Source organism: Miscanthus floridulus, chromosome 15 (genome assembly GCF_019320115.1).
Source record: "Miscanthus floridulus cultivar M001 chromosome 15, ASM1932011v1, whole genome shotgun sequence".
Taxonomy (NCBI): domain Eukaryota; kingdom Viridiplantae; phylum Streptophyta; class Magnoliopsida; order Poales; family Poaceae; genus Miscanthus; species Miscanthus floridulus.
The window spans coordinates 27,513,133-27,584,694 of NC_089594.1; the positions used below are offsets into that span (position 1 = coordinate 27,513,133).

General features: G+C 45.9%; 3 protein-coding genes across 3 annotated transcripts; all 3 read right to left on the reverse strand.

Annotated features, from left to right (window-relative positions):
• Positions 1 to 4,885: 4,885 nt before the first annotated feature.
• LOC136508029 (fructose-bisphosphate aldolase, chloroplastic-like) lies at positions 4,886 to 6,762 on the reverse strand. The gene is made up of 3 exons (XM_066502633.1): positions 6,432 to 6,762; positions 5,852 to 6,322; positions 4,886 to 5,771 (listed from the first exon to the last, which is right to left on the reverse strand). The coding sequence occupies exons 1-3, from the start codon at positions 6,579 to 6,581 to the stop codon at positions 5,223 to 5,225; spliced, it is 1,170 nt and encodes a 389-aa protein (XP_066358730.1). The 5' UTR covers positions 6,582 to 6,762; the 3' UTR covers positions 4,886 to 5,222.
• Positions 6,763 to 8,653: 1,891 nt separating this feature from the next.
• LOC136508127 (calcium-dependent protein kinase 28) lies at positions 8,654 to 12,795 on the reverse strand. The gene is made up of 7 exons (XM_066502751.1): positions 11,745 to 12,795; positions 11,126 to 11,269; positions 10,858 to 11,010; positions 10,644 to 10,759; positions 9,601 to 9,768; positions 9,290 to 9,514; positions 8,654 to 9,187 (listed from the first exon to the last, which is right to left on the reverse strand). Exons 1-7 carry the CDS (start codon positions 12,352 to 12,354, stop codon positions 9,056 to 9,058), a joined length of 1,548 nt encoding a protein of 515 aa, XP_066358848.1. The 5' UTR covers positions 12,355 to 12,795; the 3' UTR covers positions 8,654 to 9,055.
• An 18,808-nt stretch (positions 12,796 to 31,603) lies between these two features.
• Positions 31,604 to 37,006, reverse strand: LOC136507264 (uncharacterized). Its single transcript, XM_066502045.1, has 5 exons — positions 36,739 to 37,006; positions 35,890 to 35,951; positions 34,116 to 34,514; positions 32,280 to 32,592; positions 31,604 to 32,031 (listed from the first exon to the last, which is right to left on the reverse strand). Exons 1-5 carry the CDS (start codon positions 37,004 to 37,006, stop codon positions 31,604 to 31,606), a joined length of 1,470 nt encoding a protein of 489 aa, XP_066358142.1.
• Positions 37,007 to 71,562: the final 34,556 nt, after the last annotated feature.

The window sequence follows — 71,562 nt, forward strand, 5'->3', positions numbered from 1 at the left end:
AGGAAAATGGACGAAGAGGCCACAGCTGCTGGGAATATCGATGTGACGAATTTGAAGGTACGCTCAAGGAATTGGATATATACGAGTACAGAATCATCCGGCGGTAATCTTAAGTTTGATAAACCGGAGACCTAAGAGAGTATCAAGGATACTGAAATATGTTGAAGGAGAAGGGCTCATTCAATCCTTCCAGAGAGAGGGACGAGCTTAGCCTTGGCTTGGGAAACAAGGAGCACACAGGCCGCACCAGGGGGCTAGGGAAAAGGATGACCTGGAAACAAGGATTCAAAGAGGACAGGCACATGTACAAGAAACATGGCTGAGACCGGGAGACTAGTCTTGAGCTCCAAGTGAAGGCTCTAGTTGCGAAGGCGCTGGAGGAGCAAGAACTGTCTATGGAGCCACGTATATTAGTGATGCCGTTGGGAGAACTGTCATTAGTTGGCAGCCCTCCGAAAGTTCCTAGCAGCCAAGGTTCCACTACAGCCACAACCCCCGTCGATTGCATACGGGAACCAACTAGTTGCACCTTGGTGTTTCTCAACGGCCGGTAGAACACTGTGATGGAGGTGGCAACAGGTGTGGCATATCCTCCCGTTGGCTTACACCACAATAATAAGATACCACCGGACTACACTAGGGTCGAGGTGCATATAGTAAAGCCCGAGTTCATGCAATGGAGGATAGACTACGCAACTCCTGAGGGGCTGGTGTTACTCGGAGACGTTATGGGGCAGTTCATCCTCTGGCACAAATGGGACATTATATTGACTGCTTCTTCGCCGCCTCCCCCTCTCCCAAATTTAGAGCGAGTTGTTGAGGTCGAGGAGATATTTTCACCGTCTCCTGACCACCACATTCCTGAGATGCCACATTCTTCCATGCCTCCTAGTGAGCATGTGCCTGATGAGATGCCACAACCTTCTCCAGCTCGTACCGAGCAAGTGCATGATGAGATGCCACAGTCTTCTCAACAAGCACAGCCGATACATGAACAATTAGTGTCTCCTGAAGAAGGTGATGCACAAGAAGATGAGGACGTGCCTGAATGGGAACTTCAAAAGAAGATTCCAATCAACATAAGGCCAGTTTATGTTCCGATGAAAGACGTCTCGTCGGTGTCTAAGTGGTATTCCCTTGACCAGTTCAAGCCTGAGAACCAAGTTAAAAAAAGTCCCATCACGGGGTTCTGAGGAGGCCGTCACTAGCAAACTCCACCAAATTGCAAAGCAGTATCCAAATGTTGATGCCATCAAATGGTCAAAGGATTGCCCGAAAACATATGAAAGAGGCAAGCCCTTCCTACCAAACCGAGACATCCAGCGCCTACCACTTGGAATGAGAAGGTTCCATGATTGGTACTTGCATGTTCTCCCAACGAGCATAGATCTCATACAAGCATGCTTCCCCACCGGCACATTTGGAAGCCCAGCCGAGAAAATTGTCTTTGACTTCAATGACATGCACACATGCTTTCACCTAGGAGAAATGGAGATGAATCCAATTCGCACGTGGTGCCTGTAAGTCCTTGTCCTCCCGATATGATATGAATGTAATCTTTGAATTTTGTTGTAACTAACCCACATCGTGATTTATAGAATGTAAGTGCACATTATCAAACAAATGCTAATTGTGAAAGCCGGGTATCTAGACCCTCAAGCTATAGCCCAAACAAATTTTAATTACCCTAAACGGTGGACACTGGATGCCAAAGAGCTAGCTGCTGCAAAGACTCTTCGGGAGAAAGAGCACATCCGTACGGCGAAACTAACGGAAGAGTCCCTTAAGGTTGCAGCATACATTGCCCTAGCTTTCAAAACTCTCCAACAACACTCTACTATATGGCTACCATACAACTTTGAGTAAGTTCAACTCTATACTTAAAGCTTTGTTCAATATATTTTATTCGATGCAAAAGAGCTTATCTAGTTCTATGATTAAATCCATGCAGCAACCACTGGATTTGTATAGCCGTCGATGTCTGGAGGAGCATGGCATGGGTCTTTGATTCAATAGATAGGGACCCGGTGACATACAAAGACTTCATATCGATTCTCAAGACGTATACATATCGACAATCCTCATTAGCTTTTATGTTTGTATACGTACTTGTAACGTTCACTTTTGGATACTAACAAGTTGTATTTGCTAAAATAATTCAAACAGGGCATTTAAGTTCTATGTCACTAATCGTCACGGAAGGCATGATCCAGCAAGGAAGGAGAAGCTGGCTATAAAAACACTATGTGCGGTAAGTGTAACTTACTTCTTTAGTACTCCGTTACATGGCTGTCAAAAGCATTACTTAATATTTTCATATGCAAAACACACAGTGCCCCAAGCTGAAGCCTGGGAGTGTACATTGTGGATACTATTTATGTTCTATGATGAGTAACACCGGTGCCTACAGGAGACACCCCTTAAGGGTAAGTTTGAACCTCTTCACCCGTAGTTTAAAAACTTCATACATGGTATGAAATACAAAACCGAAACTTGTTCTCTTGAAGTGGAGAGAAGAGAAAGGAATGAAAAGAGACCCATACAAGGATGATCAACTCTTAGAGCTCGTCGGCGACCTTTGCAACTTCATATTGGACTAGATTGTACACGTCAAAGGCGTCTACCATGACCGAGAGTCTAAGTTAGGTACAAATTCTCAGTACCAACACCTTCGTGAGACTGAAAGGCTAGCTCTAGGACGTTGATAACAATGTGTATGGAATTTGTATATTTAATGATGGATTATATATATTCTTGTGAATTGGACTTGTAATTGTAGTTTATATAATACTCTTATGCTTGTAGTCGCAGTCGTGGGGCGTTCGGCAACGCGAACGCGGTTCGGAACGTTGGTCACGGGGCGTTCGGCAACGCGAACACGGTTCGGAACGTTGGTCGCGGGGCGTTCGGCAACGCGATTTTGAATTATAAATTTGAATTTTTTTTTTGCGAGAAAACGTACTGTACGGACGATTCTAGATTGAACCGCCCCTATAAACAGGTATTTGTAGGAGCGGCCTGAGAACCGCTCCTACAAATATATGATTTGTAGAGACGGTTTAGTAGGGACGGCTGGCTAAACCGCTTCTATAAAGATTTACCGGTCATCCCTACAAATGCTTTTTGTAGCAGTGACAGGAGCGGGGGTGGGTGGCCTGATCTGGTTCCTGCTACCTTTGCCATATCCCCATCCGTGCTTGCTATTGCTTGCTGTGTCAGTCAGCAAAGCGACAGGCAGGAGAGGATGGGACAAAATCACAAAATTCTTCACGGCCAAGCGACGACACGACAAGGGGAGCAAGACTGCAGGAGGGGCACGAGGACATCCACTCGCAGTATCGGACGATCACGAGCCACTGGCCACTGCCAGTCTGCCACCCTTGAACCCCGAGCATTGGCAGGGCCGAGCCTTCCTCGGCTGTCTACGCCAGGTCCTAAAGTCCCTAGCGGGATTTTTAAAATAAAAAAAAACTCTCTTCAACTTTGCTCAAAAGCTCGATTTTTCATGAGAAAAAACATATTTTTTTATATATTCAACTTCAGTCATAAGAGAAGTAGGTTGGACTACATGGATACGTTTTTTTCTCTCAAAATAAAATCCAAATACTTTTTTTCAGAAAACAAAAGAAGACCATATATAATATTCAAGTAATTCCAGGCTAGGTGCCATAATATAAACTACTATAAATCTTATATTAAATATTTCAACCAATATCAGTTTCAAATCTTGTATAGGCGGCTAGTGCTCCTAAAAATAGACAACATTTCTAGGGCCTCTAGAAGCACCGACCGCCTCTACAAATTTTAGAGATGAACCGTCTCTTGGTCCACTTTTAGGGTCATTCTTTTATCTAATAATAACCACGACTAGGAAAAATAAGACAGCTCTGAAATTGTTCCTGTTGTAGTGATAGAAAATGTCTAATCATTTTCGGATGATACAACAGGTCTCCTATTCCCTTCACAGTATCGTTTGGTCATACATTGCATCGTGACTTTCTTCATTGTCACTCTGTAATTGTCATTTTATAGTCCAGTGGTCTTCTCTTCTCTTCGGCGAATGATCCCTTGACATTGCTCACCCAAATTTATAACTTGTGCAAGTCACGTATGATCAAGTGGACCTATCCTCACTTCACCATAGATCAGTCGGTGTTCACTGTGAACTTGATTTGGTGCTTGTTGTGGTTTCATTTTTTTTCTCAGGTCGTGTTTGTTCTTTTTGCATCTTGTTTCTTAGCATCCATATGATTTATATAAATCTGCTAACATATCTCAGCACACATGTAAGCTATATTGATTGAGTAACCAAAACGACAATAGAATAGGACACTAGTGCACTGTGCCCCCATATACTCCTTGCAACTAGTTTGCATTGGCAAGTTACGACGCAATGGGAAAATATGATTCTATTAATAATTTCTTATATACGCCCTCTATCGTGAAATATAAGTTACAATCTAGAGTTTAAAATTTGTACAAAAATACAAGTTATTCTGAGCCCTCTCTCTCTCTCTCTCTCTCTCTCTCTCTCGTCTTTATGGCAAGAAATAGTGAGATTCCTTTAAACCTGGCGCCATCCAAAACACTAACAAAACTAACACCTGATCGAACTAGTCCCCCTGTCCAAGTTAGTGAGGTGTGAGATGGTTTTTTTGCCAGGTTCCTTATTTTCTCTGAAAATCGCTTGAATACCTTGTATTTTAGGGCGAATAGAGTATATTGATAACATATATGCAATCATATGGCAGTTAGGAGGGAAACTAAAAACTGAGTAGGAATTAGGAGTATTATAGTAACCTGTTTCCGATGCATATAGGTTTCATAAAACTTTATCCATCCGCTGGAGCGTTCGTTGTACAGGCTACAGAGAGGCAAACAAGTATAGCCGCCAGCGAGGCAAAAATAGCACACGGTATTTAATTAATTATTAATATAAGGAGCCATCTCAAAACATATATATTATTTTCCCTCAGATCTCGCCGCCACGCATACATTATCCCAGACTTTTCAGTGGCTAGCTCTCGATCTTTTCAGTAAGCTAGCAGTACTACTAGTATATGTAAACAGGACACGGCGTCGATCAGCATGCATCATGCATCATGCATGGTCCATTGGTCTCATCATTTTCATGGCTTCATGGGGATGGATCGGAGTACTGATCAGTACGCGTATCTCGGAGGGTCGTCGGTATCCCGGTGATGGCCGGCCGGCCGATTAGCTTAGTAGCTGTAGTTCTTGACGAACATGCCCTCCTTGGCCTCGGCGGCCTCGCCGTCGGAGGTGTACTTGCCGAGCTGGGCCAGGGAGTTGGCCTTGGCGCGGAGCAGCAGGGCGTCCTGCGCGGCCTTGACCTTCTCGGGCTGCCCGCCCCAGGTCTTGAGGCAGGTGTTCTGCAGCGCGCGCGCGTAGGAGAAGGACACGTGCCACGGGTTGGCGCCCTGGTTCATGGCGTTGAGGTTCTGCGTCGCCTCCACCTCCGACTGCCCGCCGGAGAGGAACATGATCCCAGGCACGGCGGGCGGGATCCGGCGGTGGAGGAGCTTCAGCGTGTACTCGGCCACCTGCGCCGGCGTGGCCCGGTCCTTGGCCTCCGCCCCCGGCGTCACCATGGATGGCTTCAGCAGGATGCCCTCGAACATCACGTTGTTCTCCGCCATCGCGTAGAAGGTCTCCGCCCACACCTTCTGCGCCACCTCGAACGTCCGCTCGATGCCGTGCTCGCCGTCGAGAAGGATCTCCGGCTCCACGATCGGCACCAGCCCGTTGTCCTGCGCGCATGAAGGTCATGCCATGCATGCAGCCGATAATGGCAGCAAATAAAGAACCAACCAGCAACCAACCAACCTACCTGTGAGATGGCGGCGTAGCGGGCGAGGCCCCAGGCGGCCTCCTTGACGGCGAGCTCGGAGGGGCCGTTGGGGATGCTGACGACGGTGCGCCACTTGGCGAACCGGGCGCCCTGCTGGTAGTAGGCGGCCTCGCGGGAGGCGAGGCCGTCGAGGCCCTGGCACCAGGACTCGTTGTTGGAGCCGGCGAGCGGGACGAGGCCCTTGTCCACCTTGATCCCGGGGACGATGCCCTGCTCCACCAGGATGTCGACGATCTTGCGGCCGTCGACGGCGGACTGGTACAGCGTCTCCTCGAAGAGGATGGCGCCGGAGATGTACTGGCCCAGCCCCGGCGCCGTCACCAGCAGCGTGCGGTACGCCTGCCGGTTCGCCTCCGTGTTCTCGAGCCCGATGGATGCCAGCCGCTTCCCGCACGTCGCGTTCGACTCGTCCATCGCCAGGATGCCACGCCCAGGCGACGCGATCGTTTTCTGAGGATATATCCATGCACAGTCGTACAGAGGCACGTATGTACTCAGCATGCACTTCAGCAGCAGCAGCAGGAGGAAGAAGAGATTAACGATGGAGACGTATACGTACCGCGGTCTTGACGAGCTCATCGGCGTAGGCGGAGGCGCGGACGACCACGGAGACGGTGGCCGGCCTGGGCGCGGCGGCGGCCTGCCTGGTGGCGCCCCATTCGGACTTCTTGGGAAGGAAGGAGGACTTGAGCAGGCTAGCAGCGACCATCTCTTGTTGCTGTCTCTCTTAACTTGTGAAGAGGACTACTGGTATGGCGGTATCCTAGCTGCCTAGGATCGGAACTCAGCTACTAGCTCACTCAGGCTGCCACTGCCACTGACCTCAGACAAGGTTCAGATTCACACTTCACAGCCGTCTTCTTCTGCTTCCTTAGTGATGAGAGCTGCAATCATCTCCCATATTTAAACAAGAAGAAGCCAGCAGCACACCGGGCTAACCAGGGTGCACAAGAGCACAAGGGGATATGAGTTGTGAGGCCGAGGTTGCGTTCTGGATTTCGGTGGCTGACGCGTCATGGTTGGCTGCCTCTCACTGCCTTGGCTCCAATCCAATCCTGTAGCCATCACCAATCACCAGCTTTTTCTTTGTCCTGATTCCTGATGCTCTGGGGCTGCTGCTGGCACACCATCTTTTCTTTTCTGTATGTAATTTCCATCCCATTATCCATTTTCATCTGTGCCTTGTATGGTTAAAACGAAAAGGTTAAATAAAGCTGCAACGACGGACCCTGCTGCATGCAGCTCAGCCATGGGAGTTGCTCACCTAAAAAAAGGATCGCCGGGACGGACAGAGACCTGCAGCAAGTTCTGTGGACGCACCTCGCCAGCCACCGTCGCCCGTAGGTTTGCCGCCTGCGGTGATCTCCCCCATCCGTGGATCGCTTCGCACGCACGCTTGGCAATGGCCGCCGCCGTAGTTTTCGTCGAATAATGCGGGTCTCTTGGGGGCTTGTGGCGATGGCAACGCCTCCTGCTGCGAGTTGTTTGTTGCCATGCCCAGTGCTTCATGTGACTCACTCACTCAGGGACAAAGATGGCAACGGCCTCCGATACCCGATACCCGACGGGTATTTGATCCATTAGGGGACGGGGATGGAATCATATCTTTACCCGTGGGCATCTAAATGGGCAAGAATCCATACCCGATTGGTATAGAGGGTACGGGAACGTTCCATGTTTACCCGTCTCCGTTACCCATTGGAGAACCCGACTATTTGAGCTGTCATGCGAGTATTAAGCCCAAAGAAGCTCAACATAGGTATTTTGGCCCAAATCTGAACAATCATATATATAGTTTGTGTGTTCTAGAAACCCTAGTTCAATTTTTTCTCACCATCTCCGCCAGCAGCACAAGCACACCTACCTCACGAGCGCTCGTGCCCCTCGCTTTCTTAGTTCGGTCTCTCTGCCACCTTTGCTCGTCCTCCTCGCAACCTCGCTCCTTCTCCTCGGCATCTCCGAGACTCCGACACTTATACCCGGGTGAAAAAGAAACGTCTCCGATTGCAAAGCTGCAACCCCAAGTGTCCTTGTTTATCGGGTATGCAGTACCCGTCGGGTATCTGTTACCCGACCAATGCCCGACGGGTACGGGGATAGGCAATAATCTATACCCGAGACAGTTAACGGGGATGGGAACGGGATGAATTTTTCGTAGCGGGGAAGAGAACGTTCCGGCGATACCCGACAGGTATAACCCCGTTGCAATCCTTACTCAGGGACGGACGGCCTCTCTCTCACACCAGGCTGCGGCTTCTTGTGGTGCTCAACTGGAGAACAAGAATGGACATTCAGGACAGTCCAATTGCGGTCCTGCCTGCAGATCATCGGTCACGACACATACGGGAAGAGGCCGAAGCCGAACTGTTCCTATCTTTCATTGATTACATTACACTCAAGAGATCACTGGATGGCAACACATACAACTTGCTCCTGGCAACAAGACAAGAGTAAATATCTCTGCAGGAACACCTGGAGCACAACACTGGTTTAACCATGTCTGAACAAACGCTCTGCACATGGTAGATTCTGAATCCGCTATCCCGTTCCTTCACCACATGAAAGTAATGCGAAACATACACAGCAAAACATAATTTACGAGTTCAGACATAATTTGTCACAGTATCATCCACAGCATATATATATATGAAACGCCTTTCCTCATCAGTGAGGAGTTCAGAAAGATGGAAAAGCAAGTATCACGTGAACAACAGCAGGAAAGGATGGAGGAAGACAAATGATGTAACCATTCCTAATAATACTGTGATGCCGAAAAAACAATGAGTTTTGACAAATCATCAATAATAAATAGGTTCATGAGAACAAGTTTACAAATCCGTTGATACTTCAAATGGGGACCTAGGTACCTACCTTATGGGACAACAGCACATTTTACACTGACAACAAAGATCAGTAATGGTACACAAACCTGAAATTATCAACAACAATCATGACAAGACAACAGGACTCAGGAGTAGCATAACATGCCATCTTCAGCACCTAAAATTTGTCACTGGTACCACAAAATGCTCTTTCCACTAACTACTAGTACCACTGAGAAAATTTTAACCGCTTTTTCTGTGGCACTGGTACTAGATCAAAGTCTAATCAATCCGTGAAAGCTGATGAGGCACGGTAGACTTCAGATGGGAGCATCTGCAAAGTAGAATCCTCTGATAAAAACTAGGTCTCAGCGGGCTTCAAGAGTTCACCAAGATTCACATGCAAGCTGTTCCTCATGGTTCGCCTTCCTGCTCCACCAGCATTGCCCTTTCTCATCATCGCAGCAAACTCACTATAATCAATTTGCCCATCCTGCAAAATGATGTATAATTTGGCAGCACCCAATTAAATGAAGATGAGGTAACAGACAAGTACGGAGATGGAGACGAAAAAACAAGGATGAAGAAGACTAACATTGTTCTGGTCCACATCTTTGATCATATCCTCAAGATGAACATCAGAAAGACCGAACTGTTCGCATGCTTGTGAGAGCTCATCAATTGTTATGAAGCCACTCCCATCCTTATCAAAGAATGCAAATGCCGACACCAAGCTTTCCTCCCTCTCCAGTTTATTCATGTGCAAGGTAGCCGCTAAGAACTCTCCATAATCAATGGTTCCACTGTTGTCAATATCAGCCTGATACAGAGGACAAGCCCAGATTACAATCTCAATGGCTCCAGTAGAACTATTTTATTTGGAAAATATACAATAGTAGCACTTACTGCATCCATCAAAGCCTGGATTTCAGGTTCCATCAGATCCGAGCCCACCCTTTTCAGACCATCCTTCAGTTCATCATAAGTTATCGTCCCACTGTTGTCAGTATCGATCATTTTGAACAACTCCTTTAAACCCCCAATCTCCTCCTCAGATAGACTTTCAGCAATCACCTGCACGAACCAAAGAAATGACTCTGAAAAAATCAATTTCCATGGTCATTGCATGTTGCACATGCCATCGTCTCTTTATCATTTATCAAGCATTTTTGCAACCTCATGACATGCTCTTTATGTGATAAACTAATTCACCTCGAGTTCAAGCAAACAACATTTTGCACAACCCATAGTGTAAACCTGAGCGTTACTTGTTCCAGTACTGTGTCAGCCAACTAGTAAAAGCAAAAACTCTCTTCTCTTCAAAGAAAAAAGAAAGGACAACACGTTCTTCTGAACCTCTATTTTGAAAGCATTCTTCTGAACCTCTGTTTTGAAAGTTACAGTTGCTGCCATTCGTGGCATCCTGCTGCTAGTGTTAGGTGGTCTTCAATCATGGGTTCAATAGCTTTTGCTGATCAGTAGACCTGTGGCCGTAGTGCAGCTGAAGGGATTGGAGACAGCAGGGTATGGGAGGACTGTTCTTTTGGAAAGAAAAAGGTTTCTTGAATTATGAAAAAGAGGTGTAGGTGACATGCAGGCCAGCTTTTTGTTTATAGTAGGACATAAAAAACTACAATAGGAGGTTAAATAGCCTGGCTTACAAAGTTCTGATTTTTAAGCAGATGTGTATAAATTGGCCTTTCTGAATAATAAAGGGGAGTAATATGAACATAGATTTAAAGGTAAGTTCACAAAAAATCTAGTTGACATGGAAAACAAGGGGAAAGAGAAAGGAAAAGATACATACAAAGTTAACACAAAACTAGTAATAGGTTGTATGGGAATGTCATAATAGAAATGAAGCATGAACCGAACATCGCCACTAAACAAAGTTCTGAATTTCGTTTGCAACATAATTACATATCAACAATGGGATAAAAAGATCTTACCCTCAATGCCATCTTCTTGAGCTTGTTCATTGCAGAAAAGTTTTTCAGCCTTGACAAAACAGCAGAATCAATAGGCTTATCAGGTGCAACAGCATCATCAACAATCCATGGATGACCTGCAATAGTCAATGTCATAAAAATGACACAGGAGCACAAGCATGCATATGAAATCTAAGACAGAGAGGGAGGGAAGCCATTCAGGCAGAAAACTTACATAGAACCTCATGAGCAGTCAATCTCTTCGTAGGATCCCGGGTAAGCATCTTACGGACTAGATCTTTAGCACTATCAGAGATACTTGGCCATGGTTCAGATTCCAAATCAAGTTTGCCTCGCAAAATCTGCCTGAAGATCCCTGCTTCACTCTCTGATGGGAGGGGGAAAATAAGAAAAAAAAAATACACATGTAAACATGCCAATATCGGTAAACAGAAATGGATCTCAACCTAGCAATTCAATGGTTGGAATAACAAACAGTTTACCTGCCCAGAATGGGGGTACACCACATAGCAAAATGTACAAAATTACTCCAGCACTCCATACATCAGCTTCTGGGCCATAACATTTTTGAAGCACCTCAGGGGCAACATAATAGGGGCTCCCAACAACATCACCAAATTTATCACCTGGAGAATGGAAAGGTATAGCTTTCAGTGTGTGTTCTATTAATAACTTAAGCAAGCAGAAGAGAACACTAAATCAACTGAGGGGCTTCATTAATCACTATGCACTATGTTACTAACAGCTGACGTTTAACACAAATTGTATTAGATGTGTACAAGAAAAGGCAGTTCTTGCCACCAACCTTGAAAGCCTTATTACTATTAACAAGGATTGAGTATTAGATGTTATTATAGTTTTGATGTCTGTGATAGATTTTTTTTTATGCTAGAAAAATGAGATGTTATACAAATCACACTAATAACTAATAGGGTTGCTGATGTACCAAAAAGGCAAAAACAACTAATAAGAGCACTAGTCCCTACCAAACGCAATGCTAGCCGTTTACCCACATATCACTAGAGGATGAGGGACCAACTAGCAACATTATACAGCACAAAATTTCAAACCAAACAGCATAAACATTGCATAGATACGCACCAGGCTTGTAGAACACGGAGAGCCCAAAATCAGTGGCCTTGAGCGGAGCATCCTCGGCGGTGCTCGCGAAGAGGAAATTCTCGGGCTTGAGGTCCCGGTGCATGACGCCGAGCGAGTGGCACCCCTGCACCACCCCGACAATCGTCCTGATGAGCTGCGCGGCGGCACGCTCTGTGTAGTGGCCCTTGGCGACGATGCGGTCGAAGAGCTCGCCGCCGGCGCAGAGCTCCATGACGAGGTGCACGAAGAGCGCGTCCTCGTACGCGCCGCGGATGCGGACGACGTTGGGGTGCTCGGAGAGGTGGTGCATGATCTGGATCTCGCGCCACACGTCCTCGTAGTCCTCGCGGCACAGCAGCTTGCGCTTGGGGATGGACTTGCACGCGTACTCGGCGCCGTCCGCCTTGCCCACGCACTGGTACGTGGTGCCGAACTGCCCCTGCCCCAGCTTCTTCCCGATGCGGTAGTGGTCGCGCACGTTGTCCGTCTTGTGCGGCAGCACCGAAGCCGGCCGCCCACCCGACCCCGCCGTCACCGGCGGCGGCAGTCGCACGTGCGCATTGGCGCCGCCCGCCTTCCCCCTGCCCGGGCCTTGCGGGTCTGGCTGCATTGCCTTCGGCGGCGGCGGTCCCTCCCCAGATCAAGAACCGTAACCGAAAGGACGCCCTGCCTTTCCTCGGCAAAACGTGGCGAGGCTCGACGACCGGTCAGAAATGGAAACCTTTTCCAACTCCGGGGGGCGATTCCTGGTTACTTTCCGGAGGAATTTACACCGATTGAAACCGAACAACTGAAAAGATTGGATCTCGGCGCGGGGAACCCTCGCCTATGGGGAATCTGGGGGGAATGGCTGACGAATTGGGCGAAACAAAGGAGCTTTAGCGGAGGTTTATGTGCCTACGCACGCCGAGGAACGGAACGGAGAAGAGAAGACAACGGCAAGGCGAAGACGCTAAGCAACGGGATTGCTCTGTTTCCTTGTTCCCTTTTGGATTGATTGATCGATTCTTGCGGGGATTTAAAGAGAGGTCACATGCGAAGGTTGGATTTTTCCTCCATGTGAGGGTGGAAATCTAATCGGCCAGGTCTGGTGATTGCTCGGGGCTTGGATTGGGTATGCAAATGGGAACGGATCGCTAGGGCATGTGGGGGAGCACGTCGGTGGTTATCGTCTTCGCCTCCTTGGCGAGAGGCGGAGGAGAGGGGGGAAGACAGGACACAGGAGGAAGACAACGTGGTCGGAAACTTCCCTTTCCATTTGTTTTATTATTTATTATTATTATTTAATTTATTTTCCTCCCTTTATTATCCAAGTAGTATCTCTTGCCACTCACTTACTGGATCTGTTAAATAAATATATATACTCCTCCTATATACAACTTTTAACTGCATATCCTTTATGATGAAATGGCTTTGTAGTTTTTTATTGTCGTTTCAATCTAAACGTCTTTATAAAGACTAACTTTGAAACTCATGGTCTATTTACCTCACTGTTTAATTAGGATATTAGTGTTCTTACCCCTGCTTTAAGGCTAACTGTGATTTTTCTCTTGTTTTTGTGATTTTACCTTGAATTTTTAATTTGTAGCCACCATTTGCCCTAGTTTCACACTCAGTTAGCTAAAAGCAAATAAATGACTAAAAAATTAAAAGACTATATTAACCCCTGATTTTATTCTAACTCTCCCGGCTTTCGTCAATGCTTAATTACACATGTGTAAATTGTTAAAGTTCGCTTAGATTTGGAATATTTGTAAATCGATTACATGTTGAGTCAACTCTTGTCCAACGTCAATCCCTAGGCGTTGAAGGAGCTCTTTTGTAAAAATAAAATAAAAAATGTTTCAAAAATATTGTCCAGATTTTGATATTAAAATAGAGGTTAAAATCATAGAGAACTCAAAACACATGGGGGCAAATTCACATGGAAAAGGTAGTTTTTTAAGCCAGAATGACAATAAACAGATCAAGGGTAAGCTCTCATATGACAGGAGCAAAATCACAACTAGACTTTAAAGCAAGAGTAAGAACGTACACAAGAGCCACATTTTAATCTGATTGCAATGCCTTGACAAGCTAATATTAGCACGTCATGGGAAAAGTTCAAATCTATGTATTCTCAAATAATTTGTTTATAAAGCTAAGGTGATAAATTGGCACCCTAATCTAGTTCTAGCGTGAACTGGTACGAACAGTTAATAAATGATGGTAGGCATGATCAACTAGCTTATCCAAATACAATATTCCGACGATCAATTATTGGTTTTTCCGCGTCCAAACTAGCGCAATACTATGGACGTTTCTTTTAATTAGACTAACCCCTTCAATTACATGTTATTCACTGACTGAGCTCTAGGTTCACCTGCCGCATGAATTTGCGACATTATTATCCTACTCTAGTAAAGCTATTTCTCTTGCCCTCGAAAATGAATTCAAAGCTGTTGAAGCCATTTATCTTCTTTTTGCACTAGTCCACTACAATGCAAAAGCTAGAGCTGCTAGAAGCCTTATGAAATGAAACTTTTCGATGAACAACTATTGATTTTTAGATACGTAAGAGCATCTTCCAGAGTTCACCTATCCAATTTTTTTAGGTCAAATTAAGGTTCATCAACAAAATTCACCCTCCAACTGTCCCATATCCAACCTCCTACATTAGTGCTATCCTAAATTATACTCTCTCTCAAATTTGAGAGGACATGTTGTCTTTCGTATATGTTATTTGAGATAAGGGAATTGTTGTGAGGAGAAATAGCTAGGGAAAAAAATTTAAGTTAGTATGCAATGTATATAGGAGAATTAAGTTTAGGATGATTCTTGGAGATGCTCTATGGAGACCATACATGTATTTTCTTTCTTTTTTTTTGGGTGGTGGGTGGGGGGGAGAGGGGTGGCGAAGAGAAGTAGTTGCGTAATAAATAGCAATAATCTTGTTGGCCAGCTAAGTAAATAAAGTTTTTCAACAATGTCTTTCAATTCTTATTTTTTATTATTGCTACTTTTGAAAATGGAAGCTACTTGTGTGAGTCGTGTTAAAAAGAAAACCTATCTATCAGCAAGTCTTGAGTTACGTCAAAATCTTATTTCGATCGGTAGCATACTGTATATAGTGGCACATTGCATCATCACAATTTTCTTATGACTTACATAAAATGATTTGATGTCCCCATTTACACGTTTGATGAGTTCGTTTATGGAATTTTTCTTTTTATTTTTACAACACAGGGTGAGCCTACCAGCTTTCTTGACATATATGCTAAAAATAATAAAAATGTTTTGCAAAGATGCACGAGGAAGATGTGTCAATATGTGCAATAGAATGAACAATAAGACTCTAAGGGACGGTGACATCTAAGACAGGAGAGAATTAGGCAACTTAAAAGTCTAACTCTAAAATATGGCATCTTCTTCTAATCTTAGCAAAACCTATGCAAAACTTAAAAGTCTAACTCTAAAATATGGCATCTTCTTCTAATCTTAGCAAAACCTATGCAAAAAATAAACTATCTAAATATGCAACTACAGTTTTGCTAGTGTGTTGCTATCTCTACCGAAAAAAGAGTTATGCAAACAATGTAAATGCGGAAGCTAAAAAGTAATGTAGAGATATGCAAACTCCCGTCGATGACTCCGGTATTTTTACCGAGGTATCAAGAAGTGTGCAAGCTTCCCCCTAGTCCTCGTTGGAACCCCTCGCAAGGGTCAAGCTCCCGGGCCTTCCCCACGCGCAAGGGGGTACCGCTCCCCGCCGTCTTCACTATCAAGCTTTCGGCCGAAACGCCGCGGGCCTTGTTCCCTTCGGTACACGGTGGCAGCCACACCACAAACGCGGTTGATGTGATCTCGCAAGACTACAAGCCCCTCCAATGTACAACAATGGTGCGCGCAAGCACCGAGTGATAAGAGGTGTGCAAACATCACTAAATACTATGTCTAAACCTATAGCAAGCGCATAAGCGGTGGTCTAATCAACTTAAGCACTTCGCAAAGCACCTACGCTAATCACCTAATGAATCACTGAACACTATGCAAGTGGAGATCACTAAAATGGTCTATTAACACCATTGGTATGTTTTCTCAGCTCCACTTTACTCGAATGGCCAGTTGGGGGTCAATTTATAAGTCCCACTGAGAAAGTTGTTGTTGGAGACGAAACCCACCTTTCTGCTACTGACCAGACGTTGTTGTCGTCCTGACCGGACGTGGCCGGTCGTCCCGACCGTTGAAGCTAGCGCGTTGATCGGACTCGGCGCTGAGTCCGGTCACTGTCGATCGGACGCGTCCGGTCGCGCTGGCGCCGCTCTAGAACCTCTCTGGACTCGATCGGACGCTGCAGTTTCTGCGTCCGGTCGATCACCCTCCAGCGTCCGTTCAGTGCTGAGCTATTGTCGCAACAGTGAACGGTGTCATCGTTGCGTCCGGTCACTTGAATCCTCAGCGTCCAGTCGCTGCTGCTGACGTCTGCCGTTGACGAGCATCTTGATCGGACGCATCCGGTCGCTATAAGGACCGCGTCCGATCAAGAAGCTCGTTTGTTCGCGATCTTGCGTCCCGTTTGGTTCCTATCTTCGTACTTGGACTTTGCTTGATATTTTAGGTCTTCTCTTGTGCTTCTAGGATCTTGCTTATGGTTTTGATCGTGGGATCATCATGTCGCCTTCGTACAAGTTACGTCTTGCACCCTATTGAACTACAAAATAATTACTTATAAATTCATTAGTTCAATTTTGTTGTATTGGTTATCAAACGCTAAAATCCAAAGTAAATGGGCCTAGGTCCATTTTCCTTACAAAGACTAAACAAGGACACAGTAAATAAAATATGAAAAGACAGTGAAAGCCGTTAATTTTTCAATGAGAACGTGCGTCCCCACTAATGACGTCTCCATGTCATCTTTGACTTCTTTGCACCAAACTCATGGGCAAGTCTTCCGACGAACCCAAAATCATTAGATTCTCCAGTCCTCAACATCAGCAAAAACGTTAGAAAACAGAAAAAAAAAAAGTGTTTCATGGCTCTCTGAAACTGCCGTTGTTGCCTTCTTGCTCTTCCACTAAACTTAAGGGGTCAGAACTGTGTTTCTGAACTTCCTATTGTTTTTTTTTTCAGAATCTGAAATTCCTGTCGTTGCCTTCTTATTCATTTGTAATATGCCTGTTTCTGTTTTAATCCTGGAAATTAAACTCTAATCCCAAATGGCGAGAATAAGCATATATATAAAGAAAAGGGTAGAGCTGAGCACATCATTTCTGTTTTATTCATATCCACCGTGTTTTGGTTTTCCATGTTAGTCATGATTTCATTTATTTCCATCATTATTACATAGTCACCTCCTCTTGACACCCGAGCAGGCCCATTAGGGTTCCCCGCCCTGGTGCCCTCCGAGGCGCCGGCGCCGGCGGCCCCCTCCTCCTTCCGTCCCCCACCATGTTCCGCCTCTGAGCCTCACCTTCTGTGCGCCGCGGCTGGCCATGGTGAACCCGCCGCGTGGCTGCCGGCCATGGGGGCCTCCCCAACGCCGCCGGTGCTGAGCTCCCCGTTTCCTCCTCGCCTCCCCCGTGCTCCTCCCTTCCTCAGTTGGAGGGCTCGCCGCCGCGTCCTCAGACGCTGGGGCCGGACGCCGTGGGCGCTGTAGTGACCCCGACGCCCCCCAACCCCTCACGCCGCCGGGGGGTAGCACCTCCGTCGCCTCGGGGTCCCTGCCTCCTCGCGTGGGGGCCAGATCCTGCGGGCCAACGCCCTCTCTAACGCCGGGGCTAGGCGCCGGCGACGACGCGGTGCTCTCCACAGGATCCGACATGGTGTGACCCTCCATGCCGCCACCGCCGCCTCCGGCGAAGACAGGGCCCACCTTCGTGGCTGCCATGGTCACCGCCATAGCCGGCGTTGAAGCTTCTCCATCACCACCGACAACGACACCAGGCCCCCACACCGCGGCCAACTATAGCAGCAGCAGCAGCAGTGTTGAGTCCGCCCCTGCAGGATACGGCGCTGGAGTGCCTCCGCGGATTCCCTCCCCGTCCCAGCCTCTGTCGACGCCGGGCTCCACACTCTCTCCAGTCATGGCTCCTGAAAGGATCAAGATGCCCAAGAGGGGGGTGAATTGGGTTAATTCTAAATTTCTTTGCAATAATTAAATCCTATGGTTAGCCCAATTAACCCCTTGTGCCTAGAAAGTGTTCCTAATTGTTCTACCACACAAAAGACTTGCAGCCTAAGTTCCAATCCTACTCTAGCATGGCAATTCTAAGAATGTAAAGACATGAATTGAATTGCTCAAAGTAAATGCTCAAAGTAATTGCTCAAAGTAAATAGAGAGGAAGGAACACAGCCATGTTTTGCCGAGGTATCGGAGAGTCGCCACTCCCCACTACTCCTCGTTGGAGCACCCACGCAAGGGTGTAGCTCCCCCTTGATCCGCACAAGGATCAAGTGCTCTCTACGGGTTGATTCTTCGACACTCCGTCATGGTGAATCACCCACAACCGCTCACAACTTGAGTTGGGTCACCCACAAGCTCCGCCGGGTGATCACCGAACTTCCAATCACCACCAAGCCATCTAGGTGATGGCGATCACTAAGAGTAACAAGCACGAACTCTAACTTGACCACGACAAGCCTAATGAGAAGGTGGATGCACACTTTGCTACTCTTGATCTTCACTAATGAGGGCTCTCTTTGGGATTCTCAAATCTCAATCACCTCACTAGGACCTTGCTCTTCTTGGCACTCTCTAAGGTGTTTCTCAGCTGTTGGAATGAGCAAAAGTACCCCCACACACGAGTGGAGGTTGTATTTATAACACCGGCTGAAAAATGAACCGTTATGTGCCTCTGTGGGGTGACCGGACGCTCCGATCAGTATACCCCGAACTCCAGTGTTTACAGTGTGACCGGACGCTAGCCAGCGTCTGGTCAGCACTGACCGGACACGTCCGGTCATGATTTTCCCTTTTTGGAACCTTACTGGAGTCGACCAGACGCTGGCCCTCAGCATCCGGTACCATGACCTCGCAGCGTCCGGTCACTTCCAGACGCTTTCACCTTGGTCAAATGAACTGACCGGACTCTGAGCCAGCGTTCGGTCACACTGGAGCCAGCGTCCGGTCAGTATTTGACCCTCCATTGACTTCCAACTCTCAAACATATGTGAATGAAGTTTGCTCCATTGGATCAAAGGGTTGTTGTGGAGCTACCTAGTGCTAGTTTCAACAAGTGTACACCACACCTAACTCACTAGACTCACCTAGGTCAAGCTACCTGTTCATACCCCCCTTAATAGTACGGCCAAAGGAAAAACAAAGTCCTAAACTACTCTAAGTGTCTCTTCAACTTCAATCGACACTTAGAACTAGTCCATCCTTTGAAAACCAAAATGATTTCCATCGTAGGGGCATGACAACCATGATTGCCCAATCGATCTTCATTACCGTGACCTAACTCAATTGTTTCTGCAAAACACATGTTAGTCACAGTAATCATGTATTGTCATTAATCACCGAAACCCAACTAGGGGCCTAGATGCTTTCAATCTTCCCCTTTTTGGTGATTGATGACAATACTACCTCGAGTATGTGAAAGAGATGAGGTTTTTAACATGCTTGGTTCATATAAGCTTTTGGCAATAAGAACAAAGATGTTAGACAAGCTTATATGACCCAAGCCATCATGATGTATTCAAAAGATATGAAATAAGCATGAGTACAAGTAATAAAGCTCATTTGCATCGGAGTAAAACGCAGAAGCAAAGGCAAATGAACAAAGCACAAGTGATATGACATATAAAGAATTCAAAGTAGAGAGCACACACGTCATATATCACGATCACGTAGATATCACTGTCACATAAATATAGTAAACATGAATGCATAATGTATCTCACACATAAAAACTCCAAATGTAAATAGATAAGCTAATATAATAACTAAGCTCCCCCTAGATAAGTAGCTCCCCCTAAGCCTAACATACTCGAACCCTCTCCCCCTTTGGCATCAAACACCAAAACCTACGGGCCGGTCGGTGGGGCTGCAGCGGACGAGCCAGGCGCTGAGGTACGAGGAGCAAGGTGGAACTGGGTGCCATCATTATCTGATCCTGAGCTCTGGGCTACCTGACCCTCTGAAGCTAGAAGTGATGCTGAAGCAATCTGGGTCAGATCTGGAACTAGTGCTGCTATAGGCTAAGCTGGTATAACTGAAGCAGCTGGCTCTGATGATGCCACGAAGGAGGGGAGCATCTCTGTCATCGCTGTGATAGGTGCAGCCATAGAAGGACCTAGAACATGTAGGTATGGAGGAGTGGGCTGCCATGTCAACTCACTGAAGGAGGCTCTAAGACTCCTGGAGACCGAAGTGTTTGGCTCAAGTAGCGACGATGTATGTGCCAGTGTGAAGCCTGTCTAGAGTGGTGTGAACTGCAGGGCTACCACTAGCAAAGTGAACCACTGGGTCACCTGCTCTGTAGGAGAAGCATACTATGCTGGTGGCTGTCCCTGACTCTGAAGCCCACTCGGCTATAACGCTGGAGTCATCGAAGTGGTAGCAGGCTGACCAAGCTAGGGCGTAGGCTATGGCGGTGGGGCCCCAATCGCCTGCACTACATGCTGCATGAACCCGAGAAGCTGCTGCTGCATGAGTATCTGCTACTGATGCATAGCCTGTTGCTGCTGTAGTGCCTGGGTCTGCTGCTGAATAACAAGCTGCTGGCGCTAGAACTTGTCCTAACAAGTCTAGAACTGTGCAAGTGTAGCAATTATCTCCTAAGCCTATCTGGCCTAGTCCTACCTTATCCGCTCAAGTATAGCCAGAAGAGCGGGTCAGTCTATGGGGCAGGTGGCGCTGAACTGGAGCTACCAGCCTCAGCATCATGTCAGCGTGGAGGCATCTGTGGAATGGGCTGGTAATCATCATCAGAATGGTCACTAGGCTCGCTAGTGACCAACCCCTCCTGCTAAGCAAGCTCCTCCTCCTCTGTAGCTGCAATACCCCTGATGATATCATCCTACTGGGCTATAGTCTCTGGCACCTCTGGACGATGGTGTGGCTGACTTGGTACCTAAGGTGTACTGTGTCGGATCATCTGAGACAGGTTATAAGCAGGGAACTCTATCGTGGCACAACTGTACTCAGCAATCATCTCAGGCGACTTAACAGAAACAGCTCTGTGGATAAGAAAAGTGACCCAGTGAGCATAGGGTAGCTGCCTATGACCTCTAAAGCCCTCAGCTATAGTGTCCTCCATCTCTAACAAAAGAAGATCCTAGATGTCAAAAACTGTCTGCTGCATCAGAGAGTTGAGAAGCCATATCTGAATCCAAGTCAATCCCTCTCTGTATCCCATCCTCGGGAGTAAAGTCCTCCTCATAACAGCCTCAAGCACGCGACCAGTGGTCATGAGATCACTGGGGTTCCTCCTCGAACCCTCGCCAAAAGGCTCTGTAAAGTAGTGACGTACCAAGTCTATAGGGGGTACCATGCCACCATGAGGACGTCTGGGGGTGCAGTGTCCATAGCACACCTCATAGAGCCTGACTGGCTACTCCTGAAGCCTAAGAATCTCCCTAACCCTGGTGCTCATCAACCGATAGTCTCTTCCACCAAATGCAAAGTGAATGAACCTGTGGTGGGGGTCAATCTAGAGAGATGCGTAGAACTGACGAACCCAAGATGGAACATATAATCCGGTCCGTCCATTCAGATCTATCAGCCCCGACAGATATGTAAGGAAGGGGCAAATGTGCTCTCCAGCTGCTACAACAATAGACTCTATGTTGCATACTCTCTATGGTCTAAAGACTGCTCCACTGTTCTGATAGGCATTATAGAAATCCTCCTGAAGGGGTGTATAGAATCCCTCTTATGCTCTCTCATCCCTTCTGGGTGGAAACCATTCCTCAAAGTCAACAAACCTCAACTGCTGCACCTGCTTGGCCGTGGCGGCCCTCAGGTCAAGATGGGTCACTGAAGGCGGACCCTGTGGTCGAGGCGGTGAATGAGAACCCCTCCGCTGAGTGACTGGCCTCAGTGAAACTGGGACACGAGTACGACCAGAGCGGTGTAACTGTGGCTATGGTATCGCCTCTGTCTCCTCAGCTTGCTAGACCTGCTCACCCTCCTAAGATTGTTGTGTCTGCTGTGACTCCTGAGTCTGCTGAGCTGGCTGAGGCTCCTAGGTCTACTGTGCTGGTTGAGGCTGCTGCTGTGGCTCCCCTTGAGGCTAAACCTCATCAATGGCAACACGCCATCCTCCAATCATGAGGGTCCTAGCTGGACCACCATGAAGGCGCTCAACACGCTGAAGTGAAGCCATCGCCTCTAGTGAAAGCGGATCGGCAATCTAGACTCCACTACGAGCGCCTCCTCTCTCGGCATGCTCTGCGGCCTCTGCAACTGTGGTAGCTCTCGCTGTATCTGCATCTGGATACTTGCACTTCCTGACTGCTAGCTTCTTGGTTGTCTTGCCTTTAGGATCTATAGGCTGGCGAGGCGGGGGCCTCGGATCCTCATCATCGGGACCACCACCGACATTCTGTGTACGAGCCATCTAAAAGATCTAAGATGAATCAACTGCCCTGACAAAGAAACAACTGCCTCTAACACTTTTGAGGCTTGGCCTCATTCTGTACACGCGAGCTTAGACCCGAGTTAACTGACAACTGCCACACAATCTCAACGGCACCGACTAGCTGCACAATGGAATAGATAGGATATACAAATAAATACAATATACCTAATAGATGCGAAACCCTAGGAAGCAAGCAATTTAGATACGAAATTGAAATGACTGGCTTGCTACCTGACGAACCGGCGATCCGATGAAAAGATAAGCGACACATGGGGAACCACCAAATCTAGGGTTAGGGTTTATGGTGAGCAGTGAATCGATGGCCCTGAATGTAATTGAAATTAGTGTTGTGATGAATAGCAAGGTCATGGCGAAGTTGCGATATGGATGCTAGGGCACGACGGTAGGGTCTTACCGGCGCTGTGCAGAAGCTAGGGTTGAATCAAGGTAGAGCTAGGGCACGGCGTAGACGTCGGCACTGGAGTGGGGCTCGACGGCATGCTAGGTGGCTCTGGTGCAGCGCAGACGAGGCGCGGTGGCTCGGGCTATGGAGACACGGGGCGAGCAGCGGTGATGCTCGGGAGCAGTACTGGCGCAGGCGGAGCTTGTGCGGGGTGGTGTAGTGCGGGCGCGGCGAGCTCTGGAGCGCGGCTTGGTAGGGAGGCACGCGGGAGAGGCGGCGGTGGAGCTGGGCAGCACGATGCGGGACTGTGGTGGTGGAGGCAAAATCAGAGGCGCTCAGGTTAGGGCACGGGCATATGGTGATGTTGGCGGTGGATTAGGTCAAAACGCCGGCACTTAGATTAAATAAGGTGGCCCCCATGAGTCAGAAAAGGAAACTAGAAAAGAGATCTAATGTCGCACGTTTTCTACTAATGGGACGCTCCGGTGGCAGCGACCGGATGCTGCCACCCAGTGTCCGGTCGATTCTAGAGAGATCCAATTCATCTGGAATCGTGACCGAACGTGTCCGATGGACACCGACCGGACGCAGCCAGAGTCCGATCACCTAGCCTTGATGTCTTCATGATCGACCGGACGCTGGGAAAACACTGTTTTAGCATCCGATCACTCCTGCTCGGCAGCTATTCACCTCCTGTGAACTGACCGGACACTGGACATCAGAGTCCGGTGCAGCATCCGGTCACTCCTTCTTTAGCGAATCTTCAAATTCCTCCACGCTGCCTGTTTCCAATCAAGTCCCAACTCGAATAAGATCCAAATAAACACCAATTGGGACTGATGTGAGTGACCTCTCTCAAACCCTCATATTTTTCAAAAATATTTTTCCTTAGGCTATAAACCTTTTTAAGAAAATAGGCAATAAGAGGGCGATTTAAGATAAACGACAAAACAACATTCATGCATATGCAATAGTTGAATGTAAATCTAGTTGCTTGTGGGGTGTACGACCCTGGATACCCATGGCAGACCACATGGGCTACGCCCCTAGGGGTGGCCTAGCCCACAAGAAGAAGCCTTGCGAGGCACGACTCTGCTCGGCGCCTTCCGCAAGACATTGGGAAGATATCCTGAAGATATTATGAGATCTGTTAGGATATGTATGATCCCAAGATTCCTGTAATCAGTTATTACTTTCTAGTTATCTCTTAGATCTAATCGACTTGTAACCCTGCCTCCCGGACTATATAAGGTGGGCAGAGACCCCCTCTAAAATCACAACATATCATACGATAGCTAATACAAACCAACAGACCACAGGAGTAGGGTATTACGTCATACTGACGGCCTGAACCTGTCTAACTCGTGTGTTTCTGTTGCCTTCTTGTTCTTGATCTCGTGCTCCTCTGCCGATCAATCTACCTTCATGGGATACCCCTCGGAGGACTGCCGATGATATTCTGTCGACAGTTGGCGTGCCAGGTAGGGGTGTGCGTGCTGTTTCCTTATCGAACAAGATGGCTTTTTCCGTAGGCTCTTCGTCCCTTCCGTAGCTCAGCCAGATCTTCATGGTTGGATCCATCTCCTGGGTCATCAACACTGACAGAGTCGGAGAGCTCCTTGAGCCAGGGCAGATCGGTTCTGCGCCGGTCACCACCACTCCTACAACTGTAGATCTGATCTCGAAGCCTATTCCGAGGTCTCCCTCGGTGATGACTTACCGTCCACTTCCTCGCTACCAGAGGAGGCCGATCAACAATGATGATCTAATCGAATCTATCGATCGGGTCGGACTGAAGCTCACCGATTGTCTCTCCATCGCCGAATCGGCACTGCACACTCTGGTTCAGCACCAACCACCCTCCGATCCCGATCTATCGGAGGGTGCTCAGGAAACTATAGGGGCTACGGCCCTACCCTTCGGATTCTCTAATGCCACCACCGCTTACCAGCACGCCCTATGGGGCAAACTCGCTGACCAGGTTGTCGTCCAGCTCTCGCCGGCCGTCAACACGCTACACTTAGGCCAGAGCCCCGGGGCGCACCTCCAAACCATCCTAGAAGAAACTCTAGGCTTCGAGTCTCAGGGCTCTATGGAGACCCTCACCGAAACCTTCTCCAATCAATTTCTCCTTCCACCCTTCCGGGGTGGTGCGATCTTCAACGTCAGCATCGACAGCCCTCCTCGAAACGGTGAAACCGAGGAGCGCATTGCTCAGGAGAACTGAAACATCAACCACGCGCAGTGGTGAGAAAACGAGGCAGCCATCGCAAGGGACGAGGCTGCTCAGAATAATCGGTTTGACTCAAGGAAGACCGCTCCCGCTCTACCGTGGCCTTGACGAAGAATTCCTCCGCGTCGACGGCCACGACATCTTCAAGATTCCAAGTGCCAATTTGGCAGTAGCCGCCAATGAGCTTGCTCGTTTCCCTCAAACGCCCGAGCTCGCCAAGATCACCGCCATGCTTAAAGCGGCTCACTGTCAGGTCAATGAGATCCGCGAGGATCAGAGACCTTCATGCTCTATGAGCATGATTCACTAATCAGCTGTGCCGAGGTCCAATCGCCGCCCAAGTCAAAGCCATTTTGCCGACCAATCGCTACCTCTCTAGGGGGGACCTAGGGGGCATCATGACGAACACCATCGCCAACATGACTAGGAGGTCAAGCAGGATGCTAGAGTACATCTTAGCAACCTCTGAGATGCACGGCGATGTATCGAGCAACGTCGCTTTGGTCGCCATGAAGACAAAGTGCGTCGCCACTAGGATTACAAAAAGGAGTACGGCAACCCAGACTCAGCCCTCGAGCCTATCCCCGACCACAACGCCATAGACTACGGTGTCGACAACCCCAAGGGGCCTCTGGCTTTCACAAGGGCACTACGAACGCTTCGATGGCCCTATGGTTTTAAGATCACCGGGGTTGAGCCCTATGAAGGAAGAATGAACCCAACTCAGTGGTTGTAGGCTTACGCCACTGTCGTCCATGCCATGGGAGGAGACACTAGCGTCATGGCAAATTATCTCCCTGTCATGCTTATGCCACCCGCCATGAGCTGGTTCACTAGCCTTGCGTCGGACTCTATCGGCTCATGGGAAGAGTTGAAGAAAGTTTTCACCAACAACTATATGGCCACGTGTACTCGACCCGGCATAAAGCATGATCTCAGCCGCATCAACCAGAAGCCATTCGAGCTCCTTCGTAGCTACATCAGGCGTTTCTCTGAGATGAGGAACTCTATCCCCAACATCATGAAAGCTGAAGTCATCACCGCCTTTATCCAAGGACTCCACCATCGTGAGCTTCGCTCCAAATTCAACCGTAAGCCGCTGACCAGTATCGATGAAATGATAACTACCACCAACCAGTACGCCGATGCAAAGGAAGCCAAGGTGCGCTTCAATGAGGATGCAGGCACTCAGCGACTACCTCACCGATACGATGATCACCCCGACAACCAACGTCATAGTGACCATTGTCCCAACGACCACAGCTATCATCGTGATAGCGGCCGTGATCGAACAGGAGGACACAGGCCTGGCCAAAATCGCCACCGCCGGCCAGAACACATCTTCGCCACCGTTAGTCAACCTCGCGCTAAGCGTAACTACGACGAGCAGTACCAAAAGATCCTCGATGGCCCGTGCCCTCTTCATAAGAATGCCAAACACAAGATGAAGGACTACATTGGTCTAGCCAGGGAGTTCTAGGACAAGAGGCTCGATGACGACGCCAATGATGGAGCCATAGGTCTCCGACCGCCTGGGAACAACAACAACGCCTTTTAGGACCACGATAAGGTGGTCGCCACCATCTTCAAGGGCCTTGCCTCCACTCAGAGTCGAAGGGAACAGAAGCTTGCCGCTCGATGAGTGCTCGCCGTCGCTTTAGAAGAAACTACCGTCAACCCCAGCTATCGCCCATGGTCCGAGGTCCCCATCACCTTCAATAGGGCTGACCAGTGGGTAGACATACCATATACAGGGCATTTCCCCCTCATCCTCGATGCAACCGTCTAGAAGGTGCACTTCAGAAAAGTCCTTGTTGATGGTGGCAGTGCTTTGAACCTACTCTTCGTCGGAGCCCTAAGGGAGTTAGGCCTCGCGATATCAGAAATCACACCCTCAGACTCCTTCTGGGGTGTGGTACCTGGAAGGGCATCCAGACCACTCAGAGAGATCACCCTACCAGTATAGTTCGGCATGGCAAGCAACTACCACGTCGAGCATATCAACTTCTACGTCACCGACTTCGACACTACCTACCACGCCATACTTGGCCAGCCAGCTCTGGCAAAATTCATGGCCGTACCACACTACACGTATCTAGTGATGAAGATGCCTTCGCCTACAGGAGTCTTGGCTCTGTAGGCCAACCTTTCCGTTGCCTACGCCTATGAGATAGAGAGACTCGCTCTCGCCGAAGCCACCGACCTCTCCATCCAGATGGCTAGCGTGGTCGCCGAAGCCAAGATAGTACTCGCTGATGACATGGAGATTCCAGAGCTAGAGCTTCCCCACGCCTCCGCCAAATCCAAGGAAATCAAGGAGGTTGGCCTCGGCCTCAACGACGCCTCCAAGACCATGAATATTGGGGCTCACCTTGACCCCAAATAGGAAGGCACGCTCGTCTCCTTCCTATGTGCCAACACCGATGTGTTTGATTGGAAACCTGCAGACATGCCGGGGGTACCACGGGAGAAGATCGAGCACTCCTTGAATGTCTCGCCGACTGCCAAACCGATCAAGCAGAAACTTCACCGATTCACGCCAGACAAGAAGGAGGCTATTAGGGTAGAAATAAAATGGCTCTTAGCTGCCGGGTTTATTAAAGAAGTGTATCATCCAGATTGGTTAGCAAATCCTATTCTCGTTTGAAAAAAGAATAAAGAATAGAGAATGTGTGTTGATTATACTGATCTTAACAAACACTGCCCTAAAGACCCCTTCGGCTTGCCTTGGATAGACGAGGTTGTAGACTCTACCGCCAACTGTGAACTACTCTCTTTCCTTGATTATTACTTCGGCTATCATTAGATCTCCCTCAAGGAAGAAGACTAGATAAAAATGTCATTCATTACACCTTTCGGTGCATACTGCTACAAAACTATGTCCTTTGAACTCAAGAACGCCGGGGCTACCTATCAAAGGTCCATTCAGATGTGCCTCGACCAGCAGATCGGCCACAACGTCGAAGCCTACATCGATGACGTGGTTGTCAAAACCAAGACAATCGACAACCTTATCGCCGACCTCGAAGAAATCTTCGCCAATTTGAACAAGTACCGATGGAAGCTGAACCCTTCAAAGTGCATCTTTGGAGTTCCATCCGATATACTGTTGGGCTACATTATTAGTGCTCAAGGCATTGAGCCTAATCCGGACAAGGTCTCCGCCATCACCAATATGAAACGGCCAACATGTGTCAAGGATATACAAAAGCTTACAGGTTGTATGGCTGCTTTAAGCCGCTTCATATCACGCCTCGGTGAAAAAGGGCTACCTTTCTTCAAGCTCCTCAAGGCCTCCGAGCACTTTTCTTGGTCAGAGGAGGCAGACTCAGCTTTCGAGCAGCTCAAGTTGTTCTTGACAAAGCCATCGATCATGACAGCGCCAAGGCTAGATGAGACTCTGCTCATATACATCGCCGCCACTTCTCGCGTCGTGAGCACAGCTATTGTCGTCGAACGCAAGGAAGTCGGGCATGCTTACAAGGTGCAACGTCCAGTCTACTTTATCAGTGAAGTACTTAATGAGCCAAAAACTCATTATCCTCAGGTACAAAAGCTGTTATATGCAATTCTGACTACGTCGCACAAGCTCCGGCATTACTTCGAATACTACAAGATCACCGTGGTCACTGAGTTCCCCTTGGGGGACATTCTTCACAACAAAGAAGCCAATGGCCACATCATTAAATGGGCTATTGAGCTTGGCACCTATTCCATTGAATTCAGAAGCAGACCTACCATTAAGTCATAGGCGCTCGCTGACTTCATCGCTGAATGGACCGAGATCCAAGAACCCATCGCCGCTGCTTGCCCCGAACACTAGGTGATGTACTTCGATGGTGCCCTTAACATCAATGGTGACGGTGCAGGCATTCTGTTCATTATGCTGACCAAGGATAAGCTATGTTATGTTGTTCGGATACACTTCCCGATCTCCAACAACGCCACGAAATACAAAGCATGTCTCCATGGTCTTCGTATAGCCGTCGTGCTCGGCGTTAAACGCCTCATGGCATACGGGGACTCCGCACTGGTTATCAACCAGCTCAACAAAGACTGGTCCTATTCCAATGAGAAGATGGATGGTTACTACACTGAAATCAGAAAGCTTGAAGGAAAATTATATGGCATCGAGTATCACCATGTGGTACGTGACCAAAATCAACTCACCAACCAACTATCCAAGCTCAGTTCTTCCCGTGCCGTGATCCCATCGGGGGTTTTTGTTCAAGATCTCCTGGTGCCATCCATCAAAGAAGATAAGGAAGTTGAAGAAGTTCCCCCTGCCGAGTAGTTGGTACTTGCGGTACCTTCACCGGTCGCCGATTGGAGGGAGCAATTCATCAAGTACCACACCAGCATCGAGGTACCCGTGGACAAGACTAAAACTGAATGCCTAGTTCATCGGAGCAAGCTTTATGTGTTGGTGGACGGTAGCTTGATGAGGAAAAGTGCCAAGGAAGGGATACTGCAGAAATGCATCACCTAAGAGGAGGGAGTGAAGCTGCTTCTTGAAATTCACTCTGGCTCCTACGGCAACCATGCGGCCTCAAGAACATTGGTTGGCAAGGTTTTCTGAGCTGGTTTTTATTGGCCCATAGCCATCACTGATGCAGAAGATCCGTTCAACGTTGTGATGGATGTCAATTCTTCGCTAAGCAAATACACGTGCCGGCACAAGAGCTGCAAACCATCCCAGCTTCCTGGCCCTTTGCATGCTGGGGACTGGACATGATCGGTCCTTTTAAGCCAGCACCAGGTGGTTTCTAGTACGTATATGTCGCCATTAACAAGTTCTCCAAGTGGATTGAATATAAACTACTCGCCTCGGCTACTGCAAAGAAGGCAGTTGAGCTCTTTGAAGATATCATCCATAGATTTGGTCTACCAAACAGCATCATCACCGATCTCGGAACTACGTTTACTAGACATCATTTCTAGGATTTATGCAAAGACCGTTGCATCTCCATCAAATATGTTTCCGTTGCCCATCCAAGAGCCAATGGTCAGGTCGAACGGGCGAATGGCATGATCCTTGATGCCCTAAAAAAGCGATTGTATCAGAAAGAAGAAAAGCACCCGGGCAGATGGCTCAAGGAGCTTCCAGCTGTAGTCTGGGGACTGCGCACTCAAGCTAGTCACAGCACTGGCGTAACTCCATACTTTCTGGTCTATGGCTCAGAAGCCATACTACCAGCGGACGTTACTTTCTGAGCACCTAGAGTGAAAAACTATGATGAAGAGCAGGCCAAGGCTGTTCGGTCGAAGGACATCGACAGAGTCGAAGAAGAGCGCCTAATCACCTGTGTCCGTACAGCTAAATATCTAGAAGGCTTGTGAAGGTACTACAACCGAAACGTCAAGAGTCGTTCATTTTCTGTCGGCGACCTCGTTCTCCATAGGAAACAAAGGACTAAAGGTTTGCACAAGCTCTATTCCCCTTGGGAAGGGCCTTATGTCGTCAAGGAGGTTACTCGACCAGGTTCTTATCGCCTAAGTGACTTAGAAGGAGTCGATGTTCCCAACTCATGGCACATCGAACACCTTATATGTTTCTATCCTTGAAACACTACAGATATATACTCTACAAATTTATATTCAGTAATGTTTTTTGGTCTCCATAACTTGTCTTCATTTTGTCTCTATTGTGGATTAGCAACCACTTGTGGTCACCGAGCTATATGCTACTTCATAACAAACTCTAGTACGTAATCGCCGTAACTGCGCCGAACACGTTTTCTCCAAATCGCCGAACATGTTTTCTCCAAATCGTTGAACACGTTTTCTCCACATCGCCGAACACGTTTTCTCCAAATTGCCGAACATGTTTTCTCCACATCGCCGAACACATTTTCTCCAAATCGCCGAACACGTTTTCTCCAAATCACCGAACACGTTTTCTCCAAATCGCCGAACACGATTTCTCCAAATCGCCGAACATGATTTCTCCAAATCGCCAAGCACGATTTCCCTAAATCGCCAAACATTTTTTGATCGAAGAACAACTTGCTTTCTTTTTTCTGATCTCTTTGGAGATGACCCAGTCTCTGATTTTTCCCTACGTGTGCTACGGGCTCCGCGCTCTGCGTTATGGGTGGTCAGCTACGGTCCCTTGGTCACACCTGTTTTTCCTACATGTCTATGGGCTCCGCGCTCGACGTTAAGGACTATGGGTCAGCCAAGGCTGAGAGTTCAACATAGGACTACTTGCTTGTACTCCACCTATATGACCTATATCTCCAAGTTGTTTCGATAACTGCCGAGCAGTACATGTTCCGCTTTTTTTCTTTCTATGGAGAAGACCAGTCTCTGATCTCTCCCTACACGTGCTATGGGCTCTGCGCTCTGCGTTATGGGTGGTCGGCTGTGGTTCCTTGGTCACGCCTGTTCTTCCTACACGTGCACAGGCTCCGCGCTCGACGTCATGGACTATGGGCTTTCTAAGGCCATGGGGGTCAATAGCGGACTAACTACTCGGACTCTACTTACACTCCATATAAATACCTTATGGTCATAATTACGAAGATTTTTTTCGCCGAAATACAATCTGACTGCATACACATGCACTTTATAACAGTTATCATCTGTATAAGTATTTTCCATGCTTTCGTGCATTCTAACTATACTGTCCAGAAATTACAGATGATATCAACCAAGGAGATCATTGTGCTTCGCCACTGCCGTCAGTCTCTCCGAACAGGTCTATATCGCCGGCCAACTTTTTCGCCACATCTTTCACCTCATCATCCAGCCGCTGGGTCTCCACTTTGCTCAGCCCCTCCGCGTACCCACCCCCTATCACCTCAAGGTCAGTGGCTGGATAGTGGGACCGAACAACAGCAAGGGCGTGGGTAGCGGCGGTAATAACGGTGTCATGGTTGAAGCTTTTGATGCTTTCCCACGCCGTCTTGCATCTTTCGATGATGATGTCCGAATGCGGCGGCCTACCGTCAAGCTGAGGAGTAGTTTCTGGGTCAACACAGTTGAGCACTAGGTTGATTCTGGCAACTACGGCGTCAAATTTGTTCCTCTGGGACCGGGCTTCTTGCTCCAGCACATCGAACTGTGCCTTGACCCTCTGACGATAGTCTGCATGCATTTTGAAGTTCCATCAGGCAAGACAATCGCTGCAGCAGAAAACCCGACCAGGGGGTACTTACCGTTAAGCTCCTTGGTCAGTTTGCTTGCTTGCCCTATCTCCTTCGTTTTCTCCTCTCAGAGTTGCTCGAGGGCCTAGCACAGTTGGCTCAGCACCGCGTCTTGTTCTACAAGTACATCATTCATCACCAAAAGTAATCATATCCAACTATGCGAGGCTTTTTGTGGATCGTGCGTACCTTTCTTCTCCTTAGAAATTTTCTGTAGCTTTTCCAACTGCTCGGAAGCATCTTTAAGTTGTGTAGAGGCAGTGGTCAGCTGCTCAGACTTGCTCCAAAGTTGTTCTTTCGCAGTCGCCAAGTGCTCAGGCAGGACCCCCTTCTGGTATTCTAGGTCCCGCGTGTTGGACTCAGCAAGGTCTCGCTCGCGCTGGGCCCTTTGAATGTTCTTTTCCGAATGGTTCATCACCTCCTTGAGTTTTTTGTTCTCCTCAGCGAGGGGCTCCATCCTCTTAATCAGCTGGTAATGGTGCTCGGCAGTGCGAGTTATCCCCTAGAAATGAACAATGACAATGACAGAAGGACATCACCAATATCAACAAAGAATATTTGGGATTTGGTATTAACCTCGATTTGTTTTACTACTCCGCCGAGGGTGGATTTCAGCCTCCTCATTTCTCTAGGGGCATCCTCTTCCTCGACAACTACCACTTCATCACCGCGCTTGCAAAGGATTCAGATGGATTGGGTTCGAGGCTCATCACGAATGATCTCCTCCACCTCGTCCTCCTCTTTCGCGACAGTAGGGGTCACCGCAGGGGGGCTCTGTGGCGTGACAGTGGGTCCGAGCATGACCTACGACCCCTCAAGGGGCACCGTTAGCTCTTCGGCCACCCCTGGTCTCGCTGACCCAGTTTCTGTTTGTTCACTGGCAACTCTAGTTTCAGCTCTCAAGGGTCTGGCGCTACCCATTGTTGCTTCGAGCATTGTCGCCGAGATAGCCTCTACTGATGTCAGCCCCTTGCCGTCTCCAGCTCCACCCGCAGCGGTTGTTGATTTTTCAGCTGGCTGCCGAGCACTAGGGGATATTGACACAGGGGCGGCAGGCGTTACCTCCGCCTCGGGGTCAGCTCAAGGTTGCTCGTCAGTATGGGTGGATGATTTTGGATCCTCCATGTGCCTTGCACTGCATCAGAACATTTGGTCGATCGCCCAAACAGCTATGATCAAATAGCAAAATAACACCAACGCGAGGATACTTACTGTTTGGTCTGCCGATGCACTTTTTTGAATTGGCGAGGTCTATTTGAACCCCCAGGTGTGGCTGTGGGGTCGACCCCCATACTCTTGAGTGGAGGTCTGTCCTCCTCTGCAGTCGGCCTCTGCTTCGCCTATTGTTCCAGTGTTTGCTCTACCTATACCACCGGGTTTAACTCCGCCTGATGCTCGGGGACTCCTGTTGCTTGCTCCGTAGGAATTTTTGTTGCCTGCTGCTCGGGGACTTCATCGCTTCCCCTTGGTTGCTCCTCCATGCGTGTGCTGCGTGAAGTTGTTTGCACGCTTGGGGTAGGGGGAACTGTATTTTCGTCATCATCAGACCACTCCATCACCATGGCTCTCCACGGATGAGGGGTCTGGTCACCATCCAGTGATATGTCGCCTAGTTTGCGGGGAGCGGTCGTCGCCGTTTTCCTCTTTTTCTAGGCCGGCTCGTCTGCCGCTGCCCGTTTCCCCCGAGATTTCACCGATAACGGGGGGGCGCACCGTGTGATCAACATCCGAATCTCTGGATTCTGATGAGATACCGACGGAACTTTCTTTAGGGTGATCTATTGGTCGGACGTCCACCGCTATCGGCCATTCAGCTCTCAGCACGTCAGAAAAATATACTGCTCTATCCTATGAATGGATCTTTGCATAAGTAAGTCAGTTCCCTGCTCGGCAAATCGACAGTTTAACAATGCAGGTTAAGATGATTACCTAAGGAGGCGGGTTTGTATAGTTGAAGGCCTTTTTTTCTTTTGGCCAGCTAAATGAGGTGCTGGAGGTGAATAGTTCTGTGGTGCAGCCTATTACTTCTTTCCTCGACAGCCGCTCAGGTCTCTCCTGGGTTCCGTCGTTGTCGCCCTTGTAGTCAAAAGCAGGGTAGGCCCTCTCCTTGCAAGGCTGGACACGACGCACTATGAAGCTTGCTGCCACAAGTTCACCTCTCAACTCCACACTTTGAATCAAGTCAAGGAGCTCCTTCACTTGCTCCATGTCGATACTTCTTGGTCTCTCCGACCAGCTTCTTTGGTTCTTCGAGATATGGTGGACGTCGCAGCAGACGGCCGGGTGGTTTTGTTTCATGTAAAACCACTTGGAATTCCACCCTTTTAGGGAAGTGTTCAGTGGTACACTGATATAATCGCTGGCCATTCTGTCCAAGAGCTGCAGATATACCTCACCGACCACCTTGGAGCCGATGCCGCCTTTCTTCTTTAACCAGAATAAGTGTCTAAACAGGTTGAAGTGCGGGAGAATCCCAAGAAATGCCTCACAGAAGTGAATAAAGATCGAAATGTGTAGTATGGTGTTAGGATGGAGATTGCATAGACTAATCGACCAAAATACCAATAGATCTCGTAGGAAAGGATGAACAGGGAACCCCAATCCACGCTAGAAATAATCCTCAAAGACTACAACTTCATCGGTGTTAGGCATTGGAAAGGGCTCACCACTGGCTGGCCACCATCCGGCGGTGACGCGGTCAGGAAGCACGCCCGTCGTCACCATCCTTTCGAGCTCCGCTTCTCTAGTGCACGACGGCGTCCACTCTTTGTCGTGACTGGCTCCGCTTCCTGCCCTCTTTGGGCTTGTTTTCTTTGGGTTCATGGCTCTCCTCTTCGGTGCCATCACTCAGATCTGGATGAGGTATGGCGTCGGCAAAGTATGTGGCTGCGAATCTGGAGATGTGGTGGCTGAGGTGGAAGATGAAATGATGAAGTGGCAAAGGTGTGAGAATGGGGGGTGGTGGTACTGTTATAAAGCACATTCCCCACTTTTACGACTCAAGGGTTTTTGGGAAACCGTTCCCGCGATCTGTGCCGCTCCGAATTTTCTGATGCGGCTTAATGGGCCGTTACCAAGATTTTTGCGCAACCTCAGCCCACGTCGCTCGTTTGTTGCTACCGTCAGTTGCTCCTCACCGAAATTTCACCGACTACTCCACCATTTATTAAGGGTAATTAACTGACATGGTACAACCTTTACTACGGTTTTTTCTCTAGGATTTGATTTTTCTGATAACTCCGCCTGCAGCATGGGGACTGGCGTCCTGCTCCAATTGGTCATTATTTGTTTTTCTGTTTCTAACCCTGGCACCATGTGACTGCATCACCTACTATCTGTCTCGGGGACTAAGTGGGCACACTTTACCTTGTAGTGAATGTGCTTTGTCTTTTTCTAGGACATGCCCGGGGACTGGCTTCTTACTCAGCTGGTTTTCTACTGTTCTTCAATTCTCTGACCCTGGCACCACATGACTGCATCATCTGCTGTCAGGCTCAGGGACTAAGTGGGCACACTTCACCTCGTGGTGAGTGTGCGGGGTTTTTTTCTCAAAGACTATATGCCTATAGAGGAAGATTGACTCCAACAAGTTTGTTCGGATTCTAAGTGGGCACACTTGGTCCACTACGGATAAATTTTTGATTCTAAACTTGAGCTCCTTACACCCTTATGGCAAGCCGTACTTTGGTCACTCCTATTCTTCCTACACGTGCATGGGCTCCGCGCTCGACATCATGGACTATGGGCTTTCTGAGGCCATGGGGGTCAATAGCGGACTAACTGCTCGGACTCTACTTACACTCCATATAAATACCTTATGGTTGTAATTACAAAGATTTTTTTCACCAAAATACAATCTGACTGCATACACATGCACTTTATAACAGTTATCATCTGTATAAGTATTTTCCATGCTTTCGCGCATTCTAACTATACTGTCCAAAAATTATAGATGATATCTACCAAGGAGATCATTGTGCTTCGCCACTGCCGTTAGTCTCTCCGAACAGGTCTATATCACCGGCCAACTTTTTCACCGCATCTTCCACCTCATCATCCAGCCGCTGGGTCTCCGCTTTGCTCAGCCCCTCCACGTACCCACCCCCTATCGCCTCAAGGTCAGTGGCTGGATAGTGGGACCGAACAACAATAAGGGCGTGGGTAGCGGTGGTAATAACGGTGTCGCGGTTGAAGCTTTTGAAGCTTTCCCACGCCGTCTTGCTTCTTTCAATGATGATGTCCGAATGCGGCGGCCTGCCGTTGGGCTAAGGAGTAGTTTCTGGGTCAACACAGTTGAGCACTAGGTTGATTTCGGCAACTACGGTGTCAAATTTGTTCCTCTGGGACCAGGCTTCTTGCTCCAGCACATCGAACTGTGCCTTGACCCTCTAACGATAGTCTGCATGCATTTTTGAAGTTCCATCAAGCAAGACAATTGCTACAGCAGAAAACCCGACCAGGGGGTATTTACCGTTAAGCTCCTCGGTCAGTTTGCTCGCTTGCCCTGTCTCCTTCGTTTTCTCCTCTCAGAGTTGCTCGAGGGCCTAGCACAGTTGGCTCAACACCGTGTCTTGTTCTACAAGTACATCATTCATCACCAAAAGTAATCATATCCAACTATGCGAGGCTTTTTGTGGATCATGCGTACCTTTCTTCTCCTCAGAAATTTTCTGCAGCTTTTCCAACTGCTCGGAAGCATCTTTAAGTTGTGTAGAGGCAGTGGTCAGCTGCTTAGACTTGCTCCAAAGTTGTTCTTTCGTAGTCGCCAGGTGCTCAGACAGGACCCCCTTCTGGTATTCTAGGTCCCACGTGTTGGACTCAGCAAGGTCTCGCTCACGCTGGGCCCTTTGAATGTTCTTTTCCGAATGGTTCATCACCTCCTTGAGTTTTTTGTTCTTCTCAGTGAGGGGCTCCATCCTCTTAATCAGCTGGTAACGGTGCTCGGCAGTGCGAGTTATCCCCTAGAAATGAACAATGACAATGACATAAGGACATCACCAATATCAACGAAGAATATTTGGGATTCGGTATTAACCATGATTTGTTTTACTACTCCACCGAGGGCGGATTTCAGCCTCCTCATTTCTCTAAGGGCATCCTCTTCCTCGACAACTACCACTTCATCACCGCGCTTGCGAAGGATTCGGATGGATTGGGTTCGAGGCTCATCTCGAATGATCTCCTCCACCTCGTCCTCCTCTTCCACGACAGTAGGGGTCACCGCAGGGGGGCTCTGTGGTGTGACAGTGGGTCCGAGCATGACCTACGACCCCTCAACGGACACCATTAGCTCTTCGGCCACCCCTGGTCTCACTGACCCAGTTTCTGTTTGTTCACTGGCAACTCTAGTTTCAGCTCTCAAGGGTCCGGCGCTACCCGTCGTTGCTTCGGGCATTGTCACCGAGATAGCCTCTGTTGATGTCAGCCCCTTGCCATCTCTAGCTCCACCCACAGCGGTTGTTGATTTTTTAGCTGGCTGCTGAGCACTAGGGGATATTGACACAGGGGCGGCAGGCGTTACCTCCGCCTCGGGGTCAGCTCGAGGTTGCTCGTCAGTATGGGCGGATGATTTTGGATCCTCCATGTGCCTTGCACTGCATTAGAACATTTGGTCGATCGCCCAAACAGCTATGATCAAATAGCAAAATAACACCAACACGAGGATACTTACCGTTTGGTCTACCGATGCACTTTTTTGAATTGGCGAGGTCTGTTTGAACCCCCAGGTGCGGCTGTGGGGTCGACCCCCATACTCTCGAGTGGAGGTCTGTCCTCCTCTGCAGTTGGCCTCTGCTCCACCTATTGTTCTGGTGTTTGCTCTACCTATACCACCGGGTTTAACTCTGCCTAATGCTCGGGGACTCCCGTTGCTTGCTCCGTAGGAATTTTTGTTGCCTGCTGCTCAGGGACTTCATCGCTTCCCCTTGGTTGCTCCATGCGTGTGCTGCGTGAAGTTGTTTGCACGCTCGGGGGAGGGGGAACTGTATTTTCGTCGTCATTAGACCACTCCATCACCATGGCTCTCTACGGACGAGGGGTCTGGTTGCCATCCAGTGATATGTCGCCTGATTTGCGGGGAGTGGTCATCGTCGTTTTCCTCTTTTTCTAGGCCGGCTCGTCTGCCGCTGCCCGTTTCCCTCGAGATTTCTCCGATAACGGGGGGGCGCGCCGTGTGATCAACATCTGAATCTCTGGATTCTGATGAGATACCGACAGAACTTTCTTCAGGGTGATCTGTTGGTCGGACGTCCACCGCTGCCGGCCATTCAGCTCTCGGCACATCAAAAAAATATACTGCTCTGTCCTACGAATGGATCTTTGCATAAGTAAGTCAGTTCCCTACTCGGCAAATCGATAGTTTAACAATGCAGGTTAAGATGATTGCCTGAGGAGGCGGGTTTGTATAGTTGAAGGCCTTTGTTTCTTTTGGCCAGCTAAATGAGGCGCTGGAGGTGAATAGTTCTGTGGCGTGGCCTATTACTTCTTTCCTTGACAGCCGCTTAGGTCTCTCCCGGGTTCCATCATTGTCGCCCTTGTAGTCAAAAAGCAGGGTAGGCCCTCTCCTTGCAAGGCTGGACACGGCACACTATGAAGCTTGCTGCCACAAGTTCACCTCTCAACTCCACACTTTGAATCAAGTCAAGGAGCTCCTTCACTTGCTCCATGTTGATACTTCTTGGTCTCTCCGACCAGCTTCTTTGGTTCTTCGAGATATGGTGGACGTCGCAGCAGATGGCCGGGTGGTTTTGTTTCAGGTAAAACCACTTGGAATTCCACCCTTTCAAGGAAGTGTTCAGTGGTACGCTGATATAATCGCTGGCCATTCCATCCCGAAGCTGCAGATATACCTCGCCGACCACCTTGGAGCCAACGCTGCCTTTCTTCTTTAACCAGAATAAGTGTCTAAACAGGTTGAAGTGCGGGAGAATCCCAAGAAACACCTCACAGAAGTGAATAAAGATCGAAATGTGTAGTATGGTGTTAGGATGGAGATTGCATAGACTAATCGACCAAAATACCAACAGATCTCGTAGGAAAGGATGAACAGGGAACCCCAATCAATGCTATAAATAATCTTCAAAGACTACAACTTCATCGGTGTTAGGCATTGGAAAGGGCTCACCAGTGGCTGGCCGCCATCCGGCAGTGACGCGGTCAGGAAGCACGCCCGCCGTCACCATCCTTTCAAGCTCCGCTTCTCTAGTGCACGATGGCGTCCACTCTTCGTCGTGACTGGCTCTACTTCCTACCCTCTTTGGGCTTGTTTTCTTTAGGTTCATGGCTCTCCTCTTCGGTGCCATCACTTAGATCTGGATGAGGTATGGCGTCGGCAAAGTATGTGGCTGCGAATCTGGAGATGTGGTGGCTGAGGTGGAAGATGAAATGATGAAGTGGCAAAGGTGTGAGAATGGGGGGTGGCGGTACTGTTATAAAGCACTTTCCCCACTTTTATGACTCAAGGGTTTTTGGGAAACCGTTCCCACGATCTATGCCGCTCCGAATTTTTCGATGCGGCTTAATGGGCCGTTACCAAGATTTTCGCACAACCTCAGCCCACGTCGCTCGTTTGTTGCTACCGTCAGTTGCTCCTCACCAAAATTTCACCGACTACTCCACCATTTATTAAGGGTAATTAACTGACATGGTACAACCTTTACTACGGTTTTTTCTCTAGGATTTGATTTTTCCGATAACTCCGGCTGTAGCATGGGGATTGGCGTCCTGCTCTGATTGGTCATTATTTGTTTTTCTGTTTCTAACCCTGGCACCATGTGACTGCATCACCTGCTATCAGGCTTGGGGACTAAGTGGGCACACTTCACCTTGCAGTGAATGTGCTTTGTCTTTTTCTGGGACATGCCCGGGGACTGGCTTCTTACTCAGCTGGTTTTCTATGGTTCTTCAATTCTCTGACCCTGGCACCACATGACTGCATCATCTGCTGTCAGGCTCAGGGACTAAGTGGGCACACTTCACCTCGCGGTGAGTGTGCGGAGTTTTTTTCTTGAAGACTATACGCCTATAGAGGAAGATTGACTCCAACAAGTTTGTTCGGATTCTAAGTGGGCACACTTGGTCCACTATGGATAAATTTTCGATTCTAAACTTGAGCTCCTTACACCCTTATGGCAAGCCGTACTTTGGTCACTCTGCTCGGCGATGATTCACGGTGCTCGGCAACATGTCGCCCTGCTCGGTGATAGATTGTTCTGCTCGACAATGGTTCATACTGATCGGTGACGGCTCACGTAGCTCGGTAGTTCAGCATGGTGGTGAGACCATAAGCTTGACTGCTCGGCGTTGTTCGCACCTACTCGGACAAGCGTAAGATGATGTTGCACAATTGGTACAAGGTGCTCGGGGACTAGCTGTGGGGTGTACGACCCTGGATACCCATGGCAGACCACATGGGCTGCGCCTGTAACACCTCGGGTGTTTAAATAAAAAAACCTGACATGTCATCATATGCATTGCAAAGCATTTGGCATTTGGTGAAAACTTTGAGATGCATACACTAAAACAAGTTTATATTTATGTGGTATGTGTTGAATTGTATTGTTTGACTCAAGTTCAAAGTTGTTTGGATTTTGAATTTTCGAGAAAACCCTAATTTTTAGCATTTAAACCCTACCCTGAAAACTCATTTCAAAATCTAAGCATATTTTGGTGTTGAGCCCAAAAGCAAAAGTGTAGAGCTTGACAAGTTATACAAAGTTTGTTTTTGGAGTTTTCAAAGTTGTTATGAAAAATTTGGAGTAATTCGAAAGGCATAATTCGTTAAATATTCCCTATTTAAATTCAAAAGTTCATTTCAAAATGTAGACCGAATTTGGGGTTGGTTATAAAAGAAAAGTTGTAGAACTTTGAATTTTGAACAACTTTTATTCTTGGAGATTTTTGAGTTGTTACAAAAATTTGGAAGTAATTTGAGTTTCAAACTGGATGGCAACTTTGTAATTTCGATGAACAGTGTTCACCGCTCTTGCTACATGGCCGGCGACCGTCTTCGGCGTTCCAGGCGCGCACGTGGTGGCCTTGGCTTCGTGCTGGCGTGGGAAAGACATCGCCATGGCTTCTCCTTGCTTCCTTGGCCATCCTATAAAGCTCTGGAACAGCCGCCGTTCTTCTTTTTCCCTTGCTCTGTTTTTCCGTCGGCCTTGCTCATCTCCGGCGAGCTCGCACCGTCACGGTAGTGCTCCACCATCGCAGCCAAAGCCAGTTCCAGCTCTGTCTCCTTCTTGCGCATCCACCTAGCCAACTGTGGATGACTGATTTCGCCAGGAACGCCGCTTGCCACCCTTCTTCTTCGCGGCCGGCAGCACCACCGTGGTGTGCGCGTCGCCGTGGCTAGCGCGCTACGGTGAGCTTGTGTCCTTGTTGAGCTGTGCTTCAGTTTTGCCACGATGTCGTGGTGCTTTGTCCCTTGATGCTTGATCAAATTGTTCACCGCAGCCACCGAGACTTCACCATCGATGTTGCTTGCGCCGCCGTGGTTGCTGTACACATCGACCCATCTCTCTGTTGGTCCTCCGGCTCGGTCATCGACTCCAGCGTGATCGGGGTGAGCTCCTGAGTCTTTCTGGGCCATTTGTTTAGTCGCTACTGGCCTTGTTTCACCAGCGTAACGCCGCCGAGCCACTGTGTCCGCCATGGCCGGTACCGTGCTCATTTCATGCCGCAATCGATGCAACTAAGGACGTCAGTTGGTGCGCTTAGTCGTAGGGAGTATGTTGGTGCAGTTGCCTTCGCCGTTAGTCTCACCAGCGGTGAGGAATCATCGGTCAGCGCCGTCGTCATCGCAGTCAAAGCCAGAGGTAGAAGATGACGAGTGGGGTCAGGTTGTCAGCGACTCAGCGTTCAAAATGGATTTTTCTATTTTTAGATTAAATGAATAGTGTTTGTTTTTGTTATTTTTGTGTAGATTTATTTAGATCTCCAAAAATTATGAAAATTTTTGTGTGACTTCCCTGTGATGTGTAATATTTAAGAAAAATATGAAATATTGTTTTTCAGTAATTTTTGAATGTGATGAAAATTACTCAATTAATTAATAAATGAATTTCCATGATTTTTCTAGGCTTATTTATTTATCCAAAAATTATGAAAATTGTTTTTCCACTTAGTTATCATGTGATAAACATTTACAAAAATTTTGAGGTGAATTGGAACAAGTTGATTTATTTCATAATTCTTAATTAATTAATTAATTCATAAAAGTAAATAGTAACCTTTAGTGATTTAGGTTTTGTTTGAATTTTTGATTGAGTGATGTCCTTGGGTCATTAGTTGATAATGATCCTTAGCAATTGATTTAGGTATTGCGAAAAAAGGTTTAATTAGTTTGACTTGCAACTGTACCACGAAGGAAAGTTGTATTTGAATTGTTAAATTTTGCATCCATCATCGAGCATCATGTTTCGTATTCCGCATCATGTTAAACATGGCATTGTTACTACGTGTAGTGAATGAAGGTGAACACATGATAGTTAACCAAGTAGCTGAGGAAGTTAGTCCGTCTGTTGAGGTCGGATCGAATACTTATGGAACGTCGTAGGAACCGGACTTTTCCGTCAACGAAGGCAAGCCCCGGATGCATTTAACCCTACCTTGTGTTTTACAAATTTTATCGCTTCTGCTTTTATATACTGCATTAAGAGATTAGGAGTCAAGTGGAAACCTAATTGATGCATTACCAACCTTGTTTTTCCATATCTACCTTATTACCAGTTTTAAATTCATAAATGACTAGTTATGCTTAGTCCTGCTTAGCCGGGTGATTACCTATCACCTGCGAGTTTCAAATAGATCTTTAGTTACTTATGTTATCCTGAGGTATGAGAATGTGAAGTAATAAATCTAGACTGAGCGGACTCGGTGTGTGAGAGCCACAAGACATGGAGGTCTTGTGAGCGGCTTCTTTCCGCCTGTGACGATTAAGGTCCGTCCATTGTTGAATTGCATGAGGTGAGAATTTGTAGTACTAACCACATACTCTGGTAATCCTTAACTTGGCAATTCTAGTACGAGAATGGCTACTCGCGCACTGGGAGTGGAGAGATGGCAGGAATAGCATGTACCCACGTGGCCATAGGCTGGATGGGTGGAGTACTGTATTCTCGGGTGGCGCGGACCTATTCTTGTTTAGAGGATCCGAGGGTAGGTTGGTAGGTCGGGGACCTGCATATGTCATGTGGTCTAGAATCCCCAGCTGGGTTTAATCGGTTCAAATCGTCGTTGCTCCTCGATAATGGAGATGCAACTCACTGTTCATCACCGTAGTATTAATAACTGGAACTTGAGAAAGGTTTGCAAAAGAGATTGATATGAAGTTCATGACCTCATTACAGATCATGGCAGATTCATATGTGGTACTTATAAAGTTTTACCTTTGAAGTAAAGAATTTTGTTAAAGGGCTTTTGCGCAAAAGAACTTTGATTATTGTTAAAGCCATACCTTGAATCCCATGAGCTGGCATTCCTGAGTTCTATCAGTTTTATCTCGGGTAAGTCTTGTTGAGTACTTTTGTACTCAGGGTTTGTTGACCCCTTGTTGCAGGTGAGGCTCATGAGAAGATCTGTTTTGGATCGTGCTGCATGACGGTTATTCCTTATGATGACGATGAGAAGTAAATGTGTGATCCTTGGGCAGGATGTTTATTTTGTGTGTTATGTATATGTTAATTATGCCACTCCACTACTACTATGGTTTGTAATAATTATCGAACTTAGTTTGTAAGGTTTGAAACAACTGGTTTGTAAACTAAGTTATCGAAAGACTTCCGCTGTTTTTACTCTGGTGTTGATATTTGAATAAATGTTGTAATACTGCAATGACTCTATAATGTGATCCTGCTCGGAAATCGTGGATGATTCGGGGTTCCCTGAGGACACCTGACAGACTTCTTAAGTTACCTGGAACATGTGCATAGGTGTCAAAGGTCATTGGACAGTGACAAGTACATGTGGGCCCTATAATTTAGGAGGTTCTGCCGCAGAATGGTATCGGAGCGATCGTTACAAGGTTTTTGTTGTATTGTTTTACAAAAACTTCAATATGATTTGGGATGACTAAATTTAACTTGATAATTTGGTCCAAATTGCTTCTGACTTATCTTATTTCTTTCTCGCCATTCCTTATTTGATTAAAAAGGTTTTGTGTGGTGGAGTAGTAATCTTATTATGCCCTATATAAAAACAAATGTTGTTTATGTGCATTATAAGCTTGGATGTTTTTGTTCATAAGAACGATTCATGCATCATGATTAATTCACTCGTTACTTCCTTCACCTCTTAGTCTGGAGTTGAGTAGTGAGTCTGGTTTGAGTAATGTAATCCATCTTAGCTGCTCTTTAGACTTTGATCAAATGGTCTTACTTGGATTAAATTGGCTTTCTAAAGTATGGCTCATGCCAAGATGACACCCCGTAAGTCCACTGGACCCAAAGGAGTTCCTCGTCACTAACTTGCCCCTAGAAATGATGGTGCTAGCAGTAGCAGTTCTAGGCCTGATCCCCAGGCAGAGATATAGAGGATTTCTACAGAGTTAGCACAAGCTACTAGAGATAGGGCTTTGGATGCTATACAGGTAGGAGAATTATAGGATCAATTGAGGCATCTCACCACCACGCATAGGAACTACGAATGTATGTTGGTTCATACAGTGGAAGTAAGGAATGAAGCTTGGCATAGAGAAAATGTAGCTAGAGCTAGAACTCATGAGCTAGAATTCTATGTAGAAGATTTAGAAGAACATAATACTTATCTGCATGAGGAAGTTCATAGGCTTAGCAATTTACTAGATCCTAATCATGAGCCCCAAGCTGATGCAATGGACCCCGATGTCATCCTTGCCGATGATGACGAATCAGAAGAAGAAGAAGATCCTGAAGAATTAGTAATGAACGATGAAAGTGATAATGAAGGCGGTAATAATTCCGGAATGGATACTGAGCCTAAAGTTTGAAGTAATTGAGGAAAGGAGTAGAGTTGTATAATAGTAGTTCTAGTTAAGTTATGTAGTTTTGTTTTGGTACTTGCGGGTTTGTATTTATATTAGTAAACTTTATGTAATGTGTCTGGAGTAAGTTTTGGTGCAATTCAATAAAGAATTGTGAATAAAGTTTAGTTTGTTATGAGCAGATGTGTCGTACGTAGGGTTCATTTATTCTAGGAACTTCACAAGATGAGGACGGTATTCTAGATCCGCCACCAGTTCCAACAAATCTAGCTGATGCTATAACCGCACTTGTCAATGTGACGACCAAAAATTCTCGTTTGCTTCATGACATAGCTCAGAGTAATCAGAATCAAATGCACGGAAACCGTGGTTGCCACCATAACAGACAGGAGGCTACATATGTTGATTTTACAGACACAAGACCACCGGTGTTCACCAAGGCAGATGAACCATTGGAGGCTGATGACTGGCTTCGAACCATGGAGCAGAAATTTGATCTTATTCCATGCACGGAGTATCAGAAACCTGCGTTTGCCGCCCAGCAACTTAGAGGAGCAGCAAGTGCTTGGTGGACAAACTTAGTGGCTATGCAACCAGCTGGTATTCTAATAACTTGGGCTGAGTTCCGTACTGCCTTCAGAGCCCATTATATCCCTGAAGGAGTTATGGCTATGAAGCTAGATGAATTCCTTGCTTTAAAGCAAGGAGATCAAACAGTGATGCAGTATGTGGGAAGATTCAATCACCTGTCACAATATGCATCTGAGCATGTCAATACTGATGCTAAGAAGAAGAGGTGGTTTATAATAGGTTTGAATACCAAGCTACAGACGATGATGACAACTTGCACCAATGTCACTTATCATGAGGCAGTGAATATTGCAATTGCTTCAGAGGCAAAGTATCGGCAGCATAAGGAGCTCAAAAAGAAAAAGAGTATGCCGTCTGGATCTTTTGAGGGAAATCAGAAGAGGCAGAGGGTGATTTATCATCTAGTACATCATAATCGTCCTCCTTACCATCCGCCGTAGTCTCAAGCTGGGCAACAGTCAAATGTCCGTCCTGCTATAACCTACCTAAATTCATAGTCGACCAATGCTCCTGGTGGCAATGCTCCAACGTCCCAGGGTCATAACTATCCATGTTACAATTGTGGAAGGACTGGTCATTTCTCCAAGGAATGTCCATCTCTGAGGCAGGCTAATCAAAATTATCAGAAGGCCCCTGCCAATCAACAACAGGGTCAGGCACCAAACAAGAACCCCAATCAGAATGCTTAGAAGGGCAAAGATGAGAGAAAGACAGGACGGGTGTTCTATATTCAAGCTAGAGAAATTCTAGAAGGGGAGCCAGTGATGATGGGTATGTTTCCTGTTGCCAATCACCCTGCAGTTATACTTTTTGATTCTGGCGCATCGCATTCATTCATCAATAGAACATTTGTCGTGAAGTATGAAATTTCAATTGGGGCAACAAAGGAAAGTTTCTTTATACAGTCGCCCGGGGGACGTCTGTGTACTAAGGAAATGGTATACCAGGTACCCGTAAACCTGGGTGGGCATATTTTTCCCACTACCATGATTATCCTTAAGGATCAGGATATAGATGTAATCTTGGGAATGAATTGGATGTATCAGCATAAGGCTATTATAGATGCTTTGAATAGAACTTTAAGGGTAAGTTTGCCTGATAGTAATTCTTAACTTCTCATCCAACTTCCAACCTTAAGAAGATTAGTGGGCAAGTTTTGTGCAACTGCTATCAAAGAGATTAGAGATATCTCGGTAGTGTGTGAATTTCTGGATGTGTTTCCTGAAGATTTACCTGGTCTACCGCCTGATAGGGATGTTCAGTTTAACATAGAGTTGCAACCTAGAACAGCTCCGATTTCTCGGAGAGCTTATAGAATGCCACCTAAGGAATTGGCCGAGTTGAAGACTCAGTTGCAAGAATTGATTGAGAAGGGGTTTATCCAACCTAGTTCATCACCTTGGGGATGTCCGGCAATTTTTGTGAAAAAAGAAAGATGAGACCCTGAGGTTATGTGTTGACTATCGTCCGTTGAATGAAGTGACCATCAAGAATAAGTATCCCTTACCTCGGATAGATTTGCTTTTTGATCAATTGGCCGGAGCTAAAGTTTTCTCCAAGATAGATTTGAGGTCAGGATATCACCAAATCAAGATAAAGCCTGAAGATATACCTAAAACGGTGTTTACCACAAGATATGGATTGTATGAATACTTGGTGATGTTTTTTGGTTTGACAAATGCTCCAGCTCATTTCATGTATCTGATGAATTCAGTGTTTATGCCTGAGCTAGACAAGTTTGTAGTGGTGTTTATTGATGACATCCTAGTATATTCCAAGAATAAGAAAGAACATGCAGAACATCTCAGAATTGTTCAAACCTGCTTGAGAGAACATCAACTATATGCCAAGTTCAGTAAGTGTGATTTTTGGCTTAGGGAAGTGCAATTTCTTGGGCATGTCTTGTCAGCTAAAGGAGTTGTAGTTGATCCAAGCAAAGTGAAGGATGTGCTTGATTGGAAACCGCCAACCATAGTTCATCAAGTTTGGAGTTTTCTGGGATTGGCAGGGTATTATCGTTGGTTTATTCCAGATTTCTCTAAAGTATCAAAGTCCATAACTGAATTGTTGAAGAACCAAGTCAAGTTTGTCTGGTCATCTGATTGTGAAGAGGCTTTCCAGACTTTGAAGAGACTATTGACTACTGCACCAGTGTTAGCCCAACATGATATCGAGAAGCCGTTTGATGTTTATTGTGATGCTTCAGGAATTGGTATTGGATGTGTGTTGATGCAAGAAGGCCGAGTCATTGCTTATGCATCCAGGCAACTTAAGCAACATGAAGAACACTATCCGACTCATGATCTGGAGTTAGCAGCTGTGGTTCATGCTCTGAAGATTTGGCGGCATTACCTGCTTGGTAATACATGCCATATTTATACAGACCACAAGAGCTTAAAGTATATCTTTACTCAATCAGAGTTGAACATGCGACAAAGAAGATGGTTAGAACTGATTAAAGATTATGACTTGGAAGTACATTATCACCCTGGTAAAGCAAATGTGGTTGCAGATGCCCTTAGTCGCAAAAGTTATTGCAATTGTCTAGCAGTGAGAACAATGGGTTTGACTTTATGCCAAGAGATGGAAAAGTTGAGTATAGGGGTGATTCAACAAGGAAGTTTGACCAACATAACTATTGAAGCCACTATTCGAGACCAGATTATCGCTGCTCAGAAGGAAAATAAGGGTATAGCCCATGTCAAGGAAAGAGTCAAGAATGGAAAAGCGGAATGCTTTAGCATAGATGATGAAGGTGTGCTATGGTTCAAGGATCACCTGGTGGTACCAAAAGTTCCTGAGTTGCGGCAGTCAATTCTAGAAGAGGCACATGCTACTAGGTTATCTATCCTTCCGGGAAGCAACAAGATGTACCATGACTTGAAGCAAAGATTCTGGTGGACTAAAATGAAAATAGAGATTGCTAGATATATAGCAAAGTGTGATACTTGTCAAAAGGTGAAAGCTATACATTTGAGGTCTGCTGGTAAATTACAACCATTACCTATTCCATCTTGGAAGTGGGAGGACATAAGTATGGATTTATTGTTGGTCTACCCAAGACATCAAAGGGATTTGACTCAGTATGGGTTATTGTAGATCGACTCACTAAGTCAGCACATTTTCTTCCTGTCAAGACTATATATCCTAGATCCAATATGCCAAGATGTATTTAGCAAGAATCATGAGCTTACATGGAGTACCAAAGACCATAGTGTCAGATAGGGGTACACAGTTTGTCTCTAGCTTTTGGAAACACTTATATGCTTCATTAGGTACCAAACTTCTATACAGTACAACTTATCATCCCCAGACTGATGGTCAGACTGAAAGAGTCAATCAAGTACTTGAAGATATGTTAAGATGTTCTGTTCTTAACTATTCCAATAAATGGGATGAATGCTTACCTTTGGCTGAGTTCTCATATAACAATAGTTATCAGGAAAGCATTAGAATGGCTCCATTTGAAGCACTCTATGGTCGTAGATCCAGAACATTGCTGAGTTGGTCTGAGCCTAGAGAAAGAAGATTCTTTGGAGTTGACCTTGTGAAAGAAACAGAAGACAAGGTTAGGCAAATACAGAGTAATTTGAAGATAGCTCAGTCCTGCCAAAAGAGTTATGTGGATAGACAACGGAGACTATTGGTATTTAACAAAGGAGATTTTGTATATCTGAAAGTATCACCAATGAAAGGAGTTACCCGTTTTGGTGTTAAAGGCAAGTTGGCACCTCGATATATTGGACCATATCAAATTTTGGAGAGGTATGGAAAAGTGGCATATCGCTTGAAATTACCTGAACATCTCGCAGCTGTGCATGATGTGTTCCATGTTTCTCAATTGAAGAAGTGTCTCCGAGTGCCTGAGCAGAATGTTGAGGTTGAAGGAGTGGAACTTGAACCAGATTTGACTTATTCCAAATATCCTATCCGAGTTTTGGATCAGAAAGATCATGTTACTCAAAGGAGGACAATCAAGTTCTATAAAATACAATGGAATCAACATTCAGAAGAGGAAGCTACTTGGGAATCAGAAGATTACTTGTTAGAAAAGTTTCTAGAGTTTCTAGCGTCAATATAGAATAGAATAATGTTAGTTGAGCTAGGTTGTACAAGTTGTGTTTTGTAAAGGGACCTCAACTGTTTTATGGACAGATCTTGAATGTGTTCTCGTGACACATTTCCTTTTCCATTACTTACCCTATGGCTTTGAATCTCGGGGTGAGATTTCTTTTAGGGGGAAGGATTGTAACACCTCGGGTGTTTAAATACTAAAACCTGACATGTCATCATATGCATTGCAAAGCATTTGGCATTTGGTGAAAACTTTGAGATGCATACACTAAAACAAGTTTATATTTATGTGGTATGTGTTGAATTGTATTGTTTGACTCAAGTTCAAAGTTGTTTGGATTTTGAATTTTCGAGAAAACCCTGATTTTCAGCATTTAAACCCTACCCTGAAAACACATTTCAAAATCTAAGCATATTTTGGGGTTGAGCCCAAAAGCAAAAGTGTAGAGCTTGACAAGTTATACAAAGTTTGTTTTTGGAGTTTTCAAAGTTGTTATGAAAAATTTGGAGTAATTCGAAAAGGCGTAATTCGTTAAACATTCCCTATTTAAATTCAAAAGTTCATTTCAAAATGTAGACTGAATTTGGGGTTGGTTATAAAAGAAAAGTTGTAGAACTTTGAATTTTGAACAACTTTTATTCTTGGAGATTTTTGAGTTGTTATAAAAATTTGGAAGTAATTTGAGTTTCAAACTGGATGGCAACTATGTAATTTCGATGAACAGTGTTCACCGCTCTTGCTACATGGCCGGCGATCGTCTTCGGCGTTCCAGGCGCGTGTGTGGCGGCCTTGGCTTCATGCTGGGGTGGGAAAGACATCGCCGTGGCTTCTCCTTGCTTCCTTGGCTGTCCTATAAAGCTCTGGAGCAGCCGCCGTTCTTCTTTTTCCCTTGCTCTGTTTTTCCGTCGGCCTTGCTCATCTCTGGCGAGCTCGCACCATCGCGGTAGTGCTCCACCGTTGCAGCCAAAGCCAGTTCCAGCTCCATCTTCTTCTTGCGCATCCACCCAGCCAACTGTGGACGACTGATTTCACCAGGAACGCCGCTTGCCACCCTTCTTCTTCGCGGCCGGCAGCACCACCGTGGTGTGCGTGTCGCCGTGGCCAGCGCGCTACGGTGAGCCTCTGTCCTTGCTGAGTCGTGCTTCAGTTTTGCCACAATGCCATGGTGCTTTGTACCTTGATGCTTGATCGAATTGTTCACCACAGCCACTGGGACTTCGCCGTCGACGTTGCTTGCGCCGCCGTGGTTGCTGTACACGTCGACCCATCTCTCTGTTGGTCCTCCGGCTCGATTATCGACTCCAGCGTGATCGGGGTGAGCTCCTGAGTCTTTCTAGGCCATTTGTTTAGTTGCTACCAGCCTTGTTTCACCAGCATAACGCCGCCAAGCCGCCGTGTCCGCCATGGCCGGTACCGTGCTCATTTCATGCCGCAATCGATGCAACTAAGGACGTTAGTAGGTGCACTTAGTCGTGGGGAGTATGTTGGTGCAGTTGCCTTCGCCGTTAGTCTCACCGGCGGCGAGGAATCATCGGTCAACGCCATTGTCATCGCAGTCAAAGCCAGAGGTAAAAGATGACGGGTGGGGTCGGGTTGTCAGCGACTCAGCGTTTAAAATGGATTTTTCTATTTTCAGATTAAATGAATAGTGTTTGTTTTTGTTATTTTTGTGTAGATTTATTTAGATCTCCAAAAATTATGAAATTTTTTGTGTGACTTCTCTGTGATGTGTAATATTTAATAAAAATATGAAATATTGTTTTTCAGCACTTTTTGAATGTGATGAAAATTACTCAATTAATTAATAAATGAATTTCCATGATTTTTCTAGGCTTATTTATTTATCCAAAAATTATGAAAATTGTTTTGCCACTTAGTTATCATGTGATAAACATTTACAAAAATTTTGAGGTCAATTGGAACAAGTTGATTTATTTCATAATTCTTAATTAATTAATTAATTCATAAAAGCAAATAGTAACCTTTAGTGATTTAGGTTTTGTTTGAATTTTTGATTGAGTGATGTCCTTGGGTCATTAGTTGATAATGATCCTTGGCAATTGATTTAGGTATTGCCAAAAAGGTTTAATTAGTTTGACTTGCAACTATACCGCGAAGGAAAGTTGTATTCGAATTGTTAAATTTTGCATCCATCATCGAGCATCATGTTTCATATTCCGCATCATGTTAAACATGGCATTGTTACTACGTGTAGTGAACGAAGGTGAACACGTGATAGTTAACCAAGTAGCTGAGGAAGTTAGTCCGTCTGTTGAGGTCGGATCGAATACTTGTGGAACGTCGCAGGAATCGGACTTTTCCGTCAACGAAGGCAAGCCCCAGATGCATTTAACCCTACCTTGTGTTTTACAAATTTTATCGCTTCTGCTTTTATATACTGCATTAAGAGATTAGGAGTCAAGTGGAAACCTAATTGATGCATTACCAACCTTGTTTTTCCATATCTACCTTGTTACCAGTTTTAAATTCATAAATGACTAGTTATGCTTAGTCCTGCTTAGCCGGGTGATTACCTGTCACCTACGAGTTTCAAATGGATCTTTGGTTACTTATGTTGTCCTGAGGTATGAGAATGTGAAGTAATAAATCTAGACCGGGCGGACTCGGTGTGTGAGAGCCACAAGACATGGAGGTCTTGTGAGCGGCTTCTTTCCGCCTGTGTCGATTAAGGTCCGTCCGTTGTTGAATTGCATGAGGTGAGAATTTATAGTACTAACCACATACTTCGGTAAGCCTTAACTTTGCAATTCTAGTATGAGAATGGCTACTCATGCACTGGGAGTGGAGAGATGGCGGGAATAGCGTGTACCCACGTGGCCATGGGCTGGATGGGTGGAGTACTATATTCTCGGGTGGCGCGGACCCATTCTTGTTTAGAGCATCTAAGGGTAGGTTGGTATATGTAGGTCGGGGACCTGCATATGTCGTGTGGTCTGGAATCCCCAGCTGGGTTTAATCAGTTCGAATCGTCATTGCTTCTCGGTAATGGAGACTCAACTCACTGTTCATCATCTAGTATTAATAACTGGAACTTGAGAAAGGTTTGCAAAAGAGATTGATGTGAAGTTCATGACCTCATTACAGATCATGGCAGATTCATATGTGGTACTTATAAAGTTTTACCTTTGAAGTAAAGAATTTTGTTAAAGGGCTTTTACGCAAAAGAACTTTGATTATTATTAAAGCCATACCTTGAATCCCATGAGCCGGCATTCCTGAGTTCTATCAGTTTTATCTCGGGTAAGTCTTGTTGAGTACTTTTGTACTCAGGGTTCATTGACCCCTTGTTGCAGGTGAGGCTCATGAGCAGATCTGTTTTGGATCATGCTGCATGACGGTTGTTCCTTGTGATGACGATGAGAAATAAATGTGTGATCCTTAGGCAGGATGTTTATTTTGTGTGTTATGTATATGTTAATTATGCCACTCCACTACTACTATGGTTTGTAATAATTATCGAACTTAGTTTGTAAGGTTTGAAACAACTGGTTTGTAAACTAAGTTATCGTAAGACTTCTGATGTTTTTACTCTGGTGTTGATATTTGAATAAATGTTGTAATACTGCAATGACTCTGTAATGTGATCCTGCTCGGAAATCGTGGATGATTCAGGGTTCCCCGAGGACACCCGACAGACTTCTTAAGTTACCTGGAACATGTGCATAGGTGTCAAAGGTCGTAGGATAGTAACAAGTGCATGTGGGCCCTATAATTTAGGAGGTTCTGCCACAGCGCCCCTAGGGGTGGCCTAGCCCACAAGAAGAAGCCTTGCAAGGCACGACTCTGCTCGGCGCCTTCCACATGACATTGGGAAGATATCCTGAAGATATTACGAGATCTGTTAGGATATGTATGATCCCAAGATTCTTGTAATCAGTTATTACTTTCTGGTTATCTCTTAGATCTAACCGACTTGTAACCCTACCTCCCGGACTATATAAGGCGGGCAGGGACCCCCTCTAAAATCACGGCATATCATACGATAGCTAATACAATCCAACAGACCATAGGAGTAGGGTATTACATCATACTGATGGCCTGAACATGTCTAACTCGTGTGTCTCTATTGCCTTCTTGTTCTTGATCTCGCACTCCTCTGCCGATCAATCTACCTTTGTGGGATACCCCTCGGAGGACTGCCAATGATATTCTGTCGACATTGCTTGTCAAGTTTGATCTAAGGTTAAGCTTCTTCACACACTTTTTAGCGGTTATCTTAACCATGTTAGACAAGCTCTATATGCATTATAAAGCATTAAACATGTTGTATATTACAATGCAATGCAAGGGACAACACAAGCTCAATTTTTAGTGAAGTTACTAAAATCAAGCACATTGAGTTCATTCCGCAATCTACAAAATGTTGCCTCATCTAGCAATTTAGTAAAGATATCCGCCAATTGATCCTCGGTCCTTACACCTTCTAGTGATATATCATTTTTAGCAACATGATCTCTAAGAAAGTGATGGTGGATATCTATGTGCTTGGTGCGAGAGTGTTGAACTAGATTATTTGCAAGTTTTACCGCACTTTCATTGTCGCACAAAAGAGGTACTTTATCTAGAACTACACCATAGTCTAGCAAAGTTTGTTTCATGTAAAGTATTTGTGCACAACAAGCACCAGCGGCAATGTATTCCGCTTTGGCGGTGGACAAAGCCATACTATTTTGCTTCTTGGAGGACCAAGACACAAGTGATCTACCAAGCAAATGGCACCCTCCGGATGTGCTTTTTCTATCAACTTTGCAACCGGCATAATCCGAATCAGAATATCCAACTAATTCAAATATAGCTCCTTTAGGATACCAAAGGCCAATGCTTGGTGTGTGCTTAAGATACCTAAGGATTCTTTTTACAGCAATTAAATGAGTTTCCGTAGGATTAGCTTGAAATCTAGCACACATACACACACTAAACATGATGTCGGGCCTAGATGCGGTCAAATATAACAAGCTACCAATCATAGAGTGGTAGAGAGTTTGATCAACCGGGTTACCTCCCTCATCTAGGTCGAGATGTCCATTGGTTGGCATTGGTGTCTTGATTGGCTTACATTCATCCATCTTGAATCTCTTGAGAAGATCATTAGTGTATTTCTCTTGAGAGATGAAAATCCCTTCTCTCATTTGCTTGACTTGAAAACCAAGAAAAAATGTAAGCTCTTCAATCATTGACATCTTGAACTCCTTTGACAACAATTCACCAAATTCTTTGCATTAATCTTCATTTGATGATCCAAAGATGATATCATCAACATACACTTGACAAATGAAGATATACCCATCAAGCTTCTTGGTGAATAGTGTGGTGTCGACCTTCCCAATGGTGAAGCCCTTCTCAATGAGGAAGTCCCGAAGGCGCTCATACCAAGCTCTTGGGGCTTGCTTAAGCCCATATAGTGCCTTGGACAACCTATAAACATGATTAGGATATCTAGGGTCTTCAAACCCGGGAGGTTGATCAATATAGACTAGTTCATTAATAAAGCCATTTAAAAAAGCACTTTTCACATCCATTTGATAAAGTTTCTTTTCATGATGTGATGCATATGCAAGGAGGATATGGATGGCTTCTAATCTTGCAACCGGGGCAAAGGTCTCTCCAAAATCCAAACCTTCAACTTGAGAGAACCCCTTTGCAACTAGTCTTGCCTTGTTCCTCACAACAACACCTTGATCATCTTACTTGTTTTGGAACACCCACTTTGTTCCAATGACTCTTGCACCTTTTGGCCACTCTTCAAGAGTCCAAACTTTATTGTGAGTGAAGTTGTTCAACTCTTCATGCATGGCATTTATCCAATCTGGATGTCGAAGAGCTTCTTCTACCTTAGTAGGCTCAAAGCAAGAGACAAAAGAGTGATGAGCAATAAATGAAGCAAGTTTTTTAGATCGAGTCATTACACCCTTTGATGGACTCCCTATGATGAGATCTTGTGGATGATCTTGAAGTAGAGGTATATTTCTTCTATTGACCACTTGAGGGGGAGGTTGTGGAGCATCAACATCTTGTGCTTGTACCACCATTTGTTCATGGGAGACATGAGTATTTTCATTTTCTACTCTCCATCTTTTTCATCATCTTGTGGCACACTTGATGAAGAAGGTGGATCAATCACTTGTACATTATCTTCATCATCTTTAGGCTTGATGTCTCCAACCGGAATGTTCTTCATAGCCTCCCTCAATGGTTCATCACCTACATCATCAAGATTCTCATGTGCTCCTTGGGAGCCATTAGATTCATCAAATTCCACATCATATGTTTCTTCAACCAAGCCAGTGGCATTATTAAATACTCTATATGCTTTGGACTTTGATGAGTAACCAACAAGAAAACCAATATCACAATGTCTTTGAAACTTCCCTAGATATTGTCGCTTCTTGTAGATGTAGCATTTGCAACCAAACACCCTAAAGAAGGAGACATCCGGCTTCTTCCCATTGAGCAACTCATATGGTGTCTTACCAAGAAACTTTTGAAGGAATAGGCGATTGGATGCATAGCATGCGGTGTTGATTGCTTCCACCCATAGAGCTTCAGGGGTGTTGTACTCATCAAGCATTGTTCTTGCAAGAGTGATCAATGTCCGGTTCTTCCTCTCAACTACACCATTTTGTTGAGGAGTATATGTTGTGGAGACTTCATGTTTGATTCCAACTTCATCACAATAAGCTTCTATGTTTGTGTTGTCAAATTCTTTCCCATTGTCACTTCTTATCTTCTTGAGCTTCACTTCAAATTCATTTTGTGCTCTCTTGGCAAACTTCTTGAAGCAAGATGCAACTTCGGATTTGTCATGAAGGAAGAATACCCATGTATACCTTGAATAATCATCAACAATCACAAGACAATAAAGATTTCCTCCCAAACTCTTGTATGTTGTTGGTCCAAATAAATCCATGTGAAGGAGTTCTAGCACTCTTGCGGTTGACATGAAAGCTTTTGTTGGATGGGTATTTGCAACTTGCTTGCCGACTTGACATGCACTACAAAGCTTGTCCTTCTCAAACTTCACATCCTTCAACCCTCTTACTAAATCATTCTTCATAAGCTTCTTGAGTGAGCTCATCCCAACATGAGCAAGTCTTCTATGCCATAGCCACCCAAGTGTTATTTTGGTGAATAGGCATGTCTTCAAGTTTGCATCTTCAGAGGTAAAGTCCACTAGATATAGGTTGTTGTATCTAAATCCTTTGAATATCACATGATCATCATCCTTCTTGGATACAACAACCTCCTTCTCGGTAAACAAGTATTGGAAGCCAAGATCACACAATTGTCCAACGGATAGCAAGTTGAAACTCAATGAAGCAACATTTAGCACATTGGAGATGGAATGATCATTTGATATTGCCACTTTGCCCAATCCTTTGACCTTACCCTTTGAGTTATCTCCAAATGTGATTCTTTCTTGCCCATCTACTTCTTCATCAAGTGAGGTGAACATACGAGGATCACCGGTCATATGTTGTGTGCAACCACTATCAATAACCCAATGACTTCCACCGGTCTTGTAGTTCACCTACACACAAGAGATCAAGCTTTAGGAACCCAAACTTGTTGAGGGCCCTTCACCTTCTCAACAAGTGACTTAGTAACCCAAATTTTCTTAGGCCTATTCTTGTTTGGAGGACCTAAGAACATCACTTTCATTTTCCCACTAGAATCCTTTCTAAGCATGTAGTGAGCATTGAAGGCAAAGGGTCTAGCATGCTTGGGCAAGGGTTGTGGTGGTGGAGTTTGGCACTCATGAGCAAAGTGGCCTTCTTGTCCACACTCAAAGCATCTCTTTGGCTTTGGCTTTGGCTTTGGCTTTGATTGTTGTTGTTGAGCTTGAGCCTTCTTCTCTTTGTTTGCCATGTACCCAATGCCACTTCTATCCATCTTCATGATGGTATTCATTAGAAGCTCACTTTGAAGATACTTGCCTCTAGTGAACTTGCTCAATCCAATCTTAAGATGCTCTTTCTCCAACTTGAGCTTCTTGTTTTCTTCCTTGAGAGCATCATTGTTCTTTTCTTCCTTGAGCTTCTTGTTCTCATCTTTGAGCTTCTCATTCTCAAGGATCAAACCATCATCATGAACAATAGTTTCTAGCACAATAGGCTTGGTGGTTTTAAGTTCTTCAAGATCTTTCTTGAGCTTTGCATTGTCATTCTTGAGCTTGACAAACTCATCATAGTCATCGGCTTCAACCACTTGATTGCCCTTGCTACTAGAACTTTGCTCAATGCTCTCAATAATCAAGTCATCACATGATGTAGCTATATCAATCTTAACAACATCATTAGTAGCATCATGTGGCTCATTGGATAAGAATTCTTGAGCAATAACAAGATTGTCATGATTAATCTTGAGAGTAGTATATTTATCTTTTAGCTTGTTATGGCTAGTGATAAGCTCTTTGTGCACCCACTCAAGTTTATCATGTTTATCTTTAAGCTCTTTCTTAGAAGATTTGAGCTCCTTGAGTTTGGATGACATAGCATCATTAGCTTCTCTAAGCTCAACACTAGCCTTTTTAGCTATCTCACATTTTGCTAAAAGAGAATCATTCTTAATCTCAAGCTTTTCATTTTTAGCTCTAGTTTTTATAATGATCTTAGTATATTGTTTTAGCAATCTAACAAGATCATCATAAGTAGGTGATTCATATTCATCATCATCACTATCGCTATCATTATCACTAGCATGCTCATCATCACTACTATCATCATTGTTCGATACCTTGCGGTCACCCTTGGCCATAAGGCATAGGTGTGTAGAGGATGATGGCGGTGGTGATGGTGAAGATGATGAGTCAATAGCAATGGTGGCCACCTTCTCGTTGTCACTATCATCATTGGATGAGGCACTAGATGAATCAATGTCCATGAGCCAATCACCGACAATGTATGCCTTTCCACTCTTCTTCTTCTTGTGGAAATCCCTCTTCTTGCCATCTCTCTTCTTGTATGGCTTGTTCTTTTTCTTCTCATCTTCATCTTCATTGCTTGAGTCATCTTTCTTGCCCTTGTTCTTGTTCTTGAACTTGTCTTTCTTGGGCTTTGTGCATTGATGAGCTAGATGACCAAGTTCTCCACAATTGTAGCAATCCATCTCGGAGATTGGCTTCCTTCTAGAGCTTGTGAAGAACTTCTTCTTCTTGCCATAAAACTTGATGCCACTCTTGTTGAGCTTCTTTAGCATCTTGGCGGTCTTCTTCACCATGAGAGCAAGACTTTCATCGTCAACTTCATCTTCACTTGAGCTCTCATACTCAAGTCTTGCTTTGCCCTTCTCTTGGCTAGCTTTGAATGCTAAATCCTTATCTTTCTTCTTGGTAGAGGATGAGCCATCTTGTGGTGTGATGTGCATGTACATCTCACGAGCATTGATCTTTCCTAAGATTTGTGTCGGTGTAGCAGTGGAAAGACCACCTTGATGTAGCACGGTCACAATATGCTCATATTTTTCAATGGGGAGGACACTCAAGATCTTTCTTACAACATCGGATGGTTGCATTTGAGTAAGTCCAAGCCCATTGACTTCCTCAACAAGAACATTCAAACGTGAATACATTTTATTAGCACATTCTTTAGGAAGCATTTCAAAAGAGTTGAGCTTTTTCATGACAAGATGATAGTGTTCCTCACACTCACTCTTAGTTCCCTCATGGAGCGCACAAACATCTGACCATAGTGCATGGGCGTCTTTGTGGTTCCTCACCCGATTAAACACATCTTTGCAAAAGCCTCTAAAGATGATGTTTTGAGCCTTTGTATTCCACTTGTCGTAATTCACCTCATCGCCTTGTAGGTTAGTAGCATCCTAAGGTTTTGGGAAGCCCTATGAGGCAGCTCTAAGTATACCAACATCTAGAGCCTCTAGATACGCCTCCATGCGAATTTTCCAATAAGGAAAGTCATCTCCCTCAAAGATAGGAGGAGGTCCATCCCCGTGAGACATCTTGCTCTAGGCAGTTAAGCCTAAATACATGAGCATGAGGCTCTAATACCAATTGAAAGGATCAAGATGCCCAAGAGGGGGGTGAATTGGGCTAATTCTAAATTTCTTTGCAATAATTAAATCTTATGGTTAGCCCAATTAACCCCTTATGCCTAGAAAGTGTTCCTAATTGTTCTACCACACAAAAGACTTGCAACCTAAGTTCCAATCCTACTCTAGCATGGCAATTTTAAGAATGTAAAGACATGAATTGAATTGCTCAAAGTAAATACTCAAAGTAATTGCTCAAAGTAAATAGAGAGGAAGGAACACGGTGATGTTTTGCCGAGGTTGTAAGGAAAATGGACCCTTGGCCCATTTACTTTGGATTTTGGTGTTTGATGACCAACACAACCAAATTGGACTAATGAATTTGCAAGTGTTTATTTTGTAGTTCAATAGGGTGCAAGACGTGACTTGGACGAAGGCGATGTGGTGATCCGATGATCAACACCTTAAGAAAGACCTTAGAAGCACAAGAGAAGACCCAAGATATCAAGCAAAGTCCAAGCACGAAGATTGGAACCAAGCCATGTTTGATGACCAACACAACCAAATTGGACTAATGAATTTGCAAGTGTTTATTTTGTAGTTCAGTAGGGTGCAAGACGTGACTTGGACGAAGGCGACGTGGTGATCCGATGATCAACACCTTAAGAAAGACCTTAGAAGCACAAAAGAAGACCCAAGATATTAAGCAAAGTCCAAGCACAAAGATTGGAACCAAGCCGTATGCAAGATCGCAAAGAAATGAGCTCACTGAAGTGACCAGACGCTGGGCAGAGCACTCGGCAGATAGGCGACCGGACACTGGATCGGATGCTGGCGGCAACCGATCGGACGTAGGACAGCAGCGTCTGATCGAGTACAGTAAGGTTCTAGAGCGGCAAATCTACGACCAGACACGTCCGGTGGCAGGCGACCAGACGCTGGCCAGCGTCCGATCAGTATATTGCCGGCTCAATGGTCGGGACGACCGGACGCGTCCGGTCAGGACGATTTAGCGTCCGGTCAGTAGTAGTTTCGTGGGAATTCGACCCCAACGGCTACTTTCTCAGTGGGGCTTATAAATACAACCCCCAACCGGACATTTGAGTTTAGTGGAGCTGAGGAAACATACCAAGGGTGTTGATACACCATTTTAGTGATCTCCACTTGCATAGTGCTTAGTGATTCATCAGGTGATTAGCATATGTGCTTTGCGAAGTGCTTAGGTTGATTAGACCACCGCTTATACGCGTGCTCTAGGTTTAGGCCTAGTGTTTAGTGAGGTTTGCATACCTCTTACCACTCGGTGCTTATGAGCACCATTGTTGTACATCGGAGGGGCTTGAAGTCTTGTGAGATCACACCAACCGCGTTTGTGGTGTGGCCGCCACTGTGTACCGGAGGGAACAAGGCCCGCGGCATTTTGGTCGGAAGCTTGATAGTGAAGACGGCGGGGAGCATCCGGGAGAGGCTTGCCGAGAGGCACGTCGAAGACCCACTTGCGCGTGGGGAAGGCCCGAGGCTATCCATGGAGTTACCCAACCAGGAGCTTGGCCCTTGCGAAGGGCTCCAACGAGGACTAGGGGGAAGCTTGCACGCTTCTCTATACCTCAATAAAAATAGCGGAGTCGTCGACAGGAGTTTGCATATCTCTACCTTGCTCTTTAGCTTCCACATTTACATTGATTACTTTACTACATTTGTGGTAGAGATAGCAACACACTAGCAAAACCATAGTTGCACATCTAGATAGTTTATCTATTGCATAGGTTTTGCTAGGGTTAGAAAAAGAGGCCATAGTTTAGAGTTAGAATTTTTAAGTTGCCTAATTCACCCCCCCCCCCTCTTAGGCGTCACGGTCCCTTCAATTGGTATCAGAGCCAGTTGGCTCATATTTGGACCTTTGGCTTAACCGCCATTGAGCCGATGCTATTTAGAGTGGTTGGGATGGATACCGCTAGGCCTCCGCACTTTGACGGCACTAACTTCCCATACTATAAAGCTAGAATGGCTTGTCACCTTGAGGTGGTTGATTTGGGTGTATGGAGAGTCACTCGTGATAGGATGAAACCCATCAAGAATCTCGAAAAAACCCACAAAGAGTGATGAAAAAGAAATGCACTTCAATGCTAGAGCTAAAAATTGCTTGTTTGAATCACTCAGTATGGATGTTTTTAACCAAGTTTTCACTTTAAATATGGCACATGAAATTTGGTTAAAACTCCAAGAGCTCCATGACGGCACAAGCAATGTCCGTGAGCAAAAACATTGTCTAGCAAAGCAAAACTATGATTCCTTTATTATGAATGATGATGAGCTTGTTCATGGTACGTATTCTCGATTAAATCTAATTATCAATGAGCTCCATTCAATAGGATTATTAAAGCTAGATGATGCAGACATCGTGAGGAAGATCATCTCCGTGCTACCATAAAAGAAATATTCAAGCATCATCACCATCCTTCACAACATGGAGGACTTGAGCAACATGACCCTAGGCATAGCCATTTGCAAGTTAGTGGCATTTGAAATGTCATGTAAGATGGGTCAAGAAGAAGCTTCTTCATCAAGCAAAGGCAAAGCTCTCGCTTGTAGTGAGAAGAAAAAGATGAAGGGCAAGAAAGTTGAGTCAAGCTCAAGCTCAAGCTCCTCAAGTGAAGAAGAAGATGAGGATGATGATGATGATGAACAAGAATCAAGTAATGATGATCAATCTTCCTCCTCCACCTCCGACCTTGATGAAGAATCACTCAAACTTATCAAAAAGGTGGAGAATATGATCATAAGGCTCAATGTCAAGGGTGCGCCCATCCAAATTCAAGACCTCATTTTCACTAATCAAAGAAACGAGCAAAGAAAGAGAGGATGTTATGGATGCGGTGAGTTGGGGCACTTTGTGGAAGTTTGTCCAAACAAGTCCACACCTAAGACAAAGAAGAAGGCATGCAAGAACCAAGCCCTCACATCAATAAGATCATGGGATGATTCTTCAAGTAAAGAAGAACCCCATCACAAGAGGCAAGGCCGCAAGCACTCATCATCAAGCTCTTCTCGTGTGTGCCTTATGGCACGAGGTAACGGAAGCTCTTCCTCTAGTAAGAGTGATAGTGATGATGATATGCCTTCTTATCACAAACTTGTGCAAGAAAATCTTAATTATGCTAAAGCTTGCACTAGTCAACAAAAGAAGCTCAAAAGTTTAAAAGAAAAGCTAGATAGTTCACAAAAAGCATACAAAACCTTACTTGAACAATATGAGAACTTTGCTAATCTCAATGTTGAACTATCTACTAAAATTGAGAAACTTGAGACTAGTGCAACAACAAATGCATGCACAATCAATGATGAGCAACCCTTAAAGAAAAATGAAAAATTAAAAGAAAAGTTAGCTAGCTCACAAGAAGCATATAATAGTTTGCTTGCTAAAATGGAAACCATGTGCAAACATTGTGATGAGCTAACTAATAATGTTGCTAATCTTGAAGCCATTAGCACAACCCCCACCAAGGCATCTAAAAAGAAAAGTTATATCTTTAACATGTCTAAAAAGGATGCCTCTACTTCTTGTAATGATTTATGTTTAGACTCACCTTTGTGCAACCAAGTTTGTGTTGAGAAAGTTGTTGTAGATACATGCACACAAGAGGTTGCAAAGGAGAATGAGCAACTCAAGCAAGAAGTAGCTCGCCTCACCAAGGACTTGACTCAAGTGAAAGGCAAGGCGAAGCAAACCCATCTTCATCAAGATAACACCGTCAAGGGAGTGAAGAAGCTTGATGAAGGACAAACCGTTGTTTGCTACGTGTGCCACAAGGAAGGCCACAAGTCCTATGAGTGCAAGGTGAAGAATGGGGGAGGAGCAAAGAAGAAGGAGAAAAAGCAAACAAGCAAGCTCTCCAACACCTACACCAACAAGGTGGACAAGAAGGCCTCCACACCTTATCTCTTGAAGAAGAAGAAAAATGACAAGGTGGTGGCCATCAAGGTGAACAAGCAAGCCAACAATGGGGTCAAATGCTTTTGGGTGCCAAAGGAAATCATTTTAAACATGAAGAGCACCAAGAAGGTTTGGATCCTAAAAGGGAAGTGAGAAGTCCGTCGGACTTTGGGGAATTTGGAGACTTGGCAAAGTTTGGGTGCATTTCATGGGGTGCATCATGATGGACAAAGTCATTGCCAAGTAGGTTAGTGAATACTATGGACCTAAATTCCCCTTCCCATGTTAGGTAACTAGATGTCATTACTTTCAATTAGTATTCATTTTAATTGGTATTGTTATTCAATTGATATACTCTTAAAGCATCTAGTTATCTTTCATGCCTATGTTTGCATTTACATGCTTAAATCTTTTGTCATGCATTCAATAGGTATAACATATGGTAGGCTTGCTCGATTTCATTATCAACCCTTGGAGCAAACCTACATGGTTTAAAATTGTTTAGGAGCACGGCACATAGCTTGTTTTACAATTATTTATCCAATATGTGCCAAAGTCCAAATTGTAGATAATCTCTCCCAAATATCATCTTTCAAGTGGTATTTTGATACTTAAATCAATGTGCACAAATTTTACAAAGTATTCAACACTTGTGTGCACAAATTTAGGGGGAGCTTAATCTACAAGTTGGATGCTTTGAGACTAACATCTTTTCAAGCTTATCTTGTGTGTAGTAGTCTCATTGCAAGAAAAATGGAGTCCCCGGAGGAAAGCATTATACTTCAATTGGTAGAAATCAAATTAATTTTCACATGTGGTATTTCTAAACCGATATCACCATGTTGATCTTACCTTGATATTTATTTGCTTTCTCCATGCATTATATAGTTAACCTCTCTTGTGCAATAAATTGCTAATTATGCATATGCTTTGCTTTTTATCATATGTATGCATAAATTTAGGGGGAGCTTAGTCTATATAATATGATAGTCAAGTTTTGTGACCTATCCCATGTTAATCAAATCCTTCATTTGGTTCACAAAGTTTGACCCTCCCTTGTGCTACTAATGTATTCCTTTTTGGGTGTTTGATTCCAAAGGGGGAGAATTTGAAGGACCAAAGACAAGCATGTAGTTACAAGTAGTAATGGTGTCCGAGAAAGGAAGGAAAGTGAATTATGGATTAGTCTAAGTAATGGGAGATTTTTTTAGAAAGCTAGGCTTTAATCCATAATATCACATGGGGACATTTGCAAGGGCAAGACAAGCTTTTAAGTAAAGTTTTAATTGGTATCTATCAATTAGTATCATATAACCTTGCCATTTGCATTGCATCCTAGCAAGTAGGTAGTTTTTAATCTCCAAATTCTTATCATTTGCTTGCTTTGGTCATGTTGTCATCAATCACCAAAAAGGGGGAGATTGTAAGGAAAATGGACCCTTGGCCCATTTACTTTGGATTTTGGTATTTGATGACCAACACAACCAAATTGGACTAATGAATTTGCAAGTGTTTATTTTGTAGTTCAGTAGGGTGCAAGACGTGACTTGGACGAAGGCAACATGGTGATCCGATGATCAACACCTTAAGAAAGACCTTAGAAGCACAAGAGAAGACCCAAGATATCAAGCAAAGTCTAAGCACGAAGATTGGAACCAAGCCGTGTTTGATGACCAACACAACCAAATTGGACTAATGAATTTGCAAGTGTTTATTTTGTAGTTCAGTAGGGTGCAAGACGTGACTTGGACAAAGGTGACGTGGCGATCCGATGATCAACACCTTAAGAAAGACCTTAGAAGCACAAGAGAAGACCCAAGATATTAAGCAAAGTCTAAGCACAAAGATTGGAACCAAGCCGTATGCAAGATCGTGAAGAAATGAGCTCACTGAAGTGACCAGACGCGGGGCAGAGGACTCGACAGACAGGCGACCGGACACTGGACCGGACGCTGGCGGCAACCGACCAGACGTAGGACAGCAGCGTCCGATCGAGTACAGTAAGGTTCCAGAGCGGCAAATCTGCGACCGGACACGTCCGGTGGCAGGCGACCGGACGCTGGCCAGCGTCCGATCAGTATATTGCCAGCTCAATGGTCGGGACGACCGGACGCGTCCGGTCAGGACGATTCAGCGTCCGGTCAGTAGCAGTTTCGCGGGAATTCGACCCCAACGGCTACTTTCTCAGTGGGGCTTATAAATACAACCCCCAACCGGCCATTTGAGTTTAGTGGAGCTGAGGAAACATACCAAGGGTGTTGATACACTATTTTAGTGATCTCTACTTGCATAGTGCTTAGTGATTCATCAGGTGATTAGCATAGGTGCTTTGCGAAGTGCTTAGGTTGATTAGACCACCGCTTATGCGCTTGCTCTAGGTTTAGGCCTAGTGTTTAGTGAGGTTTGCATACCTCTTACCACTCGGTGCTTGCGAGCACCATTGTTGTACATCGGAGGGGCTTGAAGTCTTGCGAGATCACACCAACCGCGTTTGTGGTGTGGCCGCCACCGTGTACCGGAGGGAACAAGGCCCGCGGCATTTCGGCCGGAAGCTTGATAGTGAAGACGGCGGGGAGCATCCGAGAGAGGCTTGCCGAGAGGCACGTCGAAGACCCACTTGCGCGTGGGGAAGGCCCGAGGCTGTCCACGGAGTTACCCGACCGGGAGCTTGGCCCTTGCGAAGGGCTCCAACGAGGACTAGGGGGAAGCTTGCGCGCTTCTTGATACCTCGGTAAAAATACCGGAGTCATCGACGGGAGTTTGCAAATCTCTACCTTGCTCTTTAGCTTCTGTATTTACATTGATTACTTTACTACATTTGCGGTAGAGATAGCAACACACTAGCAAAACCAGAGTTGCACATCTAGATAGTTTATCTATTGCATAGGTTTTGCTAGGGTTAGAAAAAGAGGCCATAGTTTAGAGTTAGAATTTTTAAGTTGCCTAATTCACCCCCCCCCCCCTCTTAGGCGTCACGGTCCCTTCAATTGGTATCAGAGCCAGTTGGCTCATATTTGGACCTTTGGCTTAACCGCCATTGAGCCAACGCTATTTAGAGTGGTTGGGATGGATACCGCTAGGCCTCCGCACTTTGACAGCACTAACTTCCCATACTATAAAGCTAGAATGGCTTGTCACCTTGAGGTGGTTGATTTGGGTGTATGGAGAGTCACTCGTGACAGGATGAAACCCATCAAGAATCCCAAAAAAACCCACAAAGAGTGATGAAAAAGAAATGCACTTCAATGCTAGAGCTAAAAATTGCTTGTTTGAATCACTTAGTATGGATGTTTTTAACCAAGTTTTCACTTTAAATATGGCACATGAAATTTGGTTAAAACTCCAAGAGCTCCATGATGGCACAAGCAATGTCCGTGAGCAAAAACATTGTCTAGCAAAGCAAAACTATGATTCTTTTACTATGAATGATGATGAGCTTGTTCATGGTATGTATTCTCGATTGAATCTAATTATCAATGAGCTCCATTCAATAGGATTATTAAAGCTAGATGATGCGGACATCGTGAGGAAGATCATCTCCGTGCTACCACAAAAGAAATATTCAAGCATCATCACCATCCTTCACAACATGGAGGACTTGAGCAACCTGACCCCGGGCATAGCCATTTGCAAGTTAGTGGCATTTGAAATGTCATGTAAGATGGGTCAAGAAGAAGCTTCTTCATCAAGCAAAGGCAAAGCTCTCGCTTGTAGTGAGAAGAAAAAGATGAAGGGCAAGAAAGTTGAGTCAAGCTCAAGCTCAAGCTCCTCAAGTGAAGAAGAAGATGAGGATGATGATGATGATGAACAAGAATCAAGTAATGATGATCAATCTTCCTCCTCCACCTCTGACCTTGATGAAGAATCACTCAAACTTATCAAAAAGGTGGAGAAGATGATCATAAGGCTCAATGTCAAGGGTGCGCCCATCCAAATTCAAGACCTCGTTTTCACTAATCAAAGAAACGAGCAAAGAAAGAGAGGATGTTATGGATGCGGTGAGTTGGGGCACTTTGTGGAAGTTTGTCCAAACAAGTCCACACCTAAGACAAAGAAGAAGGCATGCAAGAACCAAGCCCTCACATCAATAAGATCATGGGATGATTCTTCAAGTAAAGAAGAACCCCATCACAAGAGGCAAGGCCGCAAGCACTCATCATCAAGCTCTTCTCGTGTGTGCCTTATGGCACGAGGTAACGAAAGCTCTTCCTCTAGTGAGAGTGATAGTGATGATGATATGCCTTCTTATCACAAACTTGTGCAAGAAAATCTTAATTATGCTAAAGCTTGCACTAGTCAACAAAAGAAGCTCACAAGTTTAAAAGAAAAGCTAGATAGTTCACAAAAAGCATACAAAACCTTACTTGAACAATATGAGAACTTTGCTAATCTCAATGTTGAACTATCTACTAAAATTGAGAAACTTGAGACTAGTGCAACAACAAATGCATGCACAATCAATGATGAGCAACCCTTAAAGAAAAATGAAAAATTAAAAGAAAAGTTAGCTAGCTCACAAGAAGCATATAATAGTTTGCTTGCTAAAATGGAAACCATGTGCAAACATTGTGATGAGCTAACTAATAATGTTGCTAATCTTGAAGCCATTAGCACAACCCCCACCAAGGCATCTAAAAAGAAAAGTTATATCTTTAACATGTCTAAAAAGGATGCCTCTACTTCTTGTAATGATTTATGTTTAGACTCACCTTTGTGCAACCAAGTTTGTGTTGAGAAAGTTGTTGTAGATACATGCACACAAGAGGTTGCAAAAGAGAATGAGCAACTCAAGCAAGAAGTAGCTCGCCTCACCAAGGACTTGACTCAAGTGAAAGGCAAGGCGAAGCAAACCCAACTTCATCAAGATAACACCGTCAAAGGTGCTTTGCGAAGTGCTTGCATAGTGCTTAGTGATTCATCAGGTGATTAGCATAGGTGCTTTGCAAAGTGCTTAGGTTGATTAGACCACCGCTTATGCGCTTGCTCTAGGTTTAGGCCTAGTGTTTAGTGAGGTTTGCATACCTCTTATCACTCGGTGCTTGTGAGCACCATTGTTGTACATCGGAGAGGCTTGAAGTCTTGCGAGATCACACCAACTGTGTTTGTGGTGTGGCCGCCACCGTGTACCGGAGGGAACAAGGCCCACGGCGTTTCGGCCGGAAGCTTGATAGTGAAGACGGCGGGGAGCATCCGGGAGAGGCTTGCCGAGAGGCACGTCGGAGACCCACTTGCGCGTGGGGAAGGCCCAAGGCTATCCACGGAGTTACCCAACTGGGAGCTTGGCCCTTGCGAGGGATTCCTTGCGAGGGGCTCCAACGAGGACTAGGGGGAAGCTTGCATGCTTCTCGATACCTTGGTAAAAATACCGAAGTCGTCGACGGGAGTTTGCATATCTCTACCTTGCTCTTTCGCTTCCGCATTTACATTGATTACTTTACTATGTTTGCGGTAGAGATAGCAACACACTAGCAAAACCATAGTTGCACATCTAGATAGTTTATCTATTGCATAGGTTTTGCTAGGGTTAGAAAAAGAGGCCATAGTTTAGAGTTAGAATTTTTAAGTTGCCTAATTCACCCCCCCCCCCCCCCTCTTAGGCATCACGGTCCCTTCAGAGGTATCAGAGAGTCGCCACTCCCCACTAGTCCTTGTTGGAGCACCCGTGCAAGGGTTTAGCTCCCCCTTGATCTGCGCAAGGATCAAGTGCTCTCTACGGGTTGATTCTTCGACACTCCATCACGGTGAATCACCCACAACCGCTCACAACTTGAGTTGGGTCACCCACAAGCTCTGCCGGGTGATCACCGAACTCCCAATCACCACCAAGCCATCTAGGTGATGGCGATCACCAAGAGTAACAAGCATGAACTCTCACTTGACCACGACAAGCCTAATGAGAAGGTGGATGCACACTTTGCTACTCTTGATCTTCACTAATGAGGGCTCTCTTTGGGATTCTCAAATCTCAATCACCTCACTAGGACCTTGCTCTTCTTGGCACTCTCTAAGGTGTTTCTCAGCTGTTGGAATGAGCAAAAGTACCCCCACACACGAGTGGAGGTTGTATTTATAACACCGACTGAAAAATGAACCATTATGTGCCTCTATGGGGTGACCGGACGCTCTGGTCATGTTGACCGGACGCTCCGGTCAGTATACCCTGAACTTCAGTGTTTACAGTGTGACCAGACGCTGGCCAGCGTCCGGTCGTGATTTTCCCTCTCTGGAACCTTACTGGAGTCGACCGGACGCCGGCCCTCAGCGTTCGGTACCGTGACAGCAGCATCCGATCACTTCCAGACGCTTTCACCTTGGTCAAATGAACTGACCGGACTCTGAGCTAGCGTTCGGTCACACCGGAGCCAGCGTCCAGTCAGTATTTGACCCTCCATTCACTTCCAACTCTCGAACATATGTGAATGAAGTTTGCTCCATTGGATCAAAGGGGTGTTGTGGAGCTACCTAGTGCTAGTTTCAACAAGTGTGCACCACACCTAACTCACTAGACTCACCTAGGTCAAGCTACCTGTTCATACCCCCCTTAATAGTACGGCCAAAGGAAAAACAAAGTCCTAAACTACTCTAAGTGTCTCTTCAACTCCAATCGACACTTAGAACTAGTCCATCCTTAACCTTGTCGTCCATCCTTTGAAAACCGAAACGATTTCCATCGTAGGGGCATGACAACCATGATTGCCCAATCGATCTTCATTACCGTGACCTAACTCAATTGTTTCTGCAAAACACACGTTAGTCACAGTAATCACGTATTGTCATTAATCACTGAAACCCAACTAGGGGCCTAGATGCTTTCAGCTCCGTTCTACCCTACTTCAGGAGGGCGCACGAAGCTTTGTCGGTGGGCGGACGACAATGGCGAGGAGTCCAACGACGACCACCCCACATCCTACCTGGATGCTGTTCGTCGGCTGGTGAAGCCGGTAACAGCGTCCTCGCTGCGCACCCAGCTTCATTCAATCATGGTTTTGGACCATGGCGGAGCGAATGCTGGTCGATAGGGACAAGGAAGAAGACGGAGGAATCGCAAACGGCCATGCCCCCAGCTGGTGTGCGGCATGCCTGCTTGGCCAGTGGACGGCCACATCCCTGCCCGCCAATGCATCGGCCAGCATAGATGGGTCTCTGCTCCCAACGTTGATGGGTGGTGGGAGATCCTCCCCCGACCAAAGACATGACCTGCGGCCCCCTCAGATGAGCCTCGCCAAAAGCAGCTCCCATCGGCCCGAAGGATCCCCGCAGAGCTTTGCGACAGATGTTTCAACTGCCTCTCCTACTCGTATAGAGTAGCGACCTGCCGGTTGCCACGGCGTTGTCTACACTGCCACATCTTCGGCCACATCGCCAGGGACTGCAGGCGGATCAGGTCTACTACGATGACGAAGGTGAAGGGTGGCGTTGCTCATGGAGATGAGCCACCATCCCCCAGCACACGCCCACGGCGGCCGGTCGAGGTCAGTCGGGGTCACGAGGGGGGCGCCAGCAGAAGCCGGTGGCGACACTGGAGCAATCCGGCGAGCGACACCAGCATTGACGCACCCGCCGCCTCCGCCGACAACGCTACTAGCTCTGCCGCTGCACACTACCTCCATGTGCCAGATCCGCTAGTGCTGGAGCTATGCGTGAGCATGGGATCTCACGAGTGGGTCGACCCGATGCTAGAGTTAGTCGCCTCGCACATCGTGAGCCGACCACCAAAAGCACAAGCGCCTCGGTGTCCACCCGCCATGACTGCTCCTCATGATGAGGAAGCGTCGCTGGTGGACATCAGTTCTTCGATGAAGGCTTGGACGACGGGCTCGCCTACGCTGTCGCCGAAACAGGGGCACCCGCCAGTCACGCCACAGCGGGCGGGACACGCCGTGGTGGCCGAGGCGTGTTCCAACAACAT

What these genes read in the sequence shown, in the direction of transcription:
- LOC136508029 (XM_066502633.1), bottom strand. Translation starts at nt 6,581, where the DNA reads ATGGTCGCTGCTAGCCTGCTCAAGTCCTCCTTCCTTCCCAAGAAGTCC. An exon ending in ATGAGCTCGTCAAGACCGCG is followed by an intron (nt 6,323 to 6,431) that starts GTACGTATACGT and finishes ATATATCCTCAG; the next exon opens with AAAACGATCGCGTCGCCTGG. An exon ending in GCTACGCCGCCATCTCACAG is followed by an intron (nt 5,772 to 5,851) that starts GTAGGTTGGTTG and finishes TCATGCGCGCAG; the next exon opens with GACAACGGGCTGGTGCCGAT.
- LOC136508127 (XM_066502751.1), bottom strand. Translation starts at nt 12,354, where the DNA reads ATGCAGCCAGACCCGCAAGGCCCGGGCAGGGGGAAGGCGGGCGGCGCC. An exon ending in CTCCGTGTTCTACAAGCCTG is followed by an intron (nt 11,270 to 11,744) that starts GTGCGTATCTAT and finishes TCCATTCTCCAG; the next exon opens with GTGATAAATTTGGTGATGTT. An exon ending in TCCAGGCTTTGATGGATGCA is followed by an intron (nt 9,515 to 9,600) that starts GTAAGTGCTACT and finishes CCTCTGTATCAG; the next exon opens with GCTGATATTGACAACAGTGG.
- LOC136507264 (XM_066502045.1), bottom strand. Translation starts at nt 37,006, where the DNA reads ATGGAGCCCCTCACTGAGAAGAACAAAAAACTCAAGGAGGTGATGAAC. An exon ending in ATAAGGTATTTATATGGAGT is followed by an intron (nt 34,515 to 35,889) that starts GTAAGTAGAGTC and finishes TGGTTAAAGAAG; the next exon opens with AAAGGCGGCATCGGCTCCAA. An exon ending in AATTTCTAAGGAGAAGAAAG is followed by an intron (nt 32,032 to 32,279) that starts GTACGCACGATC and finishes AAATGCATGCAG; the next exon opens with ACTATCGTCAGAGGGTCAAG.